General features: G+C 38.0%; 4 protein-coding genes, 1 non-coding gene and 1 pseudogene across 6 annotated transcripts in view; 2 read left to right on the top strand and 4 right to left on the bottom strand.

The window, feature by feature from the left end:
• Positions 1-13,500: 13,500 nt before the first annotated feature.
• On the bottom strand, positions 13,501-21,559 carry LOC131333531 (uncharacterized). Its single transcript, XM_058368093.1, has 5 exons — positions 21,144-21,559; positions 18,050-18,111; positions 15,572-15,662; positions 14,900-15,002; positions 13,501-14,439 (listed from the first exon to the last, which is right to left on the bottom strand). The coding sequence occupies exons 1-5, from the start codon at positions 21,317-21,319 to the stop codon at positions 13,756-13,758; spliced, it is 1,116 nt and encodes a 371-aa protein (XP_058224076.1). The 5' UTR covers positions 21,320-21,559; the 3' UTR covers positions 13,501-13,755.
• A 1,536-nt stretch (positions 21,560-23,095) lies between these two features.
• Positions 23,096-35,049, bottom strand: LOC131333529 (structural maintenance of chromosomes protein 4-like). Of its 2 annotated transcripts, none has more exons than XM_058368091.1 (28): positions 34,477-35,049; positions 34,274-34,363; positions 33,454-33,555; positions 33,149-33,325; positions 32,934-33,064; positions 32,602-32,680; positions 32,365-32,522; positions 32,206-32,281; positions 31,868-31,996; positions 31,655-31,799; positions 30,419-30,504; positions 29,094-29,246; positions 28,819-29,008; positions 27,837-27,970; positions 27,004-27,162; positions 26,183-26,491; positions 25,913-26,089; positions 25,740-25,823; positions 25,452-25,661; positions 25,249-25,338; positions 25,036-25,157; positions 24,776-24,931; positions 24,576-24,683; positions 24,440-24,500; positions 24,036-24,170; positions 23,814-23,901; positions 23,634-23,706; positions 23,096-23,547 (listed from the first exon to the last, which is right to left on the bottom strand). In XM_058368091.1, the coding sequence occupies exons 1-28, from the start codon at positions 34,600-34,602 to the stop codon at positions 23,424-23,426; spliced, it is 3,672 nt and encodes a 1,223-aa protein (XP_058224074.1). In that variant the 5' UTR covers positions 34,603-35,049; the 3' UTR covers positions 23,096-23,423. The 2 variants fall into 2 exon arrangements, with proteins under 2 accessions (XP_058224074.1, XP_058224073.1); XM_058368090.1 differs by having other exon boundaries at positions 30,419-30,549.
• Positions 35,050-36,761: 1,712 nt separating this feature from the next.
• On the top strand, positions 36,762-51,466 carry LOC131333530 (lon protease homolog 2, peroxisomal). Its single transcript, XM_058368092.1, has 17 exons — positions 36,762-37,082; positions 37,863-37,975; positions 38,078-38,186; positions 38,446-38,615; positions 40,636-40,727; positions 41,748-41,927; positions 42,039-42,122; positions 42,562-42,689; positions 43,639-43,840; positions 43,926-44,132; positions 45,467-45,597; positions 46,158-46,371; positions 46,967-47,269; positions 47,516-47,710; positions 48,872-49,117; positions 50,033-50,134; positions 50,964-51,466. Exons 1-17 carry the CDS (start codon positions 36,976-36,978, stop codon positions 51,045-51,047), a joined length of 2,667 nt encoding a protein of 888 aa, XP_058224075.1. The 5' UTR covers positions 36,762-36,975; the 3' UTR covers positions 51,048-51,466.
• A 1,679-nt stretch (positions 51,467-53,145) lies between these two features.
• On the bottom strand, positions 53,146-53,217 carry TRNAM-CAU (transfer RNA methionine (anticodon CAU)). The gene has a single exon. It is a non-coding gene; the product is annotated as a tRNA-Met (tRNA).
• A 2,967-nt stretch (positions 53,218-56,184) lies between these two features.
• LOC131333533 (uncharacterized) lies at positions 56,185-58,043 on the top strand (annotated as a pseudogene).
• The window catches only part of LOC131333528 (regulator of nonsense transcripts 1 homolog), a 19,781-nt gene continuing 6,594 nt past the window's right edge, over positions 57,673-70,859 (bottom strand). The window contains exons 10-29 of the mRNA XM_058368088.1: positions 68,954-69,076; positions 68,802-68,873; positions 66,442-66,513; positions 66,283-66,349; positions 64,417-64,559; positions 64,260-64,331; positions 64,047-64,175; positions 63,139-63,294; positions 61,993-62,106; positions 61,817-61,915; positions 61,647-61,724; positions 60,876-61,010; positions 60,595-60,669; positions 60,363-60,477; positions 59,695-60,062; positions 59,415-59,477; positions 59,266-59,337; positions 58,917-59,051; positions 58,523-58,642; positions 57,673-58,425 (exon numbers count right to left, since the gene is read on the bottom strand). Coding sequence (XP_058224071.1) covers positions 58,294-58,425; positions 58,523-58,642; positions 58,917-59,051; positions 59,266-59,337; positions 59,415-59,477; positions 59,695-60,062; positions 60,363-60,477; positions 60,595-60,669; positions 60,876-61,010; positions 61,647-61,724; positions 61,817-61,915; positions 61,993-62,106; positions 63,139-63,294; positions 64,047-64,175; positions 64,260-64,331; positions 64,417-64,559; positions 66,283-66,349; positions 66,442-66,513; positions 68,802-68,873; positions 68,954-69,076 — 2,340 coding nt within the window. The 3' untranslated portion in view covers positions 57,673-58,293. The remainder of the gene's footprint in view (positions 58,426-58,522; positions 58,643-58,916; positions 59,052-59,265; positions 59,338-59,414; positions 59,478-59,694; positions 60,063-60,362; positions 60,478-60,594; positions 60,670-60,875; positions 61,011-61,646; positions 61,725-61,816; positions 61,916-61,992; positions 62,107-63,138; positions 63,295-64,046; positions 64,176-64,259; positions 64,332-64,416; positions 64,560-66,282; positions 66,350-66,441; positions 66,514-68,801; positions 68,874-68,953; positions 69,077-70,859) is intronic.

A 70,859-nucleotide genomic window follows, 5' to 3' on the forward strand; every position in this document is an offset into this window, starting at 1 on the left:
GGTTTTCCTGCTAAACAAAATCTGTAGAGTTGCTTTCTCTATTTTAGCATGATCTTGCGCATCGACACAAACCCGATCCATTGTGTCGTGGATCAAGGTGAAAAACAAGAGAATGATTGACTGTAACCCCGATTGATCCATCGAGCGTCAAGAATTTATCTCTTGCCCATCACTAACTTACTAACTCTTTAATACATATATACTGCAGTATATATGAATTTCTCATCGAAAGAATACACTCAATCTTGTTTTGTATGGTACTCCACTATTTTTAGATAGGAAACACTAAACAGTGTTTGTGACACATATCTAGACTGTAAGCTAATCTTCGTTTGATCGATCACCTTTGATATCATGATCTTGAACTGAGTTCAATCAAGTCAATCATGCACAGGCCAGACTCCAAATAAATTCGACTTAAATTCTTGGATAACGTTCGGGCAGGTCAAAAAAAAAATTTAAAAAAATCATAATATCAAATTAATTTCTTATTGTCCATTGAATCATGAGCATATCTTGAACAAGTTCTTAACACGTCAAACACAAGCAGAGACCAAATTGATCCCATATACAACCCCATTCACACTTAACAATCACTTAAAAATAGTTTTATGCAATCCATGATGTAAAAAAAGACTAATCTGTCTATCAAAATTGTAAACATTAACATGCAGGGAAAAAAGAACTGCTTTTTTGTGTGTGCGCCATATAGTAGACATTAACGAGAGTTATTCGGGGGTTAGTAAAGTTAGTCCACGAGAAATTTCAGAGGTTATTCATTGTCCTGAAACTCCAAATGCCTACAACGGGACTCGAACAGAACCCTGACCTTCCACATGGGATGGATCAGAAGATACGAACTATGCTGCTAGAATCCGTTAGGAAAGAAAAAAAAGAATATAGTTTGATGCAATCAATGATGTACTATCAAGACGGTCAAGTCTACTTTCGCATCAATTACTAAAAGATTTTTAATTTTGAATATTGAGCCATTGCCATTCCTTCTTTCTAGTTGGCTGTTTTCTAGATGCCCCCTTCGGAATTTTCTTTAAATTTGGATTTTGTCTCCTGGAACTCTCTCGATAACTTTTGCTTTGGGCTTTTGGGGGCATGAAACAAGGTCATCAAAATTGGGGTCTTTCGCATAAAATGAATACTACTTGACACAACACGCAACATAGTACATTTAGATTGCGTTTTCATTATCCCTTCGTTGTTCTTTTAGAATCCAATATTTTATTTTAGATTGTCCTTTAACAAATATCCATTTTATAAAGTAGTTAGTACAACTTGGTACATTTTCATTCAGCCCCTAAAAGTATATTTCATTTTAAAAAGTTAGTAAGTAAAAGTGTAATGACGATGTCTCCATAAAGCGTAAGGAGGTAAAAGTTGATGTAGAAAGTATAATGATGATGTTTTCTTAATAAGTTGAAGTTACGAAGCTAGATACTTTAAAATGAACGGAGGGAGTATTAGACTGTAGTATAAAATTAATAGTAAAGTTGTTTCTGCTGAATTTTTTTTAGTTAATGTACGTGAGAAGAATGACATGCATAGAAATCAGCTAAAACATGGGGTTTAATCCATGTAATTTAGCGGAAAACACCCTAATCAAGAGACAACGATTTGTTTTTTTAATTATGTCCGTACGTCATGTGTACTCTTTTGCTTGTTATAATTTACATTTGGAGTACTCTTCTTGAGTGTATTTATTACCTGAAAATCAGAATGAATTCCAAGGGAGATGAACATCGATTCAACCGACTTTAGAGTAACATAATTGAGTATGTCGTGAATTTTAAATCCTTACCGATCAACTTCGCAGCGAATATCTTCGATTACAAACTTCCACTTTCATAGGGTGAGACTGTGAGACCACACATTGATGGTATAAGTCAATCCAACCGATCTGGTCAAACCACCACTGCCGATGCCGTGCTTAATAAAATGACCATCACTACCACCTTAATCGTAACTTGAAACGACATCTCGATGATAAACAAAAAGCCAAGAGAAAGAGAAAAAGGAACACGCGCGGAGAACACCCATCAAGGGACAAGGGTAAAGCCCTCCCCTCCCACCGCCGCATTAGGGTGACGGAAACCCTAGGGGGAGGAGAAGAAGAGATCGAGAAGGTGGCTAGGTATTTTTATTTATTTTTATTTGGAGAGAGAGAGAGAGAGAGAGAGAGCATAGTATTCAAAAGGTGCTGATCGAGTGAAAACAAAAAATAATTATTTGGAAATTCAAGTTGTTGGTGCCGTGCTAAAATTGGTGTCTTTTCATTGGGTAATTAATAAGAAATGAAATCTTGGGAAAATCTTGATGCATATATGTTCTAATTAGAGCTAGCTAGGTTTCTTGAAACAAGGCCCATATTTTCCTTGGGTTGAAGACACATGCATGCACTCTGCCTTTTTACTTAATAATAATAAAAAAAAGACATGTCTTTAAACATAATCCAACCATTCATCCCCCCATACCCACAAACACAATTAATCCCTGAGAGAGCCTAGCTAGCCTCTTTTAATTTAATTTCATTTCATTTCATTTTCTAGCTAGGGCTTTTCCCTTTCCCTTTCTTTTGTTGTCCCCATACACTTAATTAATTTTCTTGGACTTTGTTTAGGATGGCATTGCACCATTATTCTTGGATCATATATATCCTCACCCCTCCACCACTCCATATCAACAGTCCACCCACTAAACCTATACCTATTTATATATACTATATATATCATCACACTAATCACTAGCTAGCTACAAGAAGATCTGTACTTAAATATATGCCGGCCAGTACATCCATGGATTTTAACATATCTGGCATCAATTGACTCTCACGAGGTTGGTGAGCGGTAGTCGCCTGACAAACAAACAGGGGCTTGAGGCAGCTTTATTTTTGGGATTCGAATCGCAATTTATGTCGGGTCAATCCTTACGGAAGAAATTAAGTCTCGGTTTTAATTGTGGCCCTGGCTAGTGAACGTTGAGATTGATCCTCAAAATATCAAATAAGTTAATTAGTCCATCGTAAGAACTTAATTATCAACAAATTTTGTATAGATTAAACTGCTTACTTAAAGTTCCTATATATCGTACGTATTACCACTCTCAATAAGTCGTTATACTCAATCAAATCAGACCTCCTTTTTTTCTTTTTTGCAGAAATCAAATGTAACGTGGATTTTAAATTAAACCTTCGCATATCGTGGGTGACATCAAAAATAAATATGGTCACTGGAATATTACTTAAGTTCATAATCCATATTTTGTGGGTTTTTTTTTTGGTTTGGATAAGCACAATTGTTTAGTACTAGTAGTTTTGAGTACATGTAAAACAACTTTGACTGCTTAATATTTAGCATAGAGCACACGGCTATTAACGTCGATCGCATTATTCCTGCCAACTTAATCCAGTCAACTAAATAATATTCTGGTACAAATTACTGGCCATGCTTGTGTTGCATGTATTTATCAACATAAAAATCCAAGAAAGAAATTGTTTTATGTTCCGAATTGGAAAAGTTATTCCCCAAAAAATCAAAAGCGTGCATGGAAATACTAGTGCAAATAAACTTTTAACTCATAATAATACAAGTATGACATGACTTTTGAAAAAAAAGAAGAAGGAAAAAGCATGACATGATATGTACCAACAAAATATACTCCTATTAGAAAATTTGGTGAAAGGCAAGAGTATTAAAGATCGATTTGCTCACTCCGGCCTAAGAACTCAGATTCGAAACTTCTTATATCAATTCATTTGGAGCTAGATCGTTACGGAACTTTTGCTCTGACTATAATTGAGACTTCCGCAAGCAGGCAGTGAGATTGGTCCCCCAGAAGTAGTCAAAGTGTGAGTAAGTTGACTCGGATTGATACCTTGAGCTACAGAGACAAATTATAATACTCCTAGAAAATAAACTATGGTATGGGTACGTATACGCTATCTTATCTTATCGTTTCAAGGTTATTGCGTGACCTAATTAACCTATGAGATGATGGAGGATTAGTGTGATGGACTAGATTTCTTTCATGAACATTTCTCATGCAGGTACAGCGCAAGGGTGGTGTTCCATTGTAGCAGGTGGAATTTAATTAAACCACATATTCATCCAAATTTATTTAAATAATTGCTTCCAATTCAATGATTTTGGTTAACTATATATATTTCAGACTCCCTTTCCGAGACTTGGGATTAGTTGATGTGCAAGTAATTAACGCCGGTAACTAGCCCCACACCTAGTTATTATATATATAACTGAACTGAACATTTCTTTTGAACGATTGGAGGATGCAAGAGACGCTTATTACGATAATGGACATTTCCAATTGTGACATACTTGTACTTCTTTGCCTAATAAAGCTGTCCGCGCGCACAAGTAATAATTATGTAAGACTTGGATTGTCTCCCGTCCTTATTTTGGATTAATTGGACTAAAATAGTCTAGATCTCTGCCGCCCATTTTGACAACAAATGGGCAAAAATTACTGAGATCGGTCTCTAACTGATTAGAGACCAATCTTACCATAAAAGACTATGAACAAGTTAATTCAAGTCAAAAAAATATAACAGGTAGTCTCATTCATTAATCTTGCGGTAAGAGACTACCAACAAATTCAAACAATTGATTTTTTAGATGGATGGACGATCGAGAATTGGACTGTCCAGTCCAATCCAAGAAGCGATTAATGACAGGAGAAGATACAATTCCAATATTTCCATTTTATACGTACAGAGGAATTACATTGGTGTAATTTTAAACTTCACTTTTCATTCACATGCTGAATTTCGGTAGTTTGATCCTTGACCGGCCCCGTGTTTCACTTTGAATAATTTCGACCGTCGACTTAATTAATTACAACTTTCAATTATTTGGTCATTATATACGTCCAAATTGAATATTAAATACTCACGACTTTCTGGCACGTGACAGTCACATGTGGAGTACACAAAGAAAGAAAATATGCCGGTAATTTAATTAGTCGACGGAATTTAATGGCCATTTGTCAAAGCCTGAGATTAGAGATTTGCTCAGGAGCAGCTCTACTTGGATTTGAGGGAGTTCAAGCGAACACCTGGGTTCAAAGGATGTACTAAAATTTTGTATACGTACTTATGCGCATTGATATTTCTTTCCTATTAACGGCACTAAATATCAGTCGTGCAGAGCAGAGTAAATGAAGCTGAAATTTGCGAGTAAATAGATCATATAACTCTACGAAATAAAATAAATTAGGCTCGATAAGTCTTCAAGTAAAGTAAATATAGTTATCTTATATAGTGTTTTGTATGCAATATTTTTTGTCTATATTTTTGTCACCGCTGAGTTAAAATCCTGCAGCCGTCGCTAGATTTGCTCTCTCCTAGACTCCGTTCAGTTGTTGGGAATGTTGTGTGAAAAACTGGTTCCTAGGAAAAGTGAAGTGATGTGAAGTAAAGGAAAATGAAATTTATTTTCTTGTGTGTGTTCTCTTGACAAAAATCTTGTAGGAAAACAAGAATTACTTCATTTTGGCAAGACATATTTTGCAAGAAAGTCTTTCCTAATAGGAAAAGTTGAATCCGTGAATCTTACAACTTTTCTGGTAATTGAACACACAGAAGACTACAAGAAAGTTGATTTTTCCATTCTTTCTCATAATTTCCGTGCAATTGAATGGGGCCCTCTAAGGTTTCAGTTTCGAAACCTGGCCGTACGGTGCTATCAACTTCTTTAGAGCTAATTCATACAAAATTTTGCTCTGACTTTAATTGAGATATTCATAAGCGGAGAGTAGAATTCGTCCCACAGAATGAATCGAGGTACGCGTAAATTAGCTCAAACACCTGAGTCATAAAAAAATGAAAATGTGAAGAGGAGCGGAGGTGGGTGGTGATAATTACTTACCATGAGTCATGCAAATCAATTGTCCTTTAGGCATCTGTTTGATGATGCCATATAACGCCAGTCACGAGAACCAGAAGGCGGGGGAAAAAAAACAAGAGAGAGAGAGAGAGAGAGAGAGAGAGAGAGAGAGAGACGAGAGACTTGTGAGGTGGGAAAAAATTTCAGAGACCTGTGAGGTGGAAATTTCAAATTTTTGGAGGAAAAAGTAATTATGTAAAAATAAAAAATTGAATAGAATGGTCAACCATATTCATGTCCCTCGGTCCTAATGTAAGGTACTTTCTCCGTCCCAATTTCAATGCTCTCCGTGAAAAACCGTGCAACTTTGACCTAAAAATAAAGTACTTTCAAAATTAATTTTTAATTTTTTTTCCATCATTCAATTTTTATTTTTATTTTTTGCATCCTTCATAAGATTTCAATGAGTATTTTCAAATGGTGAAAAAATTAAGTACTAAGAGCATCTCCGATCCAACACCCTCCAAATCTCTATTTGAGAGAATCAAATTAATCCATTTTATTTGAAAAGTAGATTTAGAGGATTGTACTATTTATCTCAGCTCCAACCTAACACTCTATTTCTCAACTCTAACACATATTTGGAGGAGATCCTCTATTTTTTTTTCATCCTCTATATTTAGAGGATCAAAGTTCATCCTCCCAAATGGAGGAGAGTTTTAGAGGATGGGTTGGAGAATATTTTTCCTCCAAAATAAAGAAATGGAGTATGGGTTAAAGATGCTCTAAAAAAAACATCAGAGTGTGGGTCATATTGCTAGTACTATGCTGCAAAGAATCAAAAGCCCGCAGCACTGCAAACACAACAGACACTACCATGCACTCATTCAATTCATTGATCGTCACTCCACACCTAATTTGGGATAACTATTTAACTGTTTCGAACATCGTCGCATTGTGCTCCAACACGCTTTTCTATATTCATATAGGGTTTTTATAGTTGGTCTTAGCATCCCTGTCCCCGTCCCCCCTTTGAAAATGTAATGGTGAAGAAAGTTTGGGGCACCACATGACGGTGCCAAGAGCAAGGACCTATATATCCACCCAGCTAGGCATTGTGCTTTCACAATCACTCCTAAGCCCTATTTAGTCCGTATACAACTCAAGAGTGTATCATCAATTCCTACCAGACGGACCATAATTGTTCTATGTGCATGTTCAATGCAGTTCTATGACTGAAATTAAATACACGAGAACAAAGGTACAGTCACATTTTGGTACAGTATATTTAAGTGATTTGCACAGACTCTGGCTATGCATGACATCAGCATAACGGTGTTCCTATTTTCGCTTTGTGCATTTACAACAACAAAGTGTACATAATGAGTGTAGAAGCGCCTCTTAAAACATTTTAAGCTGTTCAACTTCGCAAAAGCGATAATGAAAAGCAGGAACATAGAATACGAACCAAGAGAACACAATCGCGAAAAATTTTATCAAAAGATTGATGTGACTTAGCCCTGTTTGCACTAAAAATTTTGTACAACTTATTGACTTTTATAAAGTTGTTCATACTAAACTATATTTTTTTTGTCAAAAGTCACGTTTCTACTAAACTAAAATATCTAACACATTATCTTGTACTAACCCAACACATTTTCTACAACTTATAATTTAGTGAAAATAACTTGACGTTTATGGACTACAAAATGTAATCCATAACTTAACGCTTAGCGGAAACGGCCATTAGGCTACTTCTATTTCACCCTCGCAACTGGGTCAGCCCTAATTAAGTCTGCATAATGGAACCAATTTTCAGGAAGAATAATGGCTTGTACCATTGCGAGAAAGATGTTGGCCAATTTGGAAAACAACCAACCCAAAAATCGTCCTTATTACTCTATATATTACTTGGCGTACGTTCCGCAAAGGGATTTTTGAGCTTTTTAGGCTTTTTTCTTTATTCAATTTTTTTCAGCTTTTGTTAGTTATGCAACAAACTTTTGTGGATTATTGATTAGTCAAGACGAGAGGAATCGAAAAAGTAAAAAATTACGACTTTTACCCAAATACTTTTTGAAATATCTAAGATATAACCAAGACGACACGAATAGGCTATGAAACCACAAAAGTTAGGCTCAAAATTAACAAAAGTAACAAAAAAAAAATGAATAAGGACAAAATCCCAAAAATCTAAGCGAAACGGCACCGTTATTTAGGGAATAGTAAAATTCTGTGTTAATGGAATTGTTATACTAACTCTTTAATCTAAATTTATGAACGGAGTACTTTGCAAGTTTAGATTTTTATTGGAAGTGTTTCAATGTTTAAAGGTAGAACCAATAATTAAATAAGAATCAGGCTCGTTTTATGGGTTATTAATTGTCAGGTTTTCACATTTATAATGGTCAGGTTTTAGCCCGTAATTTCTTGGAACGTTCCTTCGGAATGATCCAGATTTCTATAGAATTGCACTAATTCGAACCTTGTGCACCCCTAAATTGGTACTGATTGTATTCTCCATTTACATTATTTCTTGATCAACTTTCCTAACCAAACATAAAATGTTATAACTAATGTCTCTTTCGCCCGAAAACACGACGAAGACTTATTAATTACAATATCAGACTCATAGTAATTAACAAAAGCTAAAGCGAAAAAAAATAAAAAAAATCAACATATAGTATTATGGAAGAAGTTAGTTGGACACAAATTTAATTACTACTAACATTTTCAGATTGATAGAATAATCACTATATTTTTAAATTTTTTATTTATAGAATTCATTAGGTTATAACCCACTAGCTAAACCAACACATTAGGTCGAAATTGGCGTGAAAGATGATGAGCGCAAGATTAGGAGGTTCGGCTTAATTATTAAATAATTAGCCATCAACAATGAAAATTAGGCAAATTGAACGACTTGGAAGCAACCTTTATAAATTTTAAGTATGCAACTTTAGAAAGTTGTTGGAAAGTGTTTTTTTTTTTTCTAGTAGTTTCACTTTAAACAAGATTCTCAATTATTAAGAAAGGTTCTGAGTCAGTTTGCGCGCACCTCGGCTGATTTCGAGACTCTAAAGTTAACGATTGGGCAAACCTCTGGCGGCCCCATTGAAACAACTAACCTAAGTTTTTTTGGTACGCACACCAACTAATGTGTTTTGTGGAGCATACAACTGATCACCAAACAACAACCCAGTCAAAGCTCTTTAAAGGTTATGAATTCATAACTCTAAATAGGCATGCGAGGTAATTCATGTCCTTTCTCCATAGTGAAAAAGGTGTTTCAAATGTAAATCGGGATGGTAATTTCGCCCAAATTCCACGGCTACTAGAACCAAGTCGTCTCCAGGGATGGTAATTTCCCCGAACTCAACGGCTACCGGAACCAAGTCGTCTCCACGGTTCTTGTTTTCTTTAAAGATTTTGCCTGTTCGTTATTGGGTATGGGTTAAAAACACCTTATGAAAGGGAGATTTTTGTTGTAATTTTGTTTAAATATTTAATTAGGCTAAACGGTTGAATATGGTACCACCTTATGGCGGGTTCATTTTTCTAGTTTTAGTTCTCTTTCTTCTCTTATTATAATAGAATTATAGAACCACAAATGTCGTGGTACGTTGCCGTTCAAATGACAATAAAACTCTATACTGTTTGATTATGGTACCCTAAAATTCGTAATTATCAAGTATCGGTTCAACTTTAGCCAATGTAAATATTTGGGGTTTGGACGGTTAATTTGGGTATGGTAATAGCAATATCTAGACCAAATCCACCCGTTGTTAATTTGGGTATGGTAATAGCAATATCTAGACCAGATCCACCCGTTGTCAATGATTTGAAATAATTGAAGTCTGAAACATTAAACTTAATTTGATATTTGAATTGATGATAAATCTAAAAAACCTACATATTAAGGATTTGTCTCTTCGAACTTTTTAAATACTCCTAACTTAGAAAAGTCTGGACCAATTTACACGCGGCTTGATTAATTTCTTAATGACTATTCCCACCGTCCAAGGGCCATTTGTCCCTGTGAACTTGATGCAACACCTAATCAATTTGCTAATTACATTAAAGCATTACTTGTTCTTGCAAAGTTAATTTCGACAAACAATTGGTCCTCCCGGACAGAGGGATCCTGTAGGGTGGGGTGCCGTGCAACCTCTGTAGGGCGGACCCCTCTGGCACTTGACACCATTAAAACTTCACTATTTCAGTACAAAAGCATCAGAGCATTGGCAATTGATTGCATCAATCCCCACCTCCAAACAGTTCTGCCCCCATAATCATAGAGACAACCCATACATAATTCTTCACATTCATATGAAAGGGACTTTCTTTTTCAAAGAAAATTTACTATTTTAATTTTTGTTTTACCCAAGGAAAATAGTTGGGGCTCAACCACATGTCACAGATAATTATGTATTTTCCTGGCCTAAGGCTCTGTTTGAAACTTAGGAAAAGAAAAAGAAAAGACGAAAAATTGATTAAGAGAATGAGAGGAAAAGTTAAAAAGAAATTGAGAATAAAGCTGAATTCATGATTGAAAATTTCTCCTCTCTTCTTTTAAGAACCCAACAAGTGAATTTTCCTTCTTTTCCGCAAGTCCCAAACGTAGCCTAAACTTTTTAATTTTTATTGGTTAAATGGATTCTATTGGAAGAAACCATCATCACCAAATTAATTTTTATATTATATCCTTTATGTGTTAATTTAATCCTTATCACTAAAATTAGTAATCACATATACTCTGCCTCCGCACGTGTGCTTTGCTAAAGCTAATCAATATTTCTTGATTGTGAGTTGGATCAGGAAATTAGGGTTTCCACATGGAAAGCATGTGAGGGTTGAAGTCCAGCAGAGTGCTCATGACAAGTTCATTCACATGAATTTTTTTTGCCTCTCTTGTTTTGTTGTGATCACAACCCCAGTGAACCCACATGTAATTAAAATAGTTCTCTGTCCCCTGAAAAGAATGGCGGGCTTGGCGCAACGGTAAAAATAGGTCACAGGTTCGAGTCGCGGAAACAGTCTCTTTGTGGCTGCGTACATCAACATTTCTCTGGACTCCGCAATGACGGGAGCCTTGTGCACTAAATTTGCCCTTTTGCCTCTCTTCCCTTGAAAAGAGAAGAAAAAGTAGCTTTACATTGTTGATATTGTCAAGGAGTAACCAAGAGAAAATTCATGATTCCTGCAAAGTGGAATTTCAACTTAGACGAATTTTTAGCTCGAACTTGTAATCCACCCAAACCCCAAGGGCATCAAGAAGCCTTTTAACCTGAGATTCGGCTACCACCTGCATGCTATCATTTTGTGTGTTCGGGTCAGTCTATACGGGACAAAGCTTTAATTGGACCTCTCATTATTGGATAGTGGGATTGGTACCTTTAATAAGTTGGTCCATTAGATGGGATACCTAATTATCAAAAACCAAAAAACTCGGCATCCAAGCTGTTGACATATAAAGTATGCTTGGGGCAATCCTATTTGGCTCTGAGGTGTTATTTTTCATGAAAAAAAAATGACCCGGGGAGATCCCTTTGCATCAAATTTTTTTTTTTTTTAACGGCGTCCCTTCGCATCCATCGCCTTGCTTCTTTCGCGTTCACAAAACGCAAAAGATTACAAGGTCTTTGACCAGAAATAAAAGGGAAAAACAAAACCCTCATGACAAATAAATTGAATTCTGTAATGAGTAGAAATTGGGTGCCAAAGAATCATGATGAAGATGAGGACAGTGAGATCGACTACTGGCCATTATTTAAGGAGTTTTGATGACAAGAGAAATGTTCCTTTGAAAAGGTGATGGTGAGAGGAGATGGGTAGAGCCATAGAAGTTGGCTAGTATTATTGACAGCCTTATTTCAAGGGCCTAGCTAGAAAGATAGATATCCCACCAAGAAAGGTGGTTGTGTTTGAAATATGCAGAATATTTATTTAATAATTCAAACATATAATTCTCTTCTCTCTTTTTTTGCCCATTCGTTGAACCTAATCTACTTTATCATAGAGGATTTGAAAAGGAGAATGGGTGCTTATGAGAATCGAACTCTGCCCATATGCATGGGAGTAAAAAAGAAGGCACCTAGTGCACTCTACTCCACTCGGTAAACAAACAAACATATAATTCATGGGAGAATAAAGCAGTGATAAAAGCTGTACTGCTCCAATACGAAACCCATGATGGAGTAAAAGGATCAGAAAGCTGGAATTTCATTGTCAAAAATGGTCTATTTGTGTGACTTTTAGAAAACCATATAAGGGATTCTCTCTGTGAAGGCACCACCAAAGAAATCTGAACTAATTTGACTTTGATTCCAAGTTAAATAATGCCAATGTACAACTGACTCTTCTGTTTGGTTGTCAGTTGTGCCAATTTTCCACTCCACATGGGAGGAACACTTGACAATAATGGTTTCGGTAGTGCTCATCTTTGGTTCCAAATATTTCACTCTCTGGAAGTTTTTAACTTGCACATTAAAGAGTCCCATGACATATGCCATTTCCTCATCAGGAAAAATAAGGACGGATCCGGAGATCCTGTAGTGAGCAATTCCAATCGTTTAAAAATGTTTTCAACAGTCCGGATTAAAATAAAACTCATCCACGGAAGAGAATAAATATTCCTTAGAATAGTTTGTTTTAAATCTAGACCGTTAATTGCTTAGATAGATGGCTGAGATGCTCACTACGTTAATTGACTTTGCAAACTACAGGATCCCTTTGGATCTAAGGACAGGGTATCTCTTGAAAATAGTCGCAAAGGGGAATTTTTCCTGGAAACAGAGGTGTAATGAGATTTAATCTTGCGTAGTGCATATCTATGGAGAAGTATCTAAAGTCAGACAATGCTAATGCGAACTAACATCCTACTTCGGGTGATGATCAATATATATATATATATATATATATATATATATAGTCCGGATCCTATAAGAGATCCCACACGGGCTTACCATGCGGGACTCCCCTTTTCCGATCGAATTGCGACAATCCAAGCCACTCAAAGTGATCAGAATGTGATTTTAAAGATATTGCGAGAAATCAGCAAAAAAAATGATCGGGAAGGGCTTGATCCAAACAGTTTTTTATTGAACAGTTCAGTAAAAAACTGCTCGGATTAAACCTTTCCCAATCATTTTTTTTGCTGATTTCTCGCGGGCACCCTTAAAATCAGGTTCTGAACACATTGAGCGGCTTGGATCGTCGCAATTCGATCGGAAAAGGGGAGTCCCGCATGGTAAACCCGTGCAGGATCCCTCATTGGAAATTTCCTCTATATATATAAACCTACTTTGCGCAATACATAAATCCAAACATGTATATTTGTAGATACGTATGTTAGTGTAAGTGTGCGTGCGTGCGTGTGCGCGCAGGCACGCATGCAGGGGGTTTCTATAACGTTGGCTGACTTTCTTGGCCCAAATAGGCTGCCTGGAGAGGATTATAATTTTGAAACCCTGGAATCCCCCATTCACATTCAAAATAAGAGAAGCCAATTAGAACCTCTCTTTCCAAACCTACAAATTTTCCAGCTGCAAAACTAAACAAGCCAGCAATTGCTGAAATAGCACTGGCGAAAGCGTACAGAATAGAATGAAAACAAATCAAAAGCACCTGAACCCCAAAGAATAGGAGGTTGCTTCAAACTCTGTAATCTTAATTGATGCACAAAGAAATTGAAGAAATCTACATTTCCACTGAATACTCCCCGTTTCCAAATCTGCAGCCCAAAACATGTCAATTAGCTCCAGAAAATTACATACTTCAAGCAGGGATATCCAGGCCACTGCATCTCACAAGTTCAACTACAAATATGGCTCTGCAAAACCATTGATCCTACCTTTAACCTAACTGAAACTTATATCCGCCAATACGGAAATGTGGCCCAATTTTAAAGAGTTTCTACCTCCTCAAGTGAAGAAAAATGGACATTAATGGAATTCAGAGCATCTTGTTCAATAGTCGCAGTGCAAAACCACTTAGGGGGAGAATAATCAGATCTCAGTCCCGGCGGAAAGTCGGTTTTAGCAGACTCCTTCGATACCTCGATGCCTTCAGTTTCCATTTGAATCGACTTTCTATGCCGATTAAAGAGCTGAGATTTCATCTCCAAACAAGATTTTAGATCTTCCTCGCTCCGAGCTTTATTCAACTTATCAAGAAGATCACTTAAAGCTGAATATTTCTCATTTTCTTGCTTTCCAACAAGTTCATCTTGCTTATTAGGGTCATTAACGCCATCTAAATCGATTTTCCGTAGCTTCCTTAGTCCCTGATTGATGATGTCTTCCAATCTCTTTCTAAGTTTCTCAGTCCTAACTGGATTTGATCTTAGCTTCAATTTCAGCCCAGTAACAACCGTTTCAGTGTCATCTCCTGCAGAATTACGGTTAGGGTTCGAGTCAAGGGACCCATCGTCGGCAGACCCTTCCGGTTTAGGATTAACGGCAAGAACCTCCTCGAGTAAAGTAACATTCTGCATGTACCGGTCAAAAGCTTCATTTTCCACTTCAATGTTTCCTTCCTTGTATTCTTTCAACTTTTTAAACCTCCATTCGTTTATAACTGCAGCATCCTGAAATTACTTCCAAGATTAGTCTTAACTTTATTAAAGCACGATATTATACGACCCGATTAATTGCACAGCAAATGTGTACAGATCACGGTGTGAGGCCCACTCTAGGTTTCACACAAACAATCTGAGCCATTCATTAAATGTAAAACATTTTTTGAGGGCCCCCACGAAAAATCAGCTCAAACCGATGCCTATATTTGCTCGATCCAATCATCTAACTTTTCATTCAGATTTTAGAATCGTGAAAAGTTAAAGGATTGGATCAAGCACCAATAGGTATAGAATTGAGCTGATTTTTAGTGGGTAATCTCAAAAAATGTTTTACATTTAATGAACGGATCATATAGTTTGTGTGGGAACTGGAGTGAGCCCCACACCGTGATCTGTGCACATTTGGTGTGCAGTTAGACTTTCTGAATATCATATCAGAAAGGATAAAAAATAAGGTATGCACATGCACCTTTCTGGTTAGGGGCTTCCTTGAACGAAGTGGGCTTTGCAAATTATTGAACTGTGCAAAATTGTTGGAGAGTTGCCGCAGTGAAGAAAATCTATGTGAATTCCTGAAAGCAAGACCAATAGATAAATCTAACTAAGGAAGGAAAAAACACTGCTTCAACAGAGGACAAAAATTGAAAATTGTGGTATAACACCAAAATAGAGCCACACGAACTCAAAGCTTAAGGCTAACTAAGTAATACAATGACAATGTCCTATGGAAGAGGGAAAAAAAAGGACTCAGGAGCAATTTAACAATAACAGGGATAGTTGGGATGCTACAATGAAAGTAAGGTGAAAGGATACACTTAGTCTTTACTTGAAGCATCTCAAATAAAATCATTTTTGGCAAAGCCCAGACTCATTCTGTCCATTTGTGAATAGCACTTCCCCTCCAATGACTCCTTAAAACAGTACAGACACTTGCAAAAGAGTGGCATGGAAGAGAAGCAACAAAAGCACAGTTCCCCACACTATACGAGCAATCAGAAATGGAAGCAATGGATGAAAACAAAGCGGGTCTTTAGAAGACAACAATTTTCATGAAAATAAGCTACTATGCATCATGTGTTTAATGCTGCCAGCATATACTTGCTTTAAATATCATCGTCAATCCCCATAATCACCACCTTACCCAGAGGGAGATGCCTCGGTTGACTGCTGATCAAACAAAGGAGAGCTAGAAGATTGTGTCTTGTCGGTAAAAGTTGCATTGGTTTTTAACACTGCAATCAGAAATTTAAGATAGAGTCATGCTAGTAAAAGTATGACATTTAGAAAAATAACATAACTGAAATATCTACACCAGCCTTAAATAAGAGGCAAATCTTCATATTCACTCACAAAAAAAAACTGTAATATTCTAATACTAGGCCTGACTCCACCATCCTAAATGCAAAGACTTGGGGATAAGCCATATTTGTTTTCATGAAAACTTATTTGTGCTTGGTTCTCCAAATAGCACCTCTTGCGAATAATTTATAATGCTCTTATGGAAGGTCACAAATACTTAGGCCTCTAGCCTAATAAGCAAAAGTAGGAGCAGGATTATTATTTGTGTGATTGATTAGAATAAAGTAGGCTTGTGTTCTATCCTGGGTGTTCCGTTAGGTACTCTTCCAGTTAGGCATGTGGGTGTTCCCTTTATATCTAGTAAGCTTACAGTTAATGATTGCAGTAGCCTTATCAAAAGATTCTCAACAAACTAAAGAGTTTGGCAAATAAGTCTCTCTCCTATGCACGGAAATTCCAGCTGATACAATCTGTTTTGTTTGGTATGGCAAGTCTATTTTGGACTATGCATTTTATTCTTCCTGAGTCTGTTTGCTTGCTTATAGAAAGACTTCTCAGGAACTTTTTGTGAACTGGTACAGAAAATTATCTTTACTCAAGCAAAGTAACATGGTATGCTGCTTATTTACCTAAAAAAGAGGGGGCCTTGGTATGAGGAGAATAGAAGGTTAGAACCTTGCATCTTTCTTAAGACATGTATCTATGCTATAGGCACCAAACTCTTCGAGTACAATGGTGAAATAAATATCCTATCAAGATAAAAGGTTTCAATATGGTTTTGAAAGACACTTGAGAAAAGTTTCATGACCAAGATAAAAAGACAAGGGGAAAGAGGGTCCCCTTGTCTAAGGCCCTTTTCACCAGCAAAATACCCTTCAAGGCATCCATTGAGAGAGAGTATTCAGGGATTGTGCTACGTGTGGTGATCCATTTCCTGAAAGTGACAGGAAACTCAAAGGCCTCAAGAATATCACGGACGAGATTCCAAGACACAAAGCCAAAAGCCTTCATGATATCAATCTTCGATGCACTCCTACCAGGAGTATTATTCCTGCAGTAATTCCATACTAAATCTTGCATTAAAAGAATCTGATCAGATATGGATCTACCAGAAACAAAGGCAGCTTGACTAGAACTAACAAAAAAATGGATAACAGCCTTAAGTCTGGTAGTTAGCACCATTGAAATCATCTTGACTCTTGTAAATGACATTGCAGCATGAGATGGGTCTATATCCTGTTATATGGATGCGGCTAGGGGTTTAGGAACCAAAGTGATAGATGTAGTGTTAAAAGCTCCTAAAAGTTTGCCAGTAGAAAAGAAAAACTTAACTGCAGCTAGAAAGTCATGGTCAATAACATGCCAAGCTGTTTTGAAGAAATATGAAGAGTAGCCATCTGGGCCAGGGGCCTTTTCATCTCAAATTGAGAAAAGAGCATTTTTTATTTCCAACTCAGACACAGATGAATCCAAGGTAGAAAGCTGGTGCTCATATCATATAAACAAGGCTGAATAAGCTCCTTAACCCTGTTGATACCATTTCGAAAGTAATTGACTACAATCCCCTTGACTTCCTTGTAGTTATCATGTCTCACCCCTTTAGAATCATTAATGGATAGGAGCTTGTTCCTTGCTCAATGGACAACTACTTTTTTGTGAAAATAATATACTTCAACACAGATACGGGCATATACAAGCCTTCCCCGCTCTGCAGTAGTACTATCAGTGAACAGAGGTTTCCCAATCACACTTGCTATTTTACTGAGAATGCTAGCATTCCAAGATGAAGCTTGAGCTTCGGCAAATGAAACCATACTGGCATTGCAGAGATATTATTACGACCATCTATTCTAGTAGATGACCAAGGTTGGAGAAAGAGAGATTTGTCATTGTATGGCCATGGTCCTAACTCAAGAACTTCTTGTTTAGCATAAAGAGAAGAATAGTTGAAAATAAAAAGCCCGGGCTCTACCACAAAAGCCCTGCCTACCATACTTCCCTGAAGGCACCCCACCTGCTCACCTCTAGGGCTGCAAACGGACCGAGCTACACATGAGCAGCTCGCGACTCAGCTTGTTAAGGCTCGTTTATTGAACGAGTCAAGCTCGAGCTCAGTTTTAGGAAAGAGCCGATCTCGACACTCAAAAGCTCAACTCATTTGAATAGGCTCGGCTAGTTTGAAGTGGCTCATTAAGTAAATTACCCAGTCTCGGCTTGTTAAGGGCTCAGCTCGTTTAAAGACGAGCCAAGCTTGACTGTTACTAAACGAGCCGAGCTCAAACAAGAGGAAGCTCAACCTAGGAATCTAATATCTGCGTACCGTGTATGTGACATGGATTTTGAGCTTTTGCGCAACAACTCTTGCATGACTGATATGGGCACCTGCACGGTTAAATCAGATTTATCATTTACTGTCGACGAGGCAAAGATGATTTTTCAGGTGCAACTGACATGAAAGTTTCCTACCCACTTACAAGGCAACCAAGAAAATGAAGTTTTCAATATCAGTAAAGCAAGGCACAAAAGCATCAAATTGTTGCAGTTAAGATGTAGATATGACATGATCTTCTGGCTGGGAAGCACATACAACTCAAGACTTATTGCATGATTTGAGCAACGAAATTCATTATGCAAACACAGTGAACCAGGTGGCTGATATCAAGACAGCTCATCCTCTACTTACATCATGTTCAATTACTTTTCAATGCAAGCAGTCCACATCCAAATATCACTAATGGCTAATCTGAAAGCCAAAGGTCCGCATTTCCTATCGTTGTAGCAATCATGGGTTCATCATTCATGCACATTTGAACCATGTGCCACTACCCTGTTCATACAAATTGTACAAGGGAAGACTTTCAATCAAATGCCAACTGTCAAACAAACTGACAAATATGATAGGTGCTAGCTAATGCACTCGGTGCTTAAGCCACAGGCAATGACACTTGGGAATAAGGCTACCATAGCGCCATGCCTTCACCAAGGAAAACCTGGCTACATTGACTCGACCGTGTGGCTCTCCAGTCTCCAGGTCCTCTCCATCATCGAGTTAGAGCTCTCCCTATTATTTGACTTTCCTAAGGGCATCTCAACACCACCATGAACCCTTAGCCAAAAAGCAAGGCAATTGGAACTCCATTCAGGATCATCGGAGGACTCGTGGCTTGGAGGGTAGAGCTGAGGGTTGGTCGCAGGACTTGACATTGAAAAGTTTTTTAATCCAAAGAATGTAACAGTTATATAAAACTTAAGCAACCGATAGACTAAAAATCAAATGGAAAACTAGGAAGTAACAGAAACGTGCTAAAACCAATAATCACAATTTGATAAATGAAAAGTAACAAGGAAAGTTTCTTGAAACGAAAAAAATTCTAAAAATCTCATCCTCCATCAGACAGAGACTAGCCCATCCTCGCTAACTTTCCATACAAAACAATCAAGCTAAAAAATCACTTCATGAAAAAATTAACCAAACTCCTAGGCTCTGTTTGTTTGACCGTAAAACATTTTCAAATGTTTGGTTGCAAAAACCTCTGTAAAACATTTTACCTCAGAAGGCGTAAAATAACTTGCCTAAGGAAATCCCGCAAGTCATTTTCCAAGGCAATGAAGCGTCTGTGTACTCTGACAACTCAACGAACACCTTCGTACATTCCCCCCACATCTCGGTTGGCATGACAAATTTCTTACCTTTGGGTCTAATCCCAAGGTTGTTCAACTGACCAGGGCCAGCCCAAGGCATTTGGGGGCGCTAGGCCAAATCATCAAGTGGGCCCTAAATTTTTTAACAAGTACAATATACAATATAATAAGAGATAATTTCTATATATAAAAAAAATTAGACCACATTTCATGCAGAATATGCTTTGGTTCAGTGGTTTGTGTGTCCCTTTGTTTTCTCTGTGAGTCTGTGACCCAAGTTCAAAATCTAGCATCAACAGAATTCCCACAAGGCCTTGTTTTTTACAAATAAAAACTTAATAAAGAAGTGCCAGGCAGGAATCGAACCCATCCACAGCATGTGGAGTCGAACTCGCGTTACCAGCGAACCAAGAAGATCTACACAATTTCTATTGTGAGCAAATAATATATATAACTACTCTTAACGAGGGCTCTTCTTTTTGGGCCAATACACAGATCTATGGCAGCACCTCTTCACTCACTTTGATCTCTTCTCTCTTCTTTTTCCCCATTCTTCCTATAGTAGCTTTCTACAGTAGCTATCAGTGATCAGTGGCCATGTTTTGGGCTTGCTTTCTTGGCATGGAAAATCAATCATTCACTATCATGTCCAACAACTGCTTGTTAAAATGCCTCAGTGGAGGATTTCTAATACTCCAAAAAAGTTTTTAAAAAAAAAAAATAGCTGCTGTGGTTTTTCTGATGTAGTCGTGCAAAATTTTGAGCTCTATGAACAACATCAGAGGGCTTCCGTGTGAAAAGCAAGTGTTGTTAGCTTTAGTAATGTATTCCTAAGTTCCCGTGGAAGTCTTTTCGTACAATACCAAATGTATGCAAGCTTTTTGTCACAAACTAATTTGTTAGGCCAGCCAAACAACAGAAAATTAAATATAATTGTAAAGATTTTAAAGCAAAACATGTTACATGAAAAATATTTTACACCCAAGCAAACAGAGCCCTAATCAACGAAACAACTCAGCATAACTGAACCCACTTCACTTGACTCGAAACGACAAAGATTCTAACCTAACCAAAAATTCCTACCACGACACTGCATAAACGCATAACACCAAACTAACCCTTGGGCTTGAAACTCAAATTAAGCACAAACCCAGCAGAAACCCTTGAAAGATATAATTTTTTCACCAGTAATTTTAAGGAAACGGAGTTTGTGACTACCGGAATCGAGCGACATTGCCGCACTTGATACACTTCGGTTTGTTTGATAGAATGCCTCAGCCGATGGTTTCTAATACTCGGACAAAGTTAAAAATAATAGCTGCTGTGATTATTCTGATCGAGTCGTGCAAAGTTTTGACCTTTAAGAACAAAATCAGAGGGCTTCCGCGCGAAAAGCAAGTGTTCTTGGCTTTGGTCGTGTATTCCTAATAAGTTCTCATGGAAGTCTTTAGTTCCATACCAGAAAAAAAGTAAAAATAAAAATTGTACGCATGCTTTTCGTCACAAAACTATTTTTTGAGGGAAGCGAGACAAGAGAATTTTTTTTTAAAAAAAGTGCAAAGATTTTAAAGTAAATTTCTTTACGAATTTTACACAACAAACAACTCAGCATAATCGAACCCCCACTCACTCGACTTGAATCGATAAAGATTCTGATATATAACAACTGACCCTAGGGCTTGAATTCCAAATTAAGTACAAATCCAGCACAAACCCATAAAAAGTATGATTTTCTCACGAGCAATTTTTAAGGTAACGGAGGTTGTGACTACCTGGATCGAGCGACGTTGCCGCACTTGATGCACTTAGGTTTGTTGAGGCCACGAAGGTTCTTCGACGCGTTGGTGGAGGAGAGGGCGGCGGCGGAAATGCTGGCGGGGGTGGCGGGGGACGGGGAGGGAGCGGCGGCGGGGCTGTTGTTGCTTAGGGCCGGTGATGAGGCCGCCATGTTTCTCCGTCACGCTCCGTTTGGCGAAAAATTCAAAGGCAAAGTCCTCGAAAGAGAAAGAGATAGAGTTGGTTTCCTTCCGTTCGTTTTCGCAGGTTCCGTTGAATCTGGATTGGCTCTTCTTTTCCGGCTCAGCCGCGGCCGGAGAGGACGTTCGAGAGGGAGTTGGGTGAGTTTTTGGGTAAATAACTTTATTGGTCCCTGTAGGTTGAGAAATACTCTCAACGTCCCAATTAATTTATAATGGCTTGTGCGCATAGATTTTTTGTGAACATATCAGTCGGGGAGCTATGTCGGAGTCCGGGGCCCGAGCTTTCGAGTTTTTAATTTTTAATTTTGTATGTATCTAACTTTAATTGATAATTATTGTGTATGAATAACTTTAATAATTGTGGTTTGATTGGATGAAAAACCGATTATTTTACGTACTCATTTTGTAATTTTTTTAAATAAAAAAATAAGTACGTAATGGTTGAAGTAGTTTAAAGAAGAAGAAAAAGATTGGTATACTTTAATTTCATTAGGCTAGAATCATTTAAATGTACAAATGTAATGTATTGGAAAACAAAAACTTTATCATATAATAAGTATACGTACCGATAAAAAATATATGTCCACTAAGCTGGCTTCTCCCCAGGTTCAAAATCCTGGCTCCGCTACTGGCACAAATTGTGCACATATCTCAACGTGGGGTCCATTACAAGTCCCATACAAACGATTCGAGTTGTCTATTAAATTTTAAAAAAAAATCTGTGCCTATGTGAAAAATCAACTCAATCAGAAAACTGTAAGTGCTCGATCCAATTTTTTAACTTTTTATTCATATTTTAGGATTTGAGGCTAAAACCTAAATGAAAAGTTATAAGATTGAATCGAGCACTTATAGTTATTCGATTGAGCTGATTTTTCGAAGAGCACTCGGAAAAACATTTTAAGTTTAATGAACGATCAGGATCACTTGTGTAAGACTTATAGTGGACCCCACATTACAATCTGCCTAATCTGTGTAAAAAAAAGTCTGTGCACATAGTTGGATTGATGTTTTTTTTACTTTCACTATGAATTTTATTCGATTGATTTGAATTACCGGAAAAAGAAGTGAAAGGCGAACGTATCAACCTTCACGACTCGATGAGCTGAACAACGGGTATCGAAGAGATTGATTTGTCCTTGCTCTGGCTAAGAAGTGAAGATGAAGAATACGTACTGGCGCCCGTTCCTTTCCCAATATCCTTGAGGAGATTGTTGGAAAAGCTGCTTTTATGCTTTCTTCATGATTCTCTACGTGCTTTTACTGTTGAATTGGATTGGTTTTTGTTAAGTGGGTTTGGTGCATTTTTTTGATTTGTTATTGCTTGATGATTCTTTTGAGACGACTATTTGCAGTTTCGTATTTTCTCTTTTAGTCCGTTAAAAATTTTCAATTATACTCGATAGTTAGTTACCGAAATTGAGATATATTTTCAGCATACAATTGCCGAAATATAATATTTTTTTCAACAGCTATTTATCGAAAATGTATGTTCGGCAGTTGTTAACCGAAGGTTGAACATATTTTCGACATGTAGTTACCAAAATATAATCTTGTTTTCAATAGCTATTTACCGAAATGTTATGTATGATTTTCAACAACTATTTACCGAAATGTAGTGGGCTAAGGGAGAAAATATGGGGCTGCGAATAGTCGCCCCATTCTTTTGAGCTTGTTTCGGTTATGATATATATATATATATATAGGCATTTCTAGTCTATAGAAATGAATTGCACCACATAAAATTCATAACAAAGACACCAGAATGATCCATAAAAAGCCGATATGTTGTCACGATGAATCGACATGGGGGATAATAAATGCTCAGTGAAGAAAACGACAGACTGCAACAAACGAATCCTGCTGAACAGTGAGAGAATTAGTACCTGTGCAAAACGAACAAAGAAAGATTTCTTGATTATGTTCATCAGTCATCCCTGAGCGAATAGTTAGACGACAGAATGCGTATCACGACATTCGATATATAACAAAATGTTGTTCACAAGCTCCAGGCATTGTCGAGACTCCAATGATTGGGACGGAAGAGTGAGTGGATATCGTACGAATGCCTCCCTAAGCAGGTGCTTTTTCACAAACAGCAAAACTTCCTGGGTTAATGGTAATGCTCCTAGTGCAATAATCAGTCTTGTAGATCCCAACAAGTCGATCTGCTAACTCAAACATGTTGTTCCTAAGGCTGCAGCATTAGCAAACAAAGACAAAGCATTTAGAAAAAACAACCACAAGAAACTTGGTAGTAACGAAAGATTCGATTCGAAGCACCTTATAATTATGAATTGTGCATCCTTCGTACGGTTCTTCAGATAATGTCCCACGATTGAAACATTCTTAAAGTCTGCCCATTACGTGAACCGGAAACAAGTAAGGCATAGGGAGGGAAAAAAGAGTTAGAAGAAAACAAAACAAAAGCCATCCCCAGTAAGAATGTAATTTATGACATACCAAGAGCGGCATCGATCTCATCCATGACATAAATAGGGGTAGGTTTGTAGTGGTGGAGTGCAAAAACAAAAGCTAATGAGCTGAGTGTCTGAAAGTAGAAGCAACCAAATAAGAAAGTAAACACAGTGGATATATTGGAATTTGATGGATTGGCTATTTAGCTTAGAACATTCACGTAAAATACCAATAAGATTGGAGCCATTACTGCATTTCAGAAATTACCTTTTCTCCACCTGATAAGTTAGCAATATTCTTCCAGCTTTTTTTAGGTGGTCTTACACTGAAAACAACACCTTCAGAGAAAGGATCCAAAGAGTCCACTAACTCAAGTTCCGCGTCACCACCGAGGGTGATCATCTGTAGCAAGATCATTAACCATAAATAATTCGTGACAAATGAGTTAGTAAAGCACAAGAGAAGTAGAACCACCAAGGGATTATAAAAGAAATCTGAACTACAGCCAACCACTCAGTTGCGTAAGGATAAAGTAATCTGACGATTTTTTTCCCATGAAAAGAAATAACACAATCATGGCATGAGCAATGATAACAATTCGTGCAAATGAAAAGAGCACTAAGTACAAATAATACCACCCGCCTAAACTTTCTGGAAAGCCAAAAGCTTACCTGATACATTTCTTTCAGCTTCAGAGAAATTGTGTTAAATCCTTCCATGAACTCATCTAACCTGAATACCATAATCAAGAAGGTAGGGTAGGTTTATTATAGGAGAATTAGCGAGTAAAGTACAGGATAAACTTGCCTTTTCTTTCTCCAGTTATCGTATTGTTTCTTCATATCATCACGCTGTTGGGTCACTAAGTTGAGATCTTCCACTCGTCCATTGTACAGGGAAACTTTCCTCCGGTATCTAGTATAATCACGAGTAAACTTGAGCATAGAAAGAATTCTGAAAATGATAATTTCAGTTGCCTAATTCTAAATTGACAGAGAAATGCATACTCTGAGATCGATTCAAGATATGGGTTCATCTCTTCAAATTGTGCTTCAAGCAGCGCCACAATTTCAAGGGCCCTTTTTAAGTCACAAGACTCAGCAAGAGTATGTTCTGTCAGCATTGCTTGCAGCTTTTCTTGGTCCGCTAAATAGTTCTGAATTCTGCATTTGACAAAAATAGAGATAGAGACAAAAGCGGGGCTAAATCTGCTTGAAGAACATAATGCCTGCTAATTATACAGTGCGGGCTATAGGTTGAGGCATACTGTTCCATATGTTTCATGAAATCAATACGCAAATCACCGAGCCTTTTCTTGTATCCTCTTCCCTTCATTTCCAACTCCTTGTAGTCCTTCTTCAACTCTTGTAACTCATAGTCGGCATCAACCTGGGCAATCCCCAATAAATTGGTGACACCTGTCACAAGACAGAAGTACTAGAAAGGAGCCAAAATGGAGTGTTCATATGTTGGAAGAAACCTCAGATGCCCGCAACTCATCAAAAGTTTTCTTCTGTTCTTCATAATCAGTTTTCGCCTTATCCAGTACGTCTTTATGATGATCAATAACCTAGACAAAGGAAAGAGAGAAGGGGAAAGGCACAAATTGGTTACAACAGCAACTCCTTTAGTTATTCTACCTTTACCTTACGGATGCAAAAAAGAGAGTGAATAATAAATAACCTCCAGCATTTTCTCATAGGTCTCTTGAACTGTAACAGCCTTCTGTGTTGTTTCGTTGGAAGTCAAAAGCAACTTCTCTTTTTCTCCAACAAGCTGTTCTTTCTCCTTCTTTGATTCCTCAATCCCCTTTGTTAGTTTCTTAATCATCTCTTGACCCCTTCGTATCTGAAATTTGTGACGATTGATCTCTGTGCTGCTTTTATCAATCTCCTGACAGTAGTTAGCATGAATTGATATGAGTATATCCGTGTAGGATCTGGCAGATCTTGAAGTCATGTATGTACTTACAGTCTGAATCTTGGTGACCTTTGACTTCTGGTTTTTCAATCTTTCGCCACCTGCATTCTCTATTTTATTCTGAAGCTCCAAAGCCTTAAAAAAGCAGGAAGAATTAGCACAATAAGCATTTTCTCTGCTGAACAAATTCATCAGGTTGCAAAATGGAAGATACCCTTGCCTACCTTCTCGTTTAGCTGTTTTGAACCTTGTGTGAGCCTATCAATCTCATTCTCTTCTGCAGATATAATTTTCCTGAGTTCCTCTAGCCTATCAAGCTCGTCTTTGTTTGGCTCTGATGCAACCTTCAAGGAATCAAGGTGTTTTTCAAGATAACCATGCTCTGTTTTCAAACTGTCAATCTGTTTCAGAATATATTTTCAGTCTGTAAATAACTCCAAATGGTGGATCAAAAAAAAAAACTCCAAATGTCATGAACTTTTTTGTGCTATTACCTCTTTCTGGTTTTTGGCTAATTCCATCTCCAAACGTGAAACTCTAAATTCCGAGTCCTGGTAGCGCCTCACAGCATCAGCTATGTTCTGAGTTATTTTACTTGATTTTGCAATCATTTCAGCAAGCTCATTCTCAGCATCTGCAATAGCTTCTGTAGAAACACTGGTGGCACGGATAGCTATACCCATCTTACCACCACGTGGCTTGCTTCCCCCACCACTCATAGTTCCAGATCTTTCGAATAAAGATCCATCAAGTGTTACTACACGCCGAAATTCTTTGTTTCCACCATATGCGATACGAGTTGCCTAAAATCCAGAAAGAGATGAATTAGCACTGGTTACAAACCAAAAGATAAGCTGCAGAATTAAAATTGGGCTTAAAAAATAAAAATGGTGGTTACTATCAACTGGAAAAAAGATAGTGTCATAACTGAGATGACATTAAGCAGTCAAAGCTCTACCGTGTGCTAAAAGCAATACTAGCTAGGGAGAGTAAAGGACCTTTTGCAGCCAGATGAGACAAAAAATGGTTCAATATTTTTTTGGTTTAGCTCCTTACTTTGATGAAGTATGTACAGCAAAGTAGAAATCTTGAGGGGGGAAACCAGATTCTGATTTGTATTTACTTTAACTAGAGAGAAATGTAGGCAAACACTGGAGATCCTTCTTCAGAAAACCACAAAACTGATCATTTAGAGGAAGTATGCTCTATGAACTAAACTACAAGCTGATGCCAATTATATTTCCCTGCTCTGCCTTTTTCCTTCATGAAAGTACAAACCATGTGAATTTTGTGCACGAATGTAAGACAAATATACCTGATCAATATCTTGGGCTACAACAGTGTTCCCCAATGCTGCGAAAAAAGCAAGTTTCATTCTCTCATCTCGAACTCTTATTAAATCGTAAAGGCGAGGAACTCCCTCTGGAGGGCTTACTTTATCCTTCAATCTAGTTAAATGACCAACTTGTTTCTCCTGCAACATGAATAAACAAAAGATCAGTTGATCTCGGGCAGTGTATAAGCAAGCTTGTGTTTAAACAATTTCTGATTATATATGCCCAACAGAAAGCAAAACGTTAGTTTTTCAGGTTTCCAAATCACCTACGACTGCTTTGGAGACTTTTGTTAAGTCTTCCCAGTCGCAATTCTTAATTAACAAGAACAGTACATGATTACATAAAATAATAAAGTTCTATGCTTGTAGCATGAATCGAAGTGTCTCAATGCAACTAAATCCTTCTGCATGTATAGTTCTGCTCTGAATCCTTAAACTTTTGTTGTAAGCAGTGTTGATAATCAAACTAGCGCAGCAGATATGCTAAGTACTGCCCAAAGTTCCAGTACAAAGATTCACAAAAAAAAAAAATTAAATAAATAAGGAGGCAATATAAAAGGACCCAATGCAATGTAACAAAGGGTCGGCCAATGGAAGAGGTATTGCTGTAAGACAGTTCTGCTCCCATTCGCTGACTAGATTAAGTTGAGTTTACCAAAATCCACTGAACTAACTCATCATCCAAATCCTAATTCTATCCAGTTCATTCGGGTTATGGTAGCATTGTTTTAAACTGTACAGAACAATATCAACACAAAATAGACAATGGGCTCTGAGAAGCAAGAACCGCATAATTCGTTACGAATATCTACCAAAATCATGAAGGTAGCAACACCAAGGTTTCTCCTTCGGAGAAACTCCACACATGCTTGAGCTCCACTAGTTGTCTCGACAACAATATAATCAAGCCCAGCACAAGCTGTTGATATGGCCACATCATACTTTGCTGCAACAATAAACCCGATCAAAGAAAAAAGTGATTAAAAAGAGTCAGTGGAGGGGAAAATTACTGTAAAATGGTCATCACAAGATGTACTTAATTCAAAATCAACATTAGCTTGAGCATATTGCTCAGTGCGTTCCTTTTGGTTAGTCCATTTTGGGACTTTCAACATTTCAAGAGGACATGCATTTAATGCATTCCTGATTTCCCCTTAACAAGTTGGATTTGATTTTCAACATTGCCTGTAAATCCCTACTTTTAATAGTTTCTGAAGGTTAGTTTCGTAAACCTAAACACTTCTTCTTTGGCTTTCCAAAGAGAACATTTAGGGACATCCCAAAATAGAGTACAAGATGAACATTAAACAACGGAGGGAATAGTATATCATAAGGAAACATAAGATAATTGTATCATATCTTAACATGACAGAACGTGAACAATATCAAGGACCAGAGCTAGATAAAATTAAGAATGATGTCATTGAACAAACATAACAGACAAATTGAGATATTTTATGACCAATACCATGTGAGTTGTTCCCTCAAACAAATTTTAGCAAATATTGAGGGAAGTACAAGAAAGACACTCATCTTGGTTCCCAGATAGCTTGACTAATATAAATTCTTCTTTTTGGTAAAAGTTATCCCTTCTTGCTCATTTTAATATTCTAGTTCTTTGTTTCGTATGCACTTTGGAACCAACAATGTGCAAAGAATCTAACAAGAACATGCTCAGTCACTTTTGACAAACTAATTGAGAGACTCGCGATGTTATTATATACACTGCAATACATGGAATGGTGGAAAGACAATAAAGTGTAGCTTAATAACTTCATTACACGTAACACTCACCATCAATAGCACCTAAGTCACCCATTCGACCACAAATGCCCTTTAACTCATTCGTTTCTTTTGCTTGCAATATTGCTTTCAACACAGATCCCTGGCTCTTTTCACATTCCATGAGAGATGAAAGCTCTGAGACCTTTAGCCGTGCAGCTTGTTCAAGAGGAATTAAAGCTTCTTGTTCTTTGAGACAATCCTGCAAAGGACTCAATTGTTCTCACTGATCTACTCGTGAACGAAATACCGAATGAAAATTCCAAATATCAACATAGAAGGCATACTTCTTCCATTTTACGAGCTTCCAATGCATCGACCCTGATTTTCTCTAGTTCATTTTGGATGCTTGTGATACCTAAAGTCTTTGTTCCAATTGTGCTCTGTATGTTGTTCATCTTCTTTTGAGCAAACTCATAAGCGGCAAAACCAGCTCTATGCTGAAACAGTCAACTATAACATTCAGAGACTTATTGTTATGAGTTCTGTACCACAATTCTGATAATCAACGAATCTCCAATGAGTTGAAAATAGTAAATGCCAGTATTATTTAAGAGAATGGCAAACCATAGAATTGCAATTAGTCAAAATGAATTCACTTTGGTCATGCGAAATGTGGTTCTGCATTTCGACCCATTTTGAACAGGTGACAAATATCAAGCCAAGACATTACTAATCACAGTCTGGAAGAATATTAAACTTACCAATTTCTCTATTGTTATTTGTCATCACCTAAGAAGGATGGACACATTTACCAGCCTCATGTATCCGTGTCCAACACGGACACAACACTCCACTCTCCGGACACTACAAACATATGTCCCATTTTGTTATTATATTTTTTGGAGACAAGTGTTGTACACACCTCAGATATTTTTCTTAGCTTTTCTTTTTTGTACACACTCGTTGGGAGGTTATAATGCATTTTTAACAGTTGTGTAAGAGTTAAATTGCCATGGATGCTTAGTCCAAGAATACTTAGTAACTGTTGGTTTATATCTTCATAATGCTATTTTTACTTGAATTTGTTATCCTTCTTTGATAGAAACAAAGGTTTTGATTTTTAGATGAGTTTCTAAGATACACTTAGAGAACATATTCATCACATATTATGCATGTCATTTCCTTATAGATGAAAAAATGAAATGTCCGAATATCTGAGTCGTGTCATCCATGTCCCGTGGCCATTATAAGTAAAAACAGAAGAACGAATGAGATTATAGTATGCAAATATGGGTTAGCCAAAAGAAACGTCTATTGCTAAAGAGGATGTATAAAAGCTCGATTAACATATTATTACCTCTAGTTGTTTAGTGCTACTCCTTACTCTGAAAACCTGTTCTTACTGTAGACAACAAATTTAAGAAACTGGATAGTAGTTCTATGAAGAAAGTCATTGTCTATGGCTCTATGGCATATTGGTTTGATATTCCAATCAGTATACTCATTTAGTCATTTACTCAAGTGCTGAAGGGAAAAAGGATGCCAGGCTAGGAGTATATTCCTACCTGGCAATGATACTTTAAAGGATATACTAACAGCATTGCAGCATTGCTTCTAGTTATGAACCCTTAATGACGATTAAGCAACTCAGTCGAATTTCTGACCTCACCTTCTCATTCAAAAGTCTACTTTCAGTACATGCAACTTCAAGTTTTCCCTTGTGCTCAATCAACTGGTCCCTCCAAGGTTCTAGTTCTGCACGGACATTTGCAAGCTCATCGCGGAACATCTCAATTTCAACTGTTCGTCAACCAATTCAAAAGTGAGTCAGATTAAATAATTATCTGCATAACCACAAGAAAGCTCAAAAAAATAGATGCAAGGAAGATATGACGACAACAAGTTAATCAGCTTCCTTTCCCAACAATATGCCCAAAAAAAAGGAGGCCATGTACGTCAAGTTGACAGGGAACATTAATAATCTGAAGGACCACTATACAATACTCCTTAAAATATTTTTGGAAGCTATAGAAACAGTAAGCCCTCCCGACAGCTATGATGTTTGAAATTGTAGTCAATGGGAAAGCCTTTGAGACTTCTCATGTTTTACCCAACTTTGAATCTAAGATGAAGTAAGAGGCATCACAAAAGTCTGCAGAAAAAAAAAATGAACACAAACTATCTGTGAACTAAAAGGAGACTATTTAAGCAGACAAGGAAATGCTCTGTACTGCCTTAAGGCCCTTCATTACACATCAACCCTATGTTGTAAAGGTATATGATCACATAATTGTGCTCGGTCTCCATTGATAAAATGGAAAAATGTAAGTTCCTGGCCAGAGGGAGACCTATGACATATTTGCAAAACATGGGTAACTCGCAAACTTGATTCTACATTACATCCTTGGCAACTCAAGCTTTTACCACTACACCATAAACTTGTTACTCACTCGCAAATTGCTAAAGAATGACTATCACAAAAGTAGTGCATTTAACAGAAATAGAAATAACTAACTTCTGCCCGAATTTACCTATTTGCACTTCATACAAAGCACCAATTGAACTGTTAACAAACCCACAGTGTCATTAGGTAATTACATTGTTGACCACCTCACTAATTGGTTTATTACTGGGAGACCCTGTTAGAAAAACCAAAGTATAAAATCCCAACTATTGACAAGCATAGTTTACCGTGCACTTCGTATAGGAACACAATATGATTTCATCAGTGAGACATTAAAGTTCCATGCCAATATTCAGGACACGAGGGAACTAATGAGATAACAGGTGTGAATGTCCGGGCACGATAGCAAGCAAACCAAGTTGGATTTCCTAGATTAAAGGAAAGTAATACACAATATTTACCCCTCTCCTTAAGCATAATACTTGTAACAGAAGACAGCACCTTTAGAGTTCTCCTTAATTTCCTCTAAGACTTTCTCCTGCTCCGACAAAAGATTTTGCAGCTTAGGAATATCTTCCTCCAGTTGTGGAAACATATTTGTTGAATCTGCACAGTCCTTTGTGATGTCATCAATCTTCGATGAATCCTGCAGTAAAATCCATGAATAAGACTCATGCATGTGTTGAATTCAAGTAAGAATCGTTTGTACCATACCTTCTCAATTTTCTCATCGAGCTTCTTAATCTTTCGATTCTTGTGTTTTTCATCTTCTTTATATTTAACATCCAACCTGTTAAACTCTTGGAACTCCTCCCTACAACATCTCAGTCCACTATCAAGTTCCTAGATTTTTCAAACAAGGATCCAATAAGAAATTGTTCCAAATTTGACGGTAATATGGCAATAACAGTACCACTCCAGATCACACAGACATTCTAAGTCATACCAAAAAAGTTAGTTCAACAAGTTCTACGCTTAGAAGCTAGAGCAAGTGTAAGAGATATTACTAGAAGCACTTGCACATAAAAGAGACAGAGATATTTATTAAAGACCTCTACTTTTGCCATAAGCTTCGTGTGAAAAGCCTCCCGCTCCTTCAATTCCTTATTACATTTCCGAATCTCCTCCCTGAAACAAATGCCTAGATTATCATAACAACACAGTCTATGCATCAAAACATGTTGTACGAAGTATGTTGTGACCATGACTACCTTTTCGTTTTCAGATATTCATCCAAGATAGACACCTTTTCTTGCTTTCCCACCATTTGAGCACTAGTGTATTCAGAACCCAGTTTTGTGGCTTTTTCTTGCCACTTCAACAGTGACAACTTCTTCAACATGTAGGCTTCTGCTTCATTTTTTACTCTCTAATGGAAGGGGATAAAATGACTAATTGATGAAAGCACAAGAAGGAAAATGCACGACCGTGCTGCAACACTAAAATACCTCCAAGCTATCTCTTTCTTTCTCTGCTAATTTAACCATTTGCACCACCCCAGACCTTTTCTCATTAAGAGCTTCTAGCCTATGAGAGGAAAAGTAAATAGCATATAGGAGGGTTAGAGATTTGACATGCATATGTTTCAGGTTAGAAATGTTAATGTTTCTGTTTATGCATATTTACAGTAGTTAGTACAACGTCTTAATAAAAAAAAAACACTACCTAACAAAAACTGCATATGTAGTGACTTAAAAGACCGATGTGATGTAAGACAGGATAAAATTAGTATATAGAGGAAAAGAACTGTAAATTTTGAAAACGAGGAATAAAAACTCACTCCTTATATGACCCATCAATCTTTTCAACATATTTGTTAGTTCCAATTATGTCCTCCAGATATTCAAGAAAACCTTCATCATGTGGTCCTTGAGCCTTTGGCTTCATCAATGAGATCTGCTCAACTTCACCCTGACACAGCCAACAATCACTCCATAACATTTAACAACAAACTTTTTAAAGAAAACTTCAACAACTTTGACTTGTATTCTAGACCTGAAGTATCAGAAAACGATTATTGTCCAAGTCCACTCCTTTCCCTTTCAGCTTATTGGTAACCTCTGTGAAGTTACTTGGACGGTCGTTGATGTAGTATTTAGAAGAGTTATCTCTGAACGCAATGCGTGTTATCACAAAATCACTTCCAGGAAGAGCTTCATAGGTCCCCTCATCCTATCACAAATTTACATATTCATTAAGACAAATAGCTGTAAACTACCATACAACAAAGTTGGGAAGTCACAAAATATCATATCTGCAAAGTGTAGAACTTTAAAATGAAGACAGAGAAACTTAGTTACCAAATCAATGATCTCCTGAAAGTGAACGGATACACTAGCACTGTCCAGATTCTGGTGATTAGTAGAATTGTGGATAAGCTCTGAAACTTTGTTAAGACGCATCTGCAAAATATTTTAGTAGTTGTTCACCCGTAGATTGAGAAAAACTTATACTCATGGTGGTATGATTATGGCATCTAGAACACATTTGATTGAAGGGACTCGTAATGATGGAGCATATAATCTCATACAATGAGAATTTGAGACAGACTAATAACGAGGGGATTAGCAACACCACACTCCTTATGGCATCTAAACACGTTCGATTGAGGGGACTCGTAATGATGGATCATATAATCTCATACAATGAGAAATCCAGACAGACTAATAACGAGGGGATTAGCAACACCACACTCCCCTGGAGTGTATCTATATCATGTCATTTGTAGAATTGGGTTTTTCTAAAGGAGATGTAATCCTTAAACAAATTGCTGTGTTCAAACTCTTCCCCACATCTTACCTGGTCAATCAAACAGAAATGTGTACATCATGCCATAACAGTCATCCCTGTAACTAAGCCAACAAAATTTGGTGTCTTTTTACTTTAAAATGCTTAGAGGTGTGGGGAGTTTAATTAAAGGGGGAAAAAATCTCAATCCAGCAAATAAGTGTAGTTCATTGAGGTTTTAGTAGTTCTTATTATACTTTCTCCTTTTCCTTCAAACTAAGGTTGAACATTTTTAGGTTTCCTTCAGCAACCAAATAAAACCATAAATATGACAACAGTCTATGTCCAGAGAATAAAGTATATACAGTATAATTGAAATAAATAAAAAATTACCTGTTTGGCTCGCTTCCCGAATACAAATAACATAGCATCAATCACATTGCTTTTCCCACTGCCATTCGGACCAACCACGGCCGAAAAACTCTGCCCCAAATAAGTAAATAAATGAAAAAACAAGAAACGGAAAAAAGATGGTATCAAATTCAAAATTCGATATTAAAGATATGGAAGCATGTATGCATGAGAGAAACCCTAACCTTGTGGAAGGGGCCAACGCGTTGCTCACCAGAGTAAGATTTGAAGTTCCGGAGGACCATTTCTCTGATGAAGAGCCTCGGGGTTCTGAATCTCTCCTCCCTTGTTGCCTCCGTGATCTCCTCCATCCTTTTGCCTTCGTGTCCTCAACCCACAATCACCCCAGCAACCCAACCCCTCAAATCGCCGATCAACTCACAGGAACACCAAAACCATGACTGTTTCCTGAGAGAGAGAGAGGGAGAAACCTGATGTTGAGAATTGGTCCATCTCGGGCTTCAAAACCAGGCTGCTTCCTTTCCACAGTGGTAGGAGTTGAGTGAGGGAGAGTACTGTGAGGTAATGGGAATGGAATCACGTTAGGGCCGGAACAAAAGAAAAACGCCGGGAAAAGGCCTTGCGACGTTTTTGAAAGGGGCCGTGGTCGCGGGCTTCGTCTTATCTTTGCCGACGTTTAGAAAGCGTCGTCTTTGCTCATTTTCCGACGATTATATTTAACCCAGTTAAACTGACCGTTAGCATTTCGTGTGAATACGTAAGCGATATGGCTAGGGATCACTAAAGTTTATCATTATACGATGATCTCCTTGTCAATTCTGGTCGGTGATAAGATCTTGTACGTGACGTGGAATTAAATATTTTGAGTTGGGTATATAACTTTTTTTTTTTAGACGATATATATTGATGGAAGTTAGCCGAATGTTAGTATGGTTTAAAGGCTATTCATAGCCCTGAAACCCCGAACCTACTTCCCGGGAGACTTGAACGTTAGTAATCACTGGAGAAAAAAAGAGAACAAACTACCTATGCTAATGTAGTGTTTGACTATAACTATTTCTAAACACGTACAAAATTATTTAAAAATTCCAAAAATATAGGTTCTTGATGTGACATTAGAAATTTCCTTGAAATGCATTCACAATAGCCAATTAGCCATACACTATGTAAGACAGAGATGGCTAGAGATTCCTGAATTTAAAAGTAGATATGATAAGGTATTACCGCAGATGGTGTTGTGTATGTTGTCTATCATTCGAGCCGTTCGTTTGACAATTCAACGATCGGAATTTCATTTCGGTAATAAATGGCTCGAATGCTACAAGGTGAATATGAGATTTGGACTATTGAATTGTCGAATGGACTGTTCAAATAATACAAAGCACGATATTGTGCACTACCCGCACAACACCATTACCCAGTTTAGTAACCTTTAGTAAAAGCTACTAACAAATTTCGATTTGACTTTCTATATTTAAATGAGCTCTATCTCTTGTATGGTGATGTTCATAAATGCTATCCACACAATAGTATGTGCACAGATCGTGCACATACGATTCCATGAGACCTACTACAGAGTCCTCATAAATAATCCAAGCCATCTATTAGCTTTAAAATGATTTTCCAAGTCCTCACGTGAAAATTAATCTTAATGTAATCATTCAAATTTTTGCTTATACTTTAGAATTTTGAAATCTAAATAAACATTTAGACGATTGAATCAAACACTTCAGAGGTATCGGATTGAACTTATCTTTTACAAGATGACTTAGAAAATCATTAATTTTAAAGCTAATGAACGACTTAGATTGTTTTTTGGGACTTTGTAGTGGGACCCAAGGAGTTGTATGTGCACGAGATCGTGCACATACTATATGCGTTGATAGCATTTCTGGGTGATGTTAACTGGATTTACTAGTTTATGTTAACTGACCAAGCCATTATGTAAAAAATTTAGGTTGCTGATGTAACATTTTGAAAGCTCTTCTTAACATACAATACATATGTCAAATAGAATTAACATTTGAACATTATTAGCATGCTATATATATAATCTAACATTTAAAAAGACTCAAATAACCCTTTGCACAAGATTTACTCTAATGGCTCGTTTACCTAATTGGATACGAGCATGGGATTGGACCATGTATTCAAGATGATCAAAACTTGTTTTTTTCGTTAAAGTATTTACGACCTCTCTAATAGATAATCACACAATACGTGAGATATAATAGTATGAGATGTAGTACTAATGTTAATTTGCCAAAACTATAAATCTAATTCAATTTTTATCTCCAACTAAATTATGTATTTGTTCATTATTAGTCCCGTCAAACCGACACCGACGTGCTGGATACATGAAATATGAACAAATGATACTTTGAGATCTCTTTAGAAAACAAAGAAAGGTTTTTGGAAGAATACTTGAAACTTCAGGGGTAATTAAGCAATATGGCAAAACAAGAAGGTCAACATCTCCTTTTAATCATGGAATAATTAGGAGAGAGAAAATTTCGATAATTAGGAGAGAGAACGAAAGCCGTCGACCTTCAGCTGTTGTGTCTGGACTAAAAAGCCTTCGCCTCTCCTTTCTTCTTCTACAGATTATTCCTTTGTCTTCCTGTTATTCTCACACGTACATACAAACGACTATATAAGCACAAACACTCTCTCTCTTCAAGTCACAACTCTCTCTCTCTCTCTCTATATCTATCTATTTATCTATGGCGGAATCGGTCGAGCTTCCGCATCGACTGGCAATCCTTCCCTTCAGGAACAAGGTTCTGTTGCCTGGTGCAATTATTCGGATTCGCTGCACCTCACCCAGCAGGTGCACATATGCCTCTATGCTTAATTATGATATATTTCTTTAATTTACTATTAATTTATTCCTTGTGGAGATGGTTTGATGTGGTAAATGATTGGGTAGTTAGTTCCGTATCAGAGTAGCTGTTCTTGATTCCGTCTTTCCATTTGGATTTTAGGGTTTAATTTGTATAGCCAATTTGGAAACCGAATTCCGATCGGAATCAGGTTTTCTGCTATGCTTATTGTTTGCAACGGATGTTTAATTAAGGAGAGGTTCAGTTGAGCATGATAGTTTGAAGTAAGATGGTAATATTAAAACCTTTTTTTTTCAGTAATTTGGTAGTTGGCAGGAGATGATAAGGTGGAAAAAAGAGCTCAATTCAACTCTAGCTTTAGATGGATAAATAAAACTTAAGAAGTTCCAATATTGGTAGAAGCTTATGTTTGAGCATTACATGCTGATGGCCATAAAAACTAGCTCCAGGATTAGTCAAGGTGCGTATAAGTTGGCCTTGAGTCTTGTAGATGGAACTTGGATGAAAGCCCAACAAGATTTTTTTTTTCCCCTTCCTCTGCGCGGGGGGTGGTGGCCGGGTGTGGGGGTGGAGGTTTTAGGTGTGAAGAGAGAATTTGCATTCCTCCATAGATATACAAAATTAGAAACAACTAGATCTGTTAAGGTATTTACCTGTTGACTGGGATTATTACACTGCAGTTGCTTGAAAAGCACATAGGCTGGTTCACTTATGGTAATTATCAGTTAGTTTATTCAAAAACATTGAAAGCAATATTCTCTGTGCAGTGTGAAACTGGTGGAGCAAGAATTATGGCAGAGGGAGGAGAAGGGGTTAATTGGGATTTTACCAGTTAGGGATGCCACAGAGACATCATCAGTGGGTCCCACGTTATCTCCAGGTGATCATGATTCTTTTAGCTTCGTGTTTAGCATGATTAATAATTTTGCATTGCATAATTGGAATTTGTAGGAGTGGAAATGAAACTTTATTGTCCTTCCAGGTGTAGGAACTGATTCAGGGGAGGGAAGCTCAAAAATTCATCTTGGTACATCAGATTCTCACAAGTTTGACGGGAAAAATCAGCAGGAATTTATTCATTGGCATACCAGGTATAAACTTAATTTGATGAGGCAACCTTTTTGGTGTCTGGTTTTCTGCTAGTTAATACCAACTGCTATTTTGTTGCACTTGCTTAATAATTTTTGGAGCAACTTACAATGCCATTTGGCTCTTGGCACTTACGTGGTTAGTTGCTGCCTCAATTTGTTCTTTGATTTCAGTTATTTTCCTCACTTAACTTACTGCTATTGGAGTCTCTTTCATTTGTCGGTTTTTTACGTAAGTGTGATAGATTGTTTCTGCTTTCAGGGGAGTTGCAGCTCGTGCGTTACATTTGTCAAGAGGAGTGGAGAAACCAAGTGGAAGGGTAACATACATGGTTGTCCTTGAAGGTTTGTGTAGATTCAGTGTCCAGGAGCTTAGCACAAGAGGAACATATTATACTGCGAGGATTGCTCCGGCTGATATGACGAAAGCTGGTAAGTTGGCAATTATGTTCTTTGTTTTGGAATTTTATTTGGTCCATGCCTAACACTTCTAGTCACATGGAGTGAGTGCTGGGTTCAGTAGTTCTAGTTTCATTCTTTTTAATGAATTATTTTGGTGGGAAGTTGCACGTATGAGTATATGACATGACTGACTTTAGGGTGGAGATATAATAATGTAACACAAGTAGGATGCGCTTTTTAACGCACGAGTAGGTGTGCATAGTTTCCTCATTCATTAAACCTGACTCTATAGGTTTGTTGTTCATTGAATCTGACTATCTTATGAGACAGATCAGATAAACTTTATCTGTTCAACATTGAATTATTAGTGTTACTAGTTTTACTTTTATTAATAAGTGAGTGGGTTCAGATGGGTTTGGTGATCGGGTCAAATCTTAGTAGCGGGGATTGTCAAAAGTGTTCTCACTCCCTACTCAAGAGCGCGGATTTGCACTCCAAAGGATCATTTGCAATGGCAGCGCCACTCCTCCTGCGTTGGAGCGTGATCCTAACTATGGTGGGAGTGGATGGCTAGTAGAAGGAGGAGGAGAGAGAAGAACAAGACCGGATCAAGTACCTGGAGCACATCATAGCAGCAGCAGGGGAGATCAGACGAGCAGCAGCAGAGGTCAGAGAAGAAGCAATAGCAACATAATATCAGAGAAGAAGAGTGTGAGAAGATAGAGTTGTAACTTGGGCTTCTCTATTAAATAGAAGAAATGATAAGTTTATGTTTGGGCTCCATTGTTAACTTTTGCTAAGGAATTGGGCCTAATATTTTGTGGAGCTTATCTATTCATTTTGCATAAGAAAGCGGGCTTATTGTTTTTGGGCTTTAATAGGACTTATAATAACTTTTGCCAATTCTTCAATTTCAAAATTTCAACATATTCGTATGTATTTTCCATCTAAAAAGTAAAGGAGCATATTTATATGTGTGCTTCCTCGACACTCCTAACAGACCTAACCATAGGATCTTTTACTTGTCCCTGCTCCCACTCTCCAGCTCCCGCTTTGTGCAACTAATGGTCAAATATTGCCGTCCTTAAATTGTTGTTTTAAAGCTTCTTAGTTCTTAGGCAACTTTGACTTTTGAGATGGTGGATATCCTTTATGTTGTAGGAAGGTATGCATGCCTGTACAGATGGACAACTCCCCCTTCTGGAGCTTCTTAATACACTCTCTTTACAAAGCACTAACAATTTTGCTTGTAGGATAGTGTTTCTTAAAACCTGCCCACAAGCATGAAGGAGTAGAATTTGGATTGTAAAACCAGATGGATGAAGTTGTTGGATGAAGAAGCCATCATGTGTATTAGAAACACAATTTTGCCATCTAGGAGAGTCATATTGGCCGCTTTATTCTCTTTAGCAATGCATGTAGTAGGAGCTCTTTTGTCTTTTGAATGCCATTTTAATCTCTGTGGTTTACCACGACCGGGGATCAGTATGATTGAGGCTTCATTCCGTGGGATATTTTATGCTTTAGATGTATTATCCTTTGTGGGTTTCTATGTTTTGTCCTCATGTTTTTTTACCTTTATTCTCTTTTCATTTCTCAGTATGCTGTTATTTTCTATTTCATTAAAAAAGAGAGAGAATAGTTTGCATTGCTTGTCTTAGTGAGCGACCAAATGCAAAGGTGGTTATAGTTCTATATATAGGTTTCCAGTGTTTTCCTTGGTAGAGTTTCAATATCCAAGGCGCTAACTTAATTGTCAGTTTGATAAACCAAAAGGCTTCCAGGCCTGCAAAAGGATTTTCTGTTGTCCAGTTGATCATATGATTTCTTTGTTGTAAAGCCGTGCAGTGTGAGAACTTCTCCATCACATTTAATATGTTGTGCTAATTATTGCTCTGGCCTACTTGTAATTGACTTTTTCGCATTTAGCTATTTTTTGTTGGTGTGGTTTGTGTGAAAGAATGTCCCTAAAATGTTGCATATAGAGAAGTAGCTTAAATCTTGATCTGGCAAGATGCTGAGTTGCTACAGAATTTCTCATTTTGATTAGAGATGGAGCAAGTTGAGCAAGACCCAGATTTCATGGTGTTGTCACGCCAGTTTAAGGCTACTGCGATGGAGCTTATCTCTCTTCTTGAGCAGGTACGTGTGGGACTGAGTTATTTCCCCTTTTCTCCTCTCCCCCTCCCGCTGAAGGATATAGCTTAGGTACCGTCATTTGTAGTCTCTCTCTCTCTCTCTCTCCATGCATTGTTCTTTCTAGTTGTTTCAATTGGTTGTTGCCTGCTTTGACAATTTTTGGAAATAGTTTTATACAATCATAAGGATATTTCTTCTGTTCTTCAATGGAGTCCGGGATTCCGGTGTTGGAAATGTCTTACCAATCATTGTTTCAGAATCAGCACACGTCTCCAAAGCCTTGATTTTGTTAAAACTGATATTTTTAATCTTCGAGTGGCATCTAATTGAGTTGGTGATATTCCTGAAAGCTACTAATGCTGTAGATATACCTTTTCTTTCATATAACCTATGATTTTGAAGTTCAAAAATGATAATAATACTTAGGGGTTAAAGCTGCTCTTTTGCCCCATTAGTGGAGTTACATTTCTGCAAGAGATCTGTGCTTGTGAGTTTGCAGTGGATTCTGACCAGTTCTGTAGGTCAGATTCTGCTGATAGTTCATTCTTTCGGTTATGGAAACTCTTTCTGTTTTATTGTGTCTTCTAAAGATCTGTTTTCGAATTACATCCAGTGGGAGTTGTAGAATTCACATTTGCAGTTAATGAGCCTAAAGTTCCATTTTCCCATTTATGGTCCGGTGGAACTTAACTACTCATAGCCAATGTGAAACACTTGCAAAGAACATAAAAAGGGTAGCACACTTGAACACTGATTTGAATGTCAAGTTTGCTGGAGTTTTGGACTAAAATTGACAGTTCAAGAATCTTGATGAGGGCATTTGTTTTAAAGAGTGCATTGTCATATTCCTTGACTTGTTCGGGGCATGTTTCTTCTGGACGAACAGCAATCATGACAATGATTTTGTCAATGAAGCATCATCATCATGATTTTGACCACTTCTAAGTTTTTCTGTATTTTGTGGGATTTTGTTGGATTGTGTTTCTCATAATCCTCACATTGCTGTTTCTTCCCTGATTGTAGAAACAAAAAACTGGTGCAAGGACAAAAGTTCTGTTGGAGACCGTTCCAGTCCACAAATTGGCGGATATTTTTGTTGCTAGCTTTGAGATAAGCTTTGAGGAGCAGCTCTCTATGTTAGATTCTGTTGATGTTAAAGTTAGGATATCAAAAGCTACCGAGTTAGTTGACAGGCATTTGCAGGTAATAGTTGAATTTAGATATTGATAAAACCATTTGTTTTTCTTTTGTCTTTTCGGCTACTTCTGGCCTTTGTGGAGTCATGAGTTGTGCTATCTACTCTTACTTGTACAGTCAATACGTGTAGCTGAGAAGATTACACAAAAGGTTGAGGGGCAGCTATCGAAGACCCAGAAGGAGTTTTTTCTTCGACAGCAGGTTTGCTTTCTGATATCAGCTAGAAATACTTCTTTATGAGTGCAAATTTAGGAATGAAAGTGCGTTGTGGCTTTTTTGTTGTCTCAACAAAACTTTGACGTGTTCTGGTATCAGTAAAATTGTTTTCTCATTCCACTGTCAAAAGTCTGAAGTTGTTTATTCTTAATTTTTTCCATATCTGGTGAAGTATGTGAAGCTGAGACAGTCTTCATCTGTCTCTCTAATTGAGAGTTCCACAGTCGTTCGAGTGTATGTGCACCCACATCTTTGTGGATGCAGAAACTGTTTGGCTAGTTTACTGATCACAGAACATAGATTTAACTGTTTCAGTATATCTGCACTATCTCATTACAGGTGCTTCAATGGATGTGGCATTCTCCCATTATATTCTTATCTAAATGTTATCTTTCATGCCTACTCCCTTACGAGCATTTTTCAGATGAGAGCTATCAAAGAGGAGCTTGGGGACAATGATGATGATGAGGATGATGTGACTGCTCTGGAAAGAAAAATGGAAAGTGCAGGAATGCCCCCAGATATTTGGAAGCATGCGCAGAGGGAATTAAGGTATACTAACTTGGGTACACACAGTAATGTAGTTTATCTTACTAGGTCTGTTTGGATGTCTTCCGGTTGGCAGATAAAGCTTCTGATTGGCATAATTTGATTTGGTACGTTGTACTTATTATGGTCATAACTGCTCATACTTTGCGGAGGGGGATTACATTACAAGTTTGCATTCTGACATGAAGACATAGTAGTGCCCCTTAGACCGAGGAAGACGGATATCACCTTTGTGTGTGTGTCCACAAGGAACATCAGCGAACAAAGTAACTTTTTTAACATTAATTCTGGGATGGTAATGCATTACGAACTACTTGTACTTTCCAACTAATGTAAGTAAGATTCTTAATCGTACCGAAGCTAACTTCGGGGGGTGTGAATAATTTCTATTCTGGCAAATTGTCGATCAGAAGTTTCATACTCATCATATCTAGGTGTCTTTTGACAAATCAAGTATCCGAGTTTTGACCATCTTGATTAATGATTCATACCATTGTAACTGTGACAAGGTATCAAATTAATTGGTGCATATTCCACTACATAAGTCCCTGCATCAACGGTATGATTTTTTCTTTTCATGTAAAACAATAGATTGTTTTAAGCACACTACTATCTGGCGCCTGTGTATCTACGTTTCTCATTCATGTTGAACTTCATTCAAACTTATGCATATTGCATGGATGAACGCAAGTGTCGCAAGTCAACACAAATGCCCGCTTTCACGAGCGTTCTTGTATCTAATTAGTTCAAGTACAGGCTGTCCTTAATGGGACTCAGTGTGTCTTTAGGTTGGTTATCCATGTTGTCAGAGACTCAAGAGGTTTTTGCTGAAAATAGCTCTTTCACAATCTTTTCCTTACAGTTACTGTCCTGGTCAACTGCATGATTAGAAGTTATAAGTTTTGGGCTATTGGGGATTTCTTTTGATTTCCTTTGCAAATTCTTTTACCAGGAGACTTAAAAAAATGCAACCTCAGCAACCGGGATATAGTAGTTCTCGTGTTTACCTGGAACTACTTGCCGATCTACCTTGGCAGAAGGCCAGTGAAGAACTTGAATTGGACTTGAGGGCTGCAAGAGATCGTCTTGACAGTGACCACTATGGTTTAGTGAAGGTCAAACAAAGGATAATTGAATATCTAGCAGTTCGAAAGGTTAACCAGTTCTCTAATTCTTGTTGCTTTGACTAGGTTTTATTTTGATTCTTGTATTCAGGTTTTTAAATTATGTAAATTGCAGCTCAAACCAGAGGCCAGAGGCCCGGTCTTATGCTTCGTTGGCCCGCCTGGTGTTGGGAAAACATCTTTGGCATCATCTATTGCTGCTGCTCTGGGAAGAAAGTTTATACGGATATCCCTTGGTGGTGTTAAGGATGAGGCTGATATTAGAGGGCATAGGAGGACATATATTGGAAGCATGCCAGGGCGCCTTATTGATGGATTGAAGGTTGTAAGTTGTTACTGGTTTTGATGATGTTTTCTTTCATCTGAATCCCTATTTGAAATCATTTGATGTTTGCTTCACTGCATGATTGCATTGTATTATTGTGTAGGAAATTCCTCATGCTTGTAAGGCGCTTACATAGAATGATATTTTGAGCATTTTGGATTGGTCTTGAGGTGGAGGATTGATGCAGGAAAATCAAGAGATCAAAGAACAATATGAGAACCATAGTCATCCACACCTTAGGAACACTAGGGGCTTGTTTGTTTTGGTTTTTGGATTTTGGATTTTGAGCAGAGAGAGATAGAGAGAAAAATGAGAGTAATGATTGAGAGAAAATTTATGGGGGACTGTGCGCAGAGAGAGAGTCCAAAATCCTAAATCCCAAACTAAACAAGCTCTAGGTATCTGCAATGGGAGAAGTAATGGCATCCACACCGACACTCAAATTATAATGAAATGAATCCATCAATATTTGCAAATCCAGCTGTAGAGTCCTTAGAAATAGACTTCTCCAAATAATAACAAAAAGATAAAAAGAAGATAACCTAACAATAATTACTAAGGTTTTTACAATATAAATTTTAAATAACAAATATCTCTACCAAATAAACTCCCAAAGTCTAAAAAGTACAAATGACAAAAGTATCATCCTCCAGGTTCAAATATGACTAGCCCGTTGGGGTTGTCCTTCTTGTTCCCTATCAAGGTTTTCTTTCACATGCACATGCTGTATTTTTATTGGGTTCGAGTCCGGGTTGGGACGTGAATATGTGTCAATTAATGATCAGTGATTAAGAATGTTTGACTGCTACATTGTGTGGTAATGCCCTGATATACAAATAGATGGAGTTCCTGCCTGCTGAGGTTTATCAAACAATGACATGCGTTGTCCAAATTTTAGAAGGCTCACTTATGTTACTTTTGTAGTGTCGCGATTTGCATTGTTTTTATCTCCCTTGAGTCATTCGTCTGAGCATCTCTTGAAGCAAAAGCAATTTACTGCAGTAAAGTAGTTGTCAATTTGTTTTTTCTCTTCATGGTGTCTAATAACAAATCGGGGTTAGGGCATGTGGAAATTAACTTGGTTGAATGCTTGTTGATTTTAACAGTTTATGTGTGCTCTATTGCTTGTTGATTTTAACAGTTTATATGTGCTCTATTAGACTATTACTCTTGAAAATAGTCACATAATGTGATTAGGAAATTGAATGTGGGTCTCTAGTCCTCTCCTGTAGGAAGTGGGTCTGGCTGTCATTTAACAGCTTTCTTGAGGTGACTCTGTTTTTGGGTGGGAGGCTAAAAGTTTTTTTTTTTTGTTGTATTATGAATTTTAGAGAGTGGCCATTTGCAACCCAGTTATGCTTCTGGATGAGATTGACAAGACTGGGTCTGATGTTCGGGGTGATCCAGCTTCAGCTCTCCTAGAGGTTCTTGACCCTGAACAAAACAAAACATTCAATGATCAGTATCCTTTTTCCTTCTGTAAATCTCTTGGTAGTTGCTCTTCGAAGTCGATAATTCTTGCATTGGACAACCTTAACCGATATTCCAATTTCCAGTTATGCCATTCAAGTTTTTTTTTTTTTAATTTTATGACAAAATGGTTCCACGGCGTGTTTATCAGCACTTGTAAGCTAACTAGCTTATTTGATTTTAAAAAAGTTGACTAATGATGTTCGGAAGCAATTTTTGGCTTATCAGTTATCACTTATTTGGTTTCCCAGCATAATTCATTACAAGAGATGAGCTTTTTAATCTTTCTACTACTGTTGTTTTTGCTGGAGGAGAAATGACTTTTGGGTGTAAGTTAGCTCATGTGGACAAGTTTCTAAGCATCTAGAATATTTCAGCTTTTCGTATATCAACATCACTCTCAATATGTTCTATACTCTGTTCCATACATCTTGATAGGTGGTGTTAAATAAAATAAAATATGCAAGTGAATCTTCAATGCAGTACTCTTAACACCATACAATGCTTTGATATAGACATATCCAGAACGGTTCCTTAACTGCGGTTTACCAGCTATCTGAATGTTCCATTTGACCTTTCAAAGGTGGTCTTTGTGGCAACTGCAAACAGGGTGCAACCTATTCCTCCAGCACTGTTAGACAGGATGGAAGTCATTGAATTGCCTGGATATACCCCTGAAGAAAAGCTTAGAATAGCAATGCGACATCTCATTCCACGTGTTCTGGATCAGCATGGCTTGAATGCTGAGTACCTTCAAATTCCTGAGGTATTAAACTTCAATTAACTCCGATGAAGTACAAGACAAAGCATCAAACTTGTATGTTTGTAGCATCCTTCCATCACGGCTTGAGTTTCTATTGATTCTTTGTGGAAAGGTCATACCATGGAAGCTTTTGTTTTCTTCTCTTTGCTGTTATTTTTTGGGTATTATATTGTCGTTTCTTTTTTTTTCTTCATACCATAGTGATATTCATATGTTGGAATGGTGTGTGTTGTGTGACGGTGCCTCAATAGGGTTTCTAGTTTTTTTGGTCCTTTTTCCTGGTTTTTGGGGGAGGGATTTCCTAATGTTACGGATGTTCTGTTCAAGCACTATGCGGGTTTTGTTATAGGCGCTTGGTAAGTGTTGATGTTTAGAATTTGGCTATACTCGATTACAGTTAATTTAGTTGCAATCACCTTGCAGAAGGATTCTGTTACACTCGCGTACAGTTAATTTGCCTGTTGTATATATATTTTTGTTGTGATTGGCAATGATGAAAATGTCAGTTGATTGTACTAATTGCATGTAATTATTCACTTATGATCACCTTATTGGAGGGTGTGACTCTTCATTGGTTTGTGTCTCTGTGTTGCGGTAGGCTATGGTGAAACTTGTCATTCAGAGGTACACCAGAGAAGCTGGTGTCAGGAATCTGGAGAGGAACTTAGCTTCCTTAGCTCGTGCAGCAGCTGTAAGAGTTGCAGAACAAGAACACTCTCTACCTCTCACCAAAGATGTGCACCATATTGGTTCACCGCTTCTGGAGAGCAGACTTGCTGATGGAGGGGAGGTAGAAATGGAAGTCATTCCGATGGGTGTTAGCAATCATGAGATATCAAGTGCATTCAGAGTTACCTCACCTTTTGTTGTGGATGAAGCTGTGCTGGAAAAAGTATTAGGGGTACGTATAGCAGTTTTACTTTTTTGACCAGGACGACCAAACAAGAAAATAATTGTGGCTAACCAGGGGAGTTTGTTTAAAACCTAGATGTGTCTAGGGACGGTTCATCTACTGAGTTTTGGGAACTATCAGTTTATATTAAGTCCTTAATTACCTCAAAATACCACACTTGCCTGTGCGGTTGTTGAGTTCTTCTAATGGCTAAGGCTACCAGATATGGTTTGTAATATTGTTGTTGGAATGCAGCCTCCAAGGTATGATGACAAAGAAACTGCCGAGCGTGTCTCAACTCCTGGCGTGTCTGTTGGGTTGGTTTGGACTGCTTTTGGGGGGGAAGTTCAGTTTGTCGAGGCTACAGCCATGGTAGGAAAGGGTGATCTTCATCTCACTGGGCAGCTTGGTGATGTTATTAAGGAATCAGCTCAGATTGCATTGACTTGGGTAATCTTTTCCTCCAACTGGTTTACCTTGATATGTATGGCAAATGAGTGCTCCACGAAATTCCTAGCTTCCATCTTGCTTGTGAATATGGTTTTGAAAGGAATGATGAATTGAAGGGCCATGTTGTTAGCTTCAATCTCAAGGCACAGAGTAGAAGCCTTTAGATTTGAGTTCTATATTTTTCAAGTATATGGAATAACAATTCTATAAAAGAATAAGATAATATGTACTGAACTTGTTAGGTTTCATATTCCTTCCTAAGACAAAACCACTTACCTGTACTCAGAAATTTAAGGCTATTCCATGAATGGGGGCCTGACAAATGCCATCTTACTGCCTTTTCTTTTGATTCTACAATTTTTCCGTCATGCTCTTGTTGTCCCCATGTAGTATCTGGAGATTGTGGAGGGTATAGATAGTTAGATACTTAAGTCGACCCTTTCTAATACCTTAAGGTTTTGAGGAGTCAAGATATTATCATGGTACGAGAGTACAAAGTTCCTGTGTTCAAATCTCATTACTTATCTGATAACAACCTACATGCTCGTGCACTCGTGTGTGGCCTTATGTTACATGGACTGGATTGTGAGCATTGGGTGTGGGTGTGGACTGGATTGTGAGCATCAGGTGTGGGTGTAAATCAAGGGATCAGACATCCTCATGTTGGAAGGGTTGTGTTGATGCTCTAAATTTTAAATTCATGCCCTCTTTGATGTAACTTGCTTTAGAGGAGTCTGTGTTCACTGTTCAATATTATATCCTTTCTTCAAATAGAAAATTAGAACAAAGCTATTATACTACCCTTTACCCGTATTTAATCTGTAGTTCAGCCTTTTCAAGGCCATCCTTGAGATAAAATGATAAATCCTTGAAGTTACTGTAACCGAAAGATGTACTGCCACTTACTAGTGGAGAAATGTTTTCCACTTGGCAATTGCATGAAAATATTCATATGCTGGCTTTTTCATAATTCTGGCAAATACATGAGCGACTAGTGAGACACATCGACATTAGCAGTTATTTTTCAAGGAATCTTTACAGTGGTTTGGTTCAACGAAACAAGATGCTGATGCTGAATGTTTTTTTATTCCTTGGGGAAATTAAGAGTTAGCAATTTCTTAATTGTTGTTTTGACTCAGTAGACCTTCCCTTGACATACAGGTTAGGTCAAGGGCTGCAGAACTTAAATTGACTTCTACTGAGGGTATGAATCTGCTGGAGGGGCGTGACGTTCATATACATTTCCCTGCTGGGGCTGTACCTAAGGATGGACCCTCAGCAGGTGTGACTCTCGTAACATCACTGGTTTCACTGTTTAGTCAGAGGAAGGTAAGAGCTGATACAGCAATGACTGGAGAGATGACTCTTAGGGGTCTAGTGTTACCAGTTGGTGGCATTAAGGACAAGGTGTGTATTCTCCCTTCTTGTTTATGTTTGTATTCAGGACCTGAATCACACTCCATCCATTCCATAATGTTAGTCCTTTTCGTTTTGGGATGTCTTAAAATATTGTCCACTCTGAGAAGTTAAAGCAAAAAGTTCTGTAACTTTCCAAAGCTATCTGCTGTGAATTGTTATAAAGTGGGAAAAGTTTAGGGTGAATTAGGAAATAACTAATTAGCCATTGAATTTGAAAACCTCAATTGCATGTCCCCTTTAAAAAGTTGAAATTCTTGAACATGACCAAGAATATGAGACAGAGGAAGTAGTACCTTCAGCCCTATAGTTACTGCCTTCAATCTGGACTGATGAGGTCTATGAAGTAAATTGCTTGAGGGTCCATCAAGTTGTCCCTCGCTTTTCTGAACCAGATTCTAAGGTCACAAACGCTTTTCACCTTCTTCTCCCGTTGGATGGTTTGACACCCATGCATGGTGGACTATTCACATCTTACGGATTGTGTACTATGGAAAGAAACTAAAGAAATTTTTTGAGATCTGCAGAAAGCATTGGCTTGCAAAGCCAAATGGTTTGATGAATGTTGTGAAGTTGTGGCAATTGTTCAAAAAGAGTGGTTAACAGGGTAGAACATCACCTACTGTTGAAAGGAGAAATAAAAATAAATTGGTGGTCTATCCATCAGTTGGCATGCTCATGCTCATGTGGTAGCATAAGAGATGACCATGTGGTTGACATTTTCAAAGCAAATTTCTGAATCAGGCTAATGTTGCTTGTATGCACTGCACTTCTTGTACATCCAAATTCCAATCTGGTAATTGCGTGTTCGTTTCATTCTCTTTGCATTAGGACATGATTTTAGTACTATTCTGTAAATCCTTGAGAGTTATTTTTTACTTGCTTATTCAAATATATGCTGTAAAGGTTTTGGCCGCTCATCGATACGGTATCAAGAGAGTTATCCTTCCAGAAAGGAACTTGAAGGACTTAGTTGAAGTACCATCTGCAGTTCTTGGCAATTTGGAGGTAATGTTTCTTGTGCTGTTTCTATGCATGGTTAAGGTATTTCAGTAGGGTATGAGAGCACATGCAAGCTGGAAACTGCGCGCCAATTAGGATTGGTAAAGGCTCTAGCTACTCTGCCCTATGGTGTAGTCCAGCTAGACCTACAGATTATAAAAGAGTGAAAGAAAAGAAAAAGAGGCATCTGCTCAACATATATCAATGAAGACATTGTAGAGAAACAAAATGATGAACCACATACTTAGATGTGTTCTATGTCAATGAACTCCGGTACGGGTGTTTGGTGGGGCATGTGTTTCACTAACAGATTTATCTTATTAATGTCAAAGACACGGGGACAATATAATTGTTTATTTCTAACTTATTGTGTTTAAAAGTTGCGATATGAGGTTTACGTAAATTCTATTAAACTTAGACAGTAAAGAAGTTTTCTAGGTGGAATGTGGGACACATTCCACACCCTTATTTTGACTGTTGATTACATTTTGAAGTGTCCATCGGGTTGTGTTAAATTAAATGGTGATGTTTAACAGTTTAACACTTCTGTAAATGAAGAAAGATGAAGTTACCATTTGTGAGTGACCAACGCTTGGACACAAAAAAAAGAAGTGATTGTAACTCATTTGATCTAACTAGGTAGTTTGTATGGTCAAAAGAATGTGGTGGTAATTTAAAGGAAGTAATTTGGCTAGTCAGCCAACACAATTCGAGTTTGGTGTGATTGTTGCAATAATAGGTCCCAATGTAGATTTCGCCACTCAAAGACATGCTTAGGGGTTACTTGGGTTTTCTTGTTCTTTGGTCCGTTCTTCACAATGGCTCTATGTAACAGATACTACTTGCTAAGCGGATGGAAGACGTGCTGGAACACGCTTTTGAAGGGGGTTGCCCTTGGAGACAGCACTCAAAGTTATGACATGACCTTAACTGGCATTACTTTAACAGACTTCTGGTGGGGATCGACTTGTGTTTATTTGCCAACATAGAGTTTTGGGCTTGCGGATTCAGGTACACATGACAGCCGGAGGAGGAGGTGGCGATTGGAGACTGATGAAACTGCTATTAACGAGTTCTGTCGAATGGGTGCGTTGGGAGCCGATTGGTAACATCTGTGTCTTGGGGTTTTTTTTGGGAAATTGTTGCTATGTATTTATCCTTTACTCTCAGCAAGATGTATTTGTAACGGGCAAACAACTGCTTCCTTCTCCTCTCTCGCGTCTCATTACCAATCGTTGCTGTGTATATCCAACTTTTGGTTGCTGTTGCACAAGATTCCAACATAGTGAATTGTTCTGTGAACCTTGAGTTGAGGGTTTTGAAATTCCAGTTCTCTCACTACTTTGGGCAACATTTTTTTCTGTCTATGCAAGCCAGGCGCCTGCACCATCATTTCAGGGAGTTCAAGCGAACCCTCTGGATAATAATAATAATAAAAGCACTAAAAGAAGTTAATTTTTTACATGTAAGTTAAATTTTCTCTAGCTTTGTTGGAACTAGATCACTCGTGCAGAGTTAAAATAATAAATTTTTTGTAAAATCACACACATGCACAAACACTTGCAGTGCATGCCCACCCGCTATGTGAGTGTATTTACCAAGTGTTTTGCATCCATAATGTGAATGTGTTGTATGTTGGGTCTTTTCGTTTTGCTTTTGGTCTTGTAGTGGATGCTAAGTGGATATGGTTGTACTGATTTAATATTATATATATATGGGATTTTACTGTTGGTCAAAAATAATAATAATGTGAATGTGTTAAGTGTTTGTGTGTGTGCGTGTGCGGGTGAGTGGGTATACACCAGAAGTGCTTGTGGATGTGAATGTGTGTTTTATTATGGGGAAGTTAATGAATTGAATTGCTAATTGTTCGAACTTGTTCATAGTAAGGTACTAGCATTGCATCCCATTCAATGCATGGGGCAACAACAAATGTTGGAGTGAAATTTATTTATTGTTTCGTACATCGAACGGAACACAAAGTTAGTTGTTAAAATAATTTATTGTGTGTGTGCAAATATAAATTAAAAAATATGATCAATTAAAAAAATAAATAAGAAGAAATCCATAAAACAGAAATAAATTAAACAGAAACAACAAAAACCAAAATCCAAACCCTCCCCCCCCCCCCCCCCCCCCCCCCCCCCCCTCTCTCTCTCAATTTTTAAAAATTAAATGAAAATGAAAAATCTACAAAATTAGGAATGGATGTTTGGAGGCTTGAGAGGCTCAAATACATTTCTATAATATATTGATAGATAGATAGATTATACGGAGTGCAGTCTGGATCAAGTCAGGGATCCTTGACCTGATTCCAGTCTGCACCTCCTCTTTTCCGATCGAATTTCGATGATCCGAGCCTCTTAATGTAATCAGAACGTGATTTTAAAGGAACCCGCCAGAAATTGGCAAAAAAAATGATCGGGAAGGGCTTCATCCAAACAGTTTTTTATTGAACATTTCAATAAAAAATTGCTCAAATCAAACCATTCCCGGTGTTTTTTTTTCCAATTTCTTGCGGGTACCCTTAAAATCACGTCCTGAACATTGAGCGGCTCGGATCATCAAAATTCGATCGGAAAATGGGAGGTGCAGACGGTCCTGGCCGTAAGAGATGTAGACTTGATCGAGACCGATACGGAGTGTATGTTAGTTGCCACGAGGAGGTTATCATAATCCTAAATTACTTGTTTGATTTTCAAAATATTTAATTTCATATTGGGGGAAGTTAATAAATTGAATTCCTAATTGAACAGAACTTGTTAAGAATTTTCTGTGTTGAAGAGACAGTTCTGACCGTAAGAGATGTAGACTTGATCGAGACTGATACGGAGTGTATGTTAGTTGCCACGAGGAGGTTATTATAATCCTAAATTACTTGTTTGATTTTCAAAATATTTAATTTCATATTGGGGGAAGTTAATAAATTGAATTCCTAATTGAACAGAACTTGTTAAGAATTTTCTGTGTTGAAGAGCAAAAAATCAAGCGAGTGTTTTGGAAAGCCTTTGTCTCAATATCAGAGCCAGGTTTCGATCCTGGGACCTGTGGGTTATGGGCCCACCACGCTTCCGCTGCGCCACTCTGATTTGTTATACTTCACCTGCAAAAACAACATAATATTAAAGGAAGCTGATTACAAACGCTACCGAAGCATTGATGTCAAAACTGTTTTTGTTGGTGCCAAAACTCTAATGCATAAAAGTCTTATACATTGCACATGGTATAAGCCTTTTGTATACTAAAATTTTGACACCAATAAAAACAGTTTTGGCATTATCATTTCCCAAAATACAACGTTATGTACAAGCATGTGGACCCCAAGTAAAATAAGAGCCCTAAATTTGGTGTATTATTGAAGGTTTTGAGTACCGTACGGGCTAGAGTATCGGTTCTCCTACTGGTACCGACGAGATACCGGATACCGTTTTGAATTTATCGTTATTAGTGTTATTTTTTCACATAAAAGAATTTCTAGTATATTATATACACATTTATTAAGAATACAAAGTTGTCTGGTATTAGTCCGGTACCGTCTAGTATTGGCCGGTATTGACTGATATCTCCAGTACCGGCCGGTACCAATCGGTATTTGAGCCGGAATGAATTTGGACAATACTAATACGTACCGGCCCTGATTCATAACCTTGGTATTATCCGTCAAATAAGCCCACAAAATTATTATTATTATTAGTAGTAGGAAAAACCACTTCAAACGAAGAGAGCGCGAATTTGATAAAACAAAATAAATACAAAAACACCACAGAGGCAATTCCTAAATCTGAAAAAAAAAGACCCGAAAAGGCTTGAACTAGAAAACGAAATTTTGAAACTTTCGTAATGATGTGTTCAATGCATTTTTTTTTTCTTCCGAAGATAATTTTTTATCTTTTACTATTCATTTTGTTAATCAAAGAATCCAATATTTGAGATTTGATTGGGTCTCAAAAAAATCATGACCGGCTCTAGTTGGCACTTAGTTTGTATATATATAGTGTCAAGATATATTCAACAGCTCTTGAGATCACATCACTCTCTACGTAAGCATATGAAACGATTGTAGAAATTCATTTAAGGTGCGTATATATAAGCTAGTCAAAGACACTCTACATTACTAAAATTAATATACAAAAATAAGCTAGTTGGAGGAAAAGGCAAGTGGGTTTTAATCAAGTGGATGAACAAAGGAGATTATTAGCAGATGCAACATTCCATACTTCAATAAGCATCTTGTCCCTTGAATTGCTTCTTTTAATTATTTACTTTTACAGTTGTTACAAAATCATTCAAAGCGAGTTGTTTAATTTCCTTTCTTCTTCTTTTTTTGGGTAAAATGCAAGGTATCCTGGGACGCGGGGGCTCTGCTGCCCACCATGGGCAGCAGCCCCAACCCACACTCACACACGGCACCGTTTTATCAAAGCCCCAACCCACACTCACACACGGCACCGTTTTATCAAAGGAAAAAAAACCAAACTCTTCCGCTTGCAATCCTATGGAGCAGAAACGTGATTATGAGAGCCCTAGAGTTAAAATTTAATTATGTCTCTTTAGAACAATATGATCAAAATAATAAGATCTGCACGTCAATTTAAACGGATTGAAAATTGGAGCACTTAAATTTTTTAATCATATTTTTTAATATATAAACTGTCTAAAAAAATTAAGTACGCCAATTTTTAATTTGTTTGAACAAGTACGAATATCTTATTATTCTAATCATATTATTCTAAAGCATCATAATTAATTTTTGTCTCTAGGGCTCTCATAATTAAGTATCTGCTCTTTATTTAGGATCCTGTAGATCAGAAACGTGATTATGAGAGTCCTATAGACAAAAGTTAATTATATCTCTTTAGAATAATATGATTAGAATAATAAGATTTTCGTACTTGTTCAAACGAATTAAAAAGTGGCACATTTAATTTTTTAGACCGTTTATATATTAAAAAATATGATTAAAAAATTAAGTGCTTCAATTTTCAATCCGTTTGAATTGACGTGCAGATCTTATTATTCTGATCATATTATTCTAAAGAGACATAATTAAATTTTAACTCTAGGGCTCTCATAATCACGTTTCTGCTCCATAGAATTCCAAGCGGAAGAGTTTGTTTTTTTTTCCTTTGATAAAACGATGCCGTGTGTGAGTATGGGTTGGGGCTGCTGCCCATGGTGGGCAGCAAAGCCCCGCGTCCGGTATCCTGAGCCAGTTGCGTGTTCCTTGGGCTAATTCCTACAGCCCAACCACAGCCGGTTCACACACTTACGCATGAAGATGAGGTGGTTCTAAGAGTTGTTGGAGGATAATTGAACCTGAATTTAATTTCCTTTATTACCAATTGGGTATAGGTTTTTTTTTTTTTGATCGGCACGCAATTGGGTAAGGGTTATTACAGGTACGATTTTTTTTTTTTTTTTGAAAGTTAACGAATTTTAAAAAGTGTCCAAATCTCAATTAAAAAATATCGCGAGCTTTAATCAAAATAATCACTGTCAAACCTCAAATAGGTTATCTTAGTATGCCTTGCCAATACACCCCAGGAGGCAGGAGCGAGCTTAAAAATGGTAAAAAGGGTTAAAGTTGACTGTTGACTTATTTTACCTAAGAGCATCTCCAGCAGAGCTCTCAAATTAAAAATGTTAAAATTTGAGGAATGTGACATGACATATGTGCTCCAACAAGTTTCTCAAACACCAAATAATTTGAAGTCGCCCTTCAAATCTTCTTTCTTACTCTTCAAATTCAGAGAATGCCCCTCATCCCCCAAATACCTAAATATTAATTAGCTAGTATTCTATTAGTATTGTTGCCCCAAAAATATACACACAAAAAAAAAAAAAAAACTTTTCTTTGTTTATTTTACCTAGCTTGCCTATAAATATGTAATTATTTTTCTCACATGTCACAATAAAAGCAATCCCATCTCTTATAATTCCTTCTTTCATTTGTTTTTCTTTTATCAACTTGAACATGTTTACCTATTAAAGTTGACCATACAAAGTTAAAAAATTCACAAGTACTCTGTATGAGAGAGAGAGAGAGAGAGAGAGAGAGAGAGAGAGAGAGAGAATAGAATAGAACCACAGGCTGTGTTTGGAATCTTTGGATATGAGGAATTAACGACGAATCTTGTGGAAAAACTCATCCAACCAAAAATGATAAGAAGATGGTGGTGGAAGAATACTGTTAAAAAAGAAGAAGAATGGCGTTAAATAAAAACAAAGAAAGTGGTGGAAGAATTATTCGGTGAGGTGAGGTGGTGGCTGGCAATGGCATTGGCATACATAAGGGAATACTACTATACATGCATGCGTACACACATGTACAGTATATATAATACGAACAAACTTGTAAGAAAAGAGAACAGGTGGGATGGGAATGAGAGAAATTGAAGTTGCCGGCGAGAAACTGGTAATTCACGAGTTCGACGACGTGTACGACTCGGTCACAGGCCGAGCACTCACCGGGTCATGGCTGTGGGACTCGGCACTACTCTTGTCCCACTGGATGATGATCGCTCAGGGCCGAGTCGAGTACGATTTGTTGGAAAAAACGTAATTGAGCTCGGCGCTGGAACCGGCCTTCCCGGCTTGACAGCGGCTAGGCTCGGCGCCAGCCGAGTTATTCTCACCGACGTCGAGCCGCTTCTTCCTGGGCTGAAAAACAACGTGGAAGCCAATGGGCTGGGGGACCGAGTGGAAGTGAGTCGACTCGTTTGGGGGTCAGATGAGTTACCAAGTCGAGTTGGGGAGTTGGGTGGGGTGGACTTGGTGCTGATGTCGGACGTTTTTTTCAACGCGGCAGAGACGGCGGCTTTGGGGAAGACGCTGAAGAGGATTTGCGGGGAGAAGACGGTGGTGTGGGCGGCGTGCGAGGTTCGGCCGTGGACTGGTGATTGTTTGAATCAGTTGGTGAGTCACGGGTTTGAGCTAGTTGAGTTGCCGAGTCAGCTCAGTGCCGATTATGGCAATTTTTCTGTTTTTCGCCTCGTTCAACCTACGCAAGGATTTAAGTCTGAAAAAGAGTGGTCGATGCTTTTGTTAAATTGCTAATAGGCATGAAAACGAGAGAGAGAGAGAGAGAGAGAATCTGGTTTGTATATCAAAAAGAAGCTTCACCTTCCTCATGAAGGAGTTACCGCTTTAGTTTCATCTCAAATAGTACCTGTCTTCAAAATATGTGCCAAACAGAATTCTTGTTTGCTTTGCTTTGAAGAAAAAAGACCCCTCAAAAACCCTGATTCTTATTTCCTCTCAGCACATCGAAATTCAAAAGCATAGTTGCGGAGGGACAAAGAAAAGGATCAGCAAAGTAAAACGGAATCAAACTATAGGAGTTAAAATTACACCCCCTGTCAAGCCATTCATCAACCAGAAAATGTACTGAAATCTTTTGTTGACAGATCGAATTAATTTTCCACAAATTAACCACTCTGTCAAACTTACGGAAAAAATCAGACAAATCATTGGAGTCGAGCCCGTGACCAAAAAAAAAATGGAAGCAATCAATCCAATCTCTTCAATTTCAACATCATAACCCATAGAAAACTCAGATCCAAATAATTGATTTCAAGTCAACCCAGATTCAGTTAAACCGGTATCACCTGTATACAAACTACTACGCAAGTGTTAAGACTGACACTGAAGTTGCAATGCACGCAACCCAAGAACACCTATTGATATGCCATCAAAGAGTATAATTACATGTAAGGAAGAGCTGAAAGGGTGAGTGAATTACCCCGGCTTGCTGTACAAAAGTTATACTCGTAGCTCCTGTGTGTAAGTAATGGGCTTTCCCCCATTTAAAAACCCATTTACGTAAAAGCAACCGAATCGGCTTCTTCACAACACAACACTTCCCACAAAATCCGTTCCATGTAACTCTCTCTCCCACATATTATTTACCATATCCGTAGTAAATATATAACCTGGAAAAGATCAGGGGCTATCCTTTCTTTCCAAGAGCCTGAAATGTGCCATCTGTGTCTGCTCCCATACCCAAATCCTTCCCACCACCATGAAACTCAGATTCCAATCATTCAGAATCATAGATACTCTCTTCAGTATCTAAGGCGGAATAATGGGCACGCATGACGGCACAAATCAAGTTGCTGGATGCAGAGACTATAACCCATAGTAGATTAAAAGCCCACTATTATCCTTCAACCGTTGTAATGAAGTTTCTGATTTTGGGAGCTCTGGCCCTGCTGTGACTGCTGCTGTGTAGCTTGCAAGTTCATTGGCTGTGTATTGTAGTGGGCGAAGGGTTGGGAGTAGAGAGGATTCATCAAACCCTGCAAACAAGGAAAAATGTTATACTCCTAGATTCTGATAAATCAACATCTAGAAAGGATGCTGAAAAGATGTAGGACAAGTGAAAGGGATGAAAACCTGCGACTGCAATTGGTTGGCATTGGGCAGGCCAAAGTGGCGCTGGGAAGCATCATCTTGGGATGGATCACCGAATCCAACCTGTGTAAAAAGACCTTGAGACCCATGAGCCATGTAATCCTGTTACAACAATTCTGAGTGAGACAAAAGAATAAACAATAAGGGGGGAAATAGAAAATGAAGCAGCAAACAACATAAGACAACTTGTGATATCTACAATAAAAAATATAAAAAAATGCCGGATGCGAGCATTATTGCTTTTCTACTCTCTCGCTTTTCTCGTCCTTGGAATGGTGTCCTCTTTTGAGGTTTGTATCACCACACCCCTCCAAAAAAGACGAAGAAAAAATCTCCCCAATACAGATTACCTGAATGACCAAATAAATGGACAAACCTGAGACATGAAATCATTTCCGGTACCAAAGCGGGAATACCCAGCCTGAGAATTCTGGTTCAAAAAGCTTCCTGGGAAACCAGCTTGCGCTCCCTGTGTATTTACATAATCAACAGCATATCCATTCTGAGAAGCCTGCATTGCAAGGCAGCAGCCGCAGCCCGATATCAATATATGTAGTCAACATTCGATAAATGGGTGACTGTAGAAAGTTCTTTCACGAGGGAAAAGAAGAAGAAATAATAGGAATAGCCCAATAATTCCCATTGTAGGACACCCAAATCCATTACCTAGACTCCTAAAATCTTATATATATTTCATCTAACTCTGGGTTGAATGCAGGTGTTACCTGTGTGGAGAAGTCTGCAACATTGTATGGAACATGTGAACCCTGGCTTTTGAAATCATCACTCAAGAAGTCCTGTTTTTGGTTGAAAGATAAGCTCCCAAAAAACATAATTAATCCAAAGCAAAGTTGGCATTTACAGAATCAAGTACCTGAGACATGCCCCCCATAGAGAAACTGTCACGAAATGTTTGGCCTTGTCCATGAAGTGACATCTGTGGCATAGACAACAATAACCACATTACTCAAGCCTGTTAATTTCTCAGAAGGATTTGGGAAAGAAAAGGAAAAGTTAAGAGGATCTAATTTCTCACAACAGTTGGATCCTTCAACTTTTCCTTTTCTTTTTTTGTTCCTCACCCAAATCCTTGATCCAAGTAGATCCTAAAGGTAATAGGTATAGGATAGCAACAACAACTACAATTCACAAACATTGGAAACAAATCCAGGCTGAGACAACGGTGTGCCAACAGATGGCTGGCTATTTGAATTCTCCAGAGGAAAGTTGAAAGAGGACCCAAGGCTTCCTATAGGTTGCTGGGAGCCTTGTTGGTGTGGAAGATGACTTCCAATAGGAGCACCGGCATTGCCACGGCCTGCACCAAAACCCCGTTGTCCGGGTTGAGGGGCATGCGGACCTCCAACAGGTCCATGAACAGCCCCACGAGTTGGAATAGCATACGGTTGTGAAGGGGGGACACCGTGATATGTTGGAACAGGCACCCGAGGCATTGAATAACCAGCAGGATGTAACCCAGGTTTGTGGGTACCATTGGGTGGGCCAGGCGGCATATAAGAACCTGCTTGCCAAAAAAGAATATACCCTTGTTATGTGCACAACTTGTATGTTAGAACCATCTATCTAATAAATAATCACTTGTAAAGAGGAGAGAGCGTATTTTACAGTCTAATTCACATTAACAGACAGTAGGGCTCACTGGCTCAGGTTCTAGGGCAACATTAATAGTGGTTAGAATATAGGTAGCCACAAGAGAAAAGAAGAGTGGAACAAACACAGATTGCCAACTTTAGAGGTAGGTAAAACAAACTGTAATGAAAGGGAAAACAACTTAAATAAACAATATGCCACCACAGCATACCCCTAGAATGGCTGTTTCTCCTATCTGAATTAGGACTTGATGAGGCAACCGACCCAAAAGCATCAGGAACGATTCCAGGTCCACCACCAAAGAAAAATCTGCGGTCATTGTAGATCTGCATCACACCAACCATAAAACGACATGAGACACACTCAACAGGATAGATGGAGTGTATTGAAACAACAATAATACATTACTATCAACACTTCACATTCAACCCTTGGTGCCATACCTTTTTGGGCTTTTGAAACTGAACCATACTCTGCTTCAAGTTATTTAGAGGCCCTTCCACCAAGCACTCGTGTTCCTGAAGATACAACATACAGAATTAGTTTAGTGCACTAAAGGCCCTAACATAAGTAACCTGAAACACTCTCTATACAGAATGCCAACCAACAACAACATCAGATGGCCAACTAAAAGGTAAAAACTAGAATCCACCTCAGGCCAGGAAAAACACTCTAAATAATGAAATTTGGCATCGACATTACAAATATCAAGTGAAGTGGATACCTTGTAGTGCGTCAATAAACCATTCCACAGTGGCTGTTTGCTTAGAACTTTAGGGTTCCCCAATATGACAATACCATAACGGGCTCGAGTGAGTGCAACATTGAGCCTTCGAGGATCATTAAGGAATCCAATACCCTGGGTAAAAAGAACCTATAAGTATCACCTTCCAGTCGTGTATGACAAAACAAGGTAACATAAGCTCAGTTGTTATGTGAATCAAACAATAGATATTCGAGTTTCAACAAACAAAAGAACTGTATCCAGAAGGCATATGGGACAGAGAAAAAAATGAATATGAAAACAGGAGCCACTAACAAACAATATGTGGGAGACCTGGGATATGTGTGCATGCATAAATTTGAAGGTTGTGTGAACATACCCTATTTTTAGGAAATGTTCGATAATGAGCTAAGTTTTTACTAGTCCCCATAAACTTTGAGAAATGGGTTCCAAGACACTCCCCTCAGTGCCACAATTTCCATCTAAAGCCTGTTTTGAAATATACAACCAAACTGATAGAACTTGTTAAAATGGGCATGTTTGACATGTCCCGATATTCTGAAATTATTGCTTGCACTCGCAAGATAGTTTATGTATCCCTAAGATATCTCAGTTAGGCAAAAACACAAATCGAACCAACAGACTAACATAAAAGCACTTTAGAAGCTTTACAGAGGGAAGTTTCAACGCCCCAGTACCACCATGGCAGAACCTCTTAACTACAAGAAGATTCTAAACAAAGAGAGAGGCAACGCAAAGACATCAACCGACCTGATGTTCATTGCTTCTTACACAGGACAAAATAATGTAATCTTTCTCCCTTCCTTGGAATGAATCTACACTGGCAACCTGGAAAAAGAATCATTATATGGAGAATTTTCATCGAAGGATCCAATTGCAACTCTATGCAACAAGTCATATGACTCATATCCATATAATACCTCAATTTCCTTGTAAAGTTGCTGTCTGAGAGCACCATTTCTGGACATATAGTTTACAATATATGCTCGTTGTCCTTCATAAGGTGTAATAACCCCAATCTGCAAAATAGTAAGCACAAAAAACATCAGACTGAATACAAACTGAAAACCGAAACAAACAAGATGAATAGGCAAACCTGACTAGGAACTACACCGCTCCTTAAAAACGTAGTCACAAGCTTTTCAACATTTGCAGCCTCTGTACGGTTAAGATAGGATGTTCCGCTGGCACTTATCTCCTCTTGTCCCATCTATAAAAATAAATAAGCCCGTTAAAAAAAACACCTAAACGAGAGAGTGACAAAGAATCAGAGCAAGTCTGCCCCACTCCACCAAGATACATTAAACTTGTTTTTTGCTGAATCAATCAGATCCTGGATGTCTGCAAACAGCCTATATCAGTTTTTGGGGTATATGCACCCACAAGATAAGACTACTGAGGCAGAAATCTAATACCCAAGCTTACTATAAACGGCTGCAAACTATCCAAGCCGAGCCCTCAAATGTTGCAATATGTTATAACGAACAAATTGAGGGGACCTAATCTAATTTTCAAGTCGGCTCTTTTAGTAAATGATCTCTGAAAAGGCCTCTGAATTAAAATTGCAAAATACATCTAAGCTAGTAACATTGAAAAAAACTTTTCTGACATTAAGATATTAAGAGCACTGTCTTTTGCGGTCCAACGAACTCAATGGTTTCACATCATTCCAGTTTTTACTTAATCTATGTAGAGAGTATACAAGGCGCCGAAGTGTTGGATACTTAAAGTCTTAAACTGAAGTTTTCCAACAGTGCTCTTACTCTTTCACTCTTTAAGATTTCCAAGTAAATTTTTAACAGGGTATACTACTGAGTTATACAAATCTTAAGACTCATGGGATTTGAACCCGCATCTCTTGTGATGAAGGCAAATGTCTTGTCTCATACTCATATGTAAGATTATCTTCACATCGTTTTTATACATGGTTTTTCCCCCGATCAGCAACAATGGAAATTGGTTTCGTAACAGCAGAGGGAAACAACCTAGATACAACGAAATAAAAGAAGAAAACAAAAGGACACAATGTCCCAAAATAGATTAATCACCACCAAAGCTAATACAACCCCCACCACCACTCAATAAAAAATCCATTCCCCAAACAACAGAAAACTTTGAGCCTTTGACAAAGTGTCAAATGCCTAAAAGAAACTTTCTTGGCATTTGACATTGTTTTCCGATTTCTCTCACCCAATAATAAAAAGAGTGGCTATAGTGCAAAAAATTAAAAAGTTCGTTATACCTGAACATAAAAGAACATTGGACGGTTTGGCACAGGCCAAGGGAAATCAATGCCTGATGTTTGTCTTTCATTGATGGTCACTCCATTCTGAAGAGTGCCTTCATAGAAGCTATTAGAAGGAAATTCTGAAAGGGCTGGATGCATACGGTATTGAACCTGGAATTCAAGAGCACAAGAAACAAGAGCTTCATGTTGTCACGTTTGGGTAGTAGCAGATAGGTTCAAAAATAGAGAGCTAGTAGAGGTACACTGACAACAGGGGGAACACAGGATACACTGTAATCCCTACCATTTATATCCTTGACCAAACAGTCATGCCTTTAAGTGTCCTCAAGACTATACGAGGGTAAAATACTTGTATATGGATTACCACAAGTCATAAGATTTCTTTAACAAGATCAAAAGCAATCCACAATGGAATAGATGCAGCAAACAAGCATACGAAACAATGGTCCTTTTCAGCACGGAATAGAAAGAAATGAATAGGCTTACAACGCAACATATTCCCAAAAGGTTAGCTCAAGTTGTAAGTGCCTTATAAGCAAGAGTCTCTAGTTTGACTCCCACTAATAGCAAAATCATTTGGACCAACCTCCCTACAAAAGAAAGCTTGAATGAAATGGTTGTGGTGGCGGGCTCCAGTTTCCAGTGCGGCCACGGGACCTAAGGTAGCGGTTGGTGGGATGGTTTCGGCTTACCCAAACAACAAAATATACTATCTTATACAACATGTGAATGTGGCATCACCTTATTGATGATTGGGTTCAAGAAGAAAAACGACCCACCCAATCACGAGTGGCGCAGTGACGTGTATGCATGCTATGCACATTGTTGTACGGCATGTTATCTTATTAGACTTACTCAAAAGTATATAACAGAAAATGCCTAGCACTGGAAAGATCTACTACCTGCAATCTAATTGGTTTGACACCAAGTAGCACAAGGCGCTCAAATAGAGACTGGGCTAGTCCAGCACGAGCCGCTTTTTTGCACATTATGACTGGACCAAGCTGGCAATGGTCACCAACGAGAACAACCTAACAAAGAAATTTTTATCAGAAAACGACACAGATAGCAAACAAACTAAAAAGTGGCACATGGAAAGTTGTTTCAGTGACTACCTGCTTCACTCCAAGAACCAAGGGAATAAGACACTCCGGCTCAGTTGCTTGAGTAGATTCATCAATAAGGACCTATAAATTAGCAAAAAAAAGACATATAAACCAGAGCAAAAAAGATCAGCATACCCTCATAATTGACAAACGTTCACAAACCAACCTGACGAAATCTAAAATTAGCCAATCGAGGATCGCCAGCACCAACACAAGTGCAACAAATGACATCGGCACTTTGAGATATCTCCCTCTCTGTTGCTCGCTTCAGAGATTTATACTTCTTCTCATCACTGCTGGATAATTCTCCTGTATGCATAAAAGGTACCATCCATTAATGTAAATCCAGGTCATGACAGACATAACATACCAATACCAAATATGCACACCAGACCAGCCAACAGACATATAAGTCCAGATTAGTTGCATCTATACACCTCCATCAAAAAATCTATAAGCATATATAAATGTCGTACATAAAGTGGGATTGACTTGGAATCTTGGATTGCCCATGTTATTGGAAAAACAAAAAGAATGCAGGAGATGCATTGTAGTGGGAGTTCCGTCAAAGTGAGCCACCATTTTTCCTTTTTGTGATGTAATCACTCGTAAGTACTAAGTAGTGATGGTTTACAAAGTCCTACTGAAAAGGCACCACAACATACATTTGACAAACAATGCGAACAACGTTTGATTGTCAAACTATTTTTAGGGAGGATTGGATAAGATGGGAATAGAGGGGACAAGTGGAGTCCATGGGATATAGATTGGATGATATGGATACTGTGATTAGTTGTACTGTGTTCGGTAAGAGTAGGATAAAGATGATTCAGATTATTTTTTACCGTTGACTGTGGATGGAATCTAATCTGGCTGGGTAATACCACCCTCAAGGTGGTATACCCCACATTGAAAACTATTTCATGAAATAGTCCGGAGTTAATACAGTCCCTCTCTTAATACCATGCGCAACAAATACCATACGATAAATAAAGAGGGCACATGTGAGTCCCCATGTTTCCCCTTATCTCAATCCCCCCTTCTAGTCCAGGGAATCAAACATGCCCTAAATGACTGATCTGCTCGCTCTCCTCTTTATCAACATTGTTTTTTCAATTCCAAAGTGGTAAGTAATCACTCATAATTAGTAAGGGTTTACAAAGTTCTACTTAAAAGGAATTTCCACACCACAAGTTTGGCAAACAATGTGAACAGAAATGTGACTACAAGAACAACTATGAGAAGGTTATACTATATGTCTGATCTGCTGGCTTGGATGAAACGCTGACATTGGACAAGAAGCGGATTAGAATCATGTTTGAGTAGCATGGGCCAGCCCAAATTAAGCCTGAAGTGTGTAGAACATCTGAGTTTGGATTGTGTCTAGTGGGACATAGTTTTTAACCAGCTGAGTTCTGACTCCCATAGCGTATATTTACTTTGGGCCGAGCTTTGGCACACCAAGGCTCCACCTAAGCCACACACTTACAATAGCTGTGCTGACGAATTGCCGACAGATTCATGAATTGGGAGCACAAACATCTAAAATTCGTGAGTTATTCGTTGCCACATGTACTAGCCTCAAGGAGCAGCCCATGCCAGAGCTGCCCCAAGCCAGGAAATTTGAAGGAAATTGTCCCCACAGGCATTAATTACCAATGGAGGGAAAAGGCTTTAAATGCTGGACTATCTTGGCACTTACTTTTATTCATTTACAAGTAGTGAAAAAGACATAATGGAATTACAATACTGTTTTTTTTTTTTTAAAAAACCCACCAATCACATGCATCCACAATTAAAACTCCACAGCAAATATATTGATGTCACTCTCTGTGCATATGGTATCAAGATACTTCTAATGAAGACAATCTCATGCTCTCGCTCCCAGTCCACACTTATGACTAAGGGCCTAACCTCGACTGATTAAGAGGGTTAAAGATGAGCATAACGATCTCCTAATAGTGAGTTCACAAAAGACCAGCACACCTGACAATAAGTTACTGGAGAACTGTGATAACTACCCAAATCTCACCTTGTTCATCTTTCAGTAACTGTAACTTGTGAAGCTCACTCTTCTCAGATGTGTCAAGATGCCGAACCTGCAGTAAAACAATGTAAGAATGCTTGAATCACAGAAGCTAAAGAAAGCAGAATGCAGAAAAAAAAGTGAACAATTAACAAATTAGCAAACCTGATAGTGAAGGGTTAAATGCTCAACAGGAGAACTTACAGCTTCCCTTGACTTTGCAGATAACCTAACAACCTGGTTTTGTTTAAAAGACACATCAATGAAGAAGTGTAAATCGTACCAGAAAAAAAACACAAAAAAAAGTTTTGTATAATGCATCAAGAACACAATAAAACAGTGATGTTGTTAAACCTTTAGCAAAAAGAGTTGTAACACCATTAACATCCCCCAAGAAACGGCCACTGGCCAGGGTCAGTATTGACTTTCAGTTAGTCCTACCTTTTGAAATTCATCAAGTTATTCCCGAATGATTGGATCTAATATCACATTCAACTAATACGTTTAGACATCAGATGACTGCTTTGACATAAAATCACCAAATAATAATTAAAATGAAAAGAATTCCTATACTTCCTATACAACATATCTATGTTACTGCTACGGAATGAACCTCAATCCCACACCAGACAAACAATGCATTCAGGTTTACAGTCTGGCCTGGTCAGCATTTGTCTTCATGTTAAAACATACATACATACATAGATTGAATGTCTATTGGAAATCCACAAAAGACCAAAGTTTATTCTACACGAAGAAATCCCTCCTACACAGAAGATAATTATAAAAGCGTTCTGGCGAAATCCATCAGAATACAACCCTCGTATTAAGGAACAGAACGCAAGGGAATAAAACAACAGAAAATCAACATCCCAAGGTGTTGTTGCTGAGGATTTATTTTATTTTTTATTTGCTTGTTTATTTATTTGGGTTTAGAGAATCAAAAAAAAAAAATGTTTGTTTTTTTTTCAATTTATGTGTGGGGGTGGTCCACATTTGTTCCTAAGTGACACATGCTATGTACATGACTTTTAGGATTTAGAAGAGGCCAGCAGGACTGAGACAACTAAGGGGGAAGTAGGGTTTCTCTTTTTGCTCCTATATTATTAGCCCACTCCTCTCTCTCTCTCTCTTCCTCTTCACCTGCTCCCCTTCTTCTGCACCTGTGCTGTAGATTCTGCTGTATCTCTTCCTGCTGTATCTCTTTCTGCAGGTAACTCTCAGTCTTCTTCTTGGCTGTTCTTTCCCTCTGTTTCCTCTTCTAATTCCACATCTTCCCACTTTTACCTACCCCTTTGTTGCAGATTCTGCAACTGCTGAACCCTTTTCCCGACTTTTATTCCCTTCCCCTCTGCTGATGTTCTGCTACTGCTGTTGCTGTATCTGCAACTGCTGTGTTCAATCCCTTCCCTTAGTGCTTGGTGTCCCATTAGTTCCCTTAGATTTTATGAATGTATATTGAACTCCTTGTTTTTGTCATCACACTATAGTTGTATTAAGTTCAGTTGATTGGTTTAGATCGCGATATCTTGCATATCATGTGGCTGTGATTTATTTATTGGGGGTTTGTTATCTGTAATAGATGATAAGCGTGCTGCATCTTAGTGGAATTCGGTTTAACCTGAAAAGTTCTCTGCATCTCATTATTGAAGAGGTTGAGCATTATCATGACAAGGCTACTCTGTTCATTGAGCTACAGTTGATGGCATAAAAACACACTCAAACTGACAATGATTGCAGATTGCCAGTCCAACACTCCAAGGTATATTTATAAATTTGGCTTGAACAGACTCGGGCACGGGCTCACATCTGTTGGTAACATGGGGAGGTCAGATTGCTTTACCGGTATAATCAAATGAGCTCTCATTCTTATAGTGCCTAATCCCTGAAGAACTTTGGATTTTGACATGGTTGCCTGAAATACATGTCTCCAAGGTCTAAATCTACTTTCACCACATCATTTATTTCCACCTTTATACAAGCCCCAAGTACATACAATATTCTGTACCACCACAAATAGGAAAGAGAACAACTGAACATTGAAAATCAAACACACAAAGAAGCCATCTCACAAGTAACTTTGGGCAAAGATAAGAAATCTGATATCAAGTTATCAACTAGTAGGAACAAACCAACTCAATAATTTATGATGTAACTTGTTTTGTATAATTCTATCCTTTTTTTCTGATTTAATTCAACTCTCTAAGTACTTGGAAATATTGCAATTTCTCTCACATATTTCCCTTTCTTTCTATGGTTGAGTAAAACCTGACCCAAGCCACTCATCAACCTCATCTTCTTCCATAATCATGCAAGCACAGCTTGAGCCCAGTACTGGAGCTCATTTAAGGCTCAAGGTTAACCCAAATACATTCTCAAGCTGATTGGGCGGAGCCCAAATAGCCAGGGTAAATGGCTCAGCTCTGTGCATTTCCAGCCTTCCAGCAAGGGGCACCAAGTATCCCGATAATGGAAATCTAAAAGGCAAGGATACGGCTTTACCATCAATAAAACAATGGATGTACCTTCAATCCGGTTGCACTGATCTTTTCAGCTAGCTGGTCAACAGCCACGTTACTTGGAGCACAAACCAAAACCTGATGGGTACAAATTATCAGCTAAGGCGTGTAAACATAAATCATATTTCCATAAATGAGAAACATGCAACTGAGTTTACCTGCCCCTGGCCTTGTTTGGCCATATGATATACGATTGCTGCAGAAGTCACAGTTTTTCCAGTGCCAGGCGGACCTTGAATTAAACTAATTGGCTTCTGAAGGACGCTTTTTACAGCAAAAACCTAGTAATATACAACAAAGTCAAGACTTTTGAAACACCTCATTCACCACAAATAATAACTCTCAGACATGTGAAAAATACAAGTTTGAGCAAGAAAAAAATAGCAGGGGTGCACAAAAGAGTTTGACTTGGGAGGAAGTGGGTGTGGCAACAATAAGCCAAAGCCTTGGCAATATTTATCCAAGCACTCTAAATCCAAATCTCAGCTCCACCCACATTGTATGTGAATTTATCTTTTAGATTAAAATGACTACATGTGATTCTTTGCAATACCCAGCCTAAATTGTGGTACATTAGGGATAAGCTTCTAGGCATAACAAAATTAGAACTTACACTTCCAAGCAATAAACATCCAATAAAACAAGAATTAGTTTTTTAACTTATTCAATCAAAACACAAATATATGAGCATAACAATCGATTTTTTACATTTTCTCTTGCCCAAATTTCAGTCTCACTACATTTTTACCTTGGTATGGTTAATTTTTTGGGGAGAAAATATTGGGGATTGTTGTGGATCACTAAATTTACCGTATTGGAACGAAGGGGTACCATGTTTCGGAGTGCGCATACCAACGTAATTTGCTATTGTATTATCTGCTATTGTATTATCGTTCCCTTTTAACTAAAAATCTCATTGTTATTGCCCCCCCATTGTGCTTACACTTGCTTGTTAGGGATTCTAGAAAATAAAGTTACAGACATTTCGTGGGAATATATATTCATGTACAACTAGGCCAACTGGCAGTCTGTCAATTTCAAGTTCATTGTAAAAGCAAGATTTGGTTATTATTTCTTCATTCTCTTGGTAAACTTCTGGCACATGCTCATCATTTTCGTAACAAAGCGAGCTACTTCAAATGCGTCCACTAGTTCAGAGGTTAAAACATGGTCTACTAGCCATGACGTTGTAGGTTCGAATCAGATGGCAGCCACTTTGTGCTCATATAGCCTTGAATTTTCTAACACCCAAGTACATCCAAGTGTAAGAGTGCCACATTTTCTAACATCAATTGCAACATATATATAATGATAAAGCCAGAAATCAAGGCTCGTTCAGAAACTGCCCTAGAGCTACTAAAAGCAAGGATACTGTTCAGTTTTGCCTTGGCAATTTATGGCGAGCAATGAAAGAAATAATGAAAGACATAAACACAACCAACCTCCATTCTTGCCTTGAATACTTGGGTCACAACATAAATCAAATAGAATACCAATTCTCCTACACTTAAGTTCTTAACAGAGATATAGTACTTCTTACACAATCCATACACTCACCCGACATGCTTAGAGCATCTCCAACCCTTCTTTTTATTTTCCTCAATCAGAAGTACAAAAATATACACTTTTTATTTTTCCTATTCACTTATTCATCTACATACTCCAATCCTACTCTACTATCCGTTCATGCGGTTGCCTTTGTATTTTGAAGAGTGAAATGGAGAAATGTGGGCACTCCGTACTATTTGCCTAGCCTCTCCAAGCTAGGTAAATGTAGCCAGAGAAGTTAGACTGAGGCAAAATGCTTAACCATTAGAGAGCCCACTTGAGCAAAGATAAGTGGGTTGGGCTAGCCATTTTTGCTAAGAGGGCTCATTTGCCTAGTGCGTTGGAGATGCTCTTATGTTAGATTGCAACATAATTAGGAACTATTGTCAAATAATCTCCCACACACACTGCGAAAAAGGGTGGGGAGAAGAGAGAGAGAGAGACAGGAAAGATGCAAAACTAATATGTACATTATTTACGGCATAGTATTCAATACTAAAAAATCAAAAGAAAACA

Source organism: Rhododendron vialii, chromosome 7a, assembly GCF_030253575.1.
Source record: "Rhododendron vialii isolate Sample 1 chromosome 7a, ASM3025357v1".
NCBI classification, from domain to species: Eukaryota; Viridiplantae; Streptophyta; class Magnoliopsida; order Ericales; family Ericaceae; genus Rhododendron; species Rhododendron vialii.

What these genes read in the sequence shown, in the direction of transcription:
- LOC131333529 (XM_058368090.1), bottom strand. Translation starts at nt 34,602, where the DNA reads ATGGAGGAGATCACGGAGGCAACAAGGGAGGAGAGATTCAGAACCCCG. An exon ending in AAGCTCGTAAAATGGAAGAA is followed by an intron (nt 29,009 to 29,093) that starts GTATGCCTTCTA and finishes AGTCCTTTGCAG; the next exon opens with GATTGTCTCAAAGAACAAGA. An exon ending in GCACAATTCATAATTATAAG is followed by an intron (nt 23,548 to 23,633) that starts GTGCTTCGAATC and finishes CTAATGCTGCAG; the next exon opens with CCTTAGGAACAACATGTTTG.
- LOC131333531 (XM_058368093.1), bottom strand. Translation starts at nt 21,319, where the DNA reads ATGGCGGCCTCATCACCGGCCCTAAGCAACAACAGCCCCGCCGCCGCT. An exon ending in AAATCCATGTCACATACACG is followed by an intron (nt 15,663 to 18,049) that starts GTACGCAGATAT and finishes TTCTGATTGCAG; the next exon opens with TGTTAAAAACCAATGCAACT. An exon ending in GGAAGCCCCTAACCAGAAAG is followed by an intron (nt 14,440 to 14,899) that starts GTGCATGTGCAT and finishes AAGTAATTTCAG; the next exon opens with GATGCTGCAGTTATAAACGA.
- LOC131333530 (XM_058368092.1), top strand. Translation starts at nt 36,976, where the DNA reads ATGGCGGAATCGGTCGAGCTTCCGCATCGACTGGCAATCCTTCCCTTC. An exon ending in GGGTCCCACGTTATCTCCAG is followed by an intron (nt 37,976 to 38,077) that starts GTGATCATGATT and finishes TTGTCCTTCCAG; the next exon opens with GTGTAGGAACTGATTCAGGG. An exon ending in AGTACCTTCAAATTCCTGAG is followed by an intron (nt 46,372 to 46,966) that starts GTATTAAACTTC and finishes GTGTTGCGGTAG; the next exon opens with GCTATGGTGAAACTTGTCAT.